A 72,089-nucleotide genomic window follows, 5' to 3' on the forward strand; every position below is an offset into this window, starting at 1 on the left:
CTCTCAACCTCTCACATTTTCCAGGCACCCCTTAAAACTGAAGTCCCTCATTCCTGACAATGTCCTGGCAAACCTCCTCTGTTTCCTTTCGAAAGCCGTCTCATCTTCCCAGAATTGTCCACACTATTCCTGCTGAGAATGAGTCAATGATTTATTTAGTTCAACCTCTAGAAGTGATCTCTACACTTCTACGTTCTATCCCCAGCTCTATAAATTTGCAATGACCTACATGTTTTCTTTTCAAATCATATCCTCCTGTCCAGCCACACTCATCAATAATTATCAATATCATATGCTGTTTATCAATTGAAGCATCATTCTGTGGTGATTTCTATCTGATGTGCATCTGCCCCCTCAACGTCCTGTGCATGGTCCCTGAAGACTATGACATTTTTTTCTACTATTATCAGTACATAAAACTGTGCCCTACCTTAGCCTAGGTCACATAAGAAAATTGCAGAGTGTAGTAAATCAAAAAAGGACCCTGACACCACTATAAAACTGTTCCCAGTCTGGAAAATATCCACTCATATATAATTATTGGTGATTGTATTGGTATTGGTTTTTAATTGTCATATGTACTGAAATACAGTGAAAAGGTTGCTTGCATGCCATCCAGTAGATCATTCCATACATGTACACATGTGCATTAGGGTAGTAAAAAGAAAAACGGAATGCAGAACATAGTGTTTTACACACACACACACACACACACACACACACACATACACACACACACATATCATACATATATATGTGTAAAAAATACTGTAGGGTTACACTACAGGCCTCCCAAAAGCCAGTGAGAGATAGAGAAACAGATATGCAGGCAGATGTAAAAACAACAGGGTTGTTGTAGCAGACGACTTTAAATTCCTTTATATTGATTGGGACTCCCTTAGTGCAAGGAGCTTAGATGGGGCAGAATTTGTTAAGTACATCCAGGAGAGTTTCTTGAAATAATATGTAGATAGTCCACCTAGGGATGGAGCTGTACTAGACCTTATAGTAAGGAATGAGGCTGGCCAGGTGATCAAAGTTTAAATGAGTTAGCATTTTGGGAACAGTGACCATAATTCCATAAGTTTTAAGATAGTTATGGATAAGACTCCTCCTTGGGTAAATGTGCCTAATTGGGGGAAGGCGAATTACAACAGTATTACGCAGGAATGGGAAAAAGTCAATTGGGAGCGGTTGTTTGAGGGTAAATCCACATCTGACGTGTGGGAATCTTTTAAAGGCCAATTGATTAGAGCTCAGGACCAGCATGTTTCTATGAGGATGCCAGATAAGGATTTGGGAACTTTGGATGACAAGAGATATTGTAAGTTTGGTCAAAAAGAAAAAGAAAGCATATGTAAGGTTTAGAAAGCTGAATTCAGACAAGGCTCTTGAGGAGGATAGAGGAAGCAAGAAAGAACTTAAGCAAGGAATTAGGAGGGCCATGAAATGTCCTTGCAACTAGGATTAAGGAGAATCCCAAGGCATTTTATAGGCATATTAGCAGCAAGTATGTAGATGGTGAAAGGGTGGGTCCACTCCAGGACAAAGGAGGGGATTTATGAGTGGAGACAGAAGAAGTTGGTGAGTTCCTTAATGAACACTTTTCATCAGTATTCTCCAGGGAGAAGGACATGGATGATGGTAGATTATGGAGGGTATGTTGATATTCCAGTGCATGCTAATGTTCAGGAGGAGGAGGTGTAGGGGCTCTTTAAAAACATTAAGGTGGATAAATTGCCAGGGCCAAATGGGATCTATCCCAGGATACTGAAGAAAGGGAGGAGGTTGCTGAGTCCTTACAGAGATGTCTTGCATCCTCTTTAGTAATGGGCGTGGCCTTGGAAGACTGGAGAATAGCCAATGTTGTTCTTTTGGCAACAGGAACAAACCGGGACATTTTCAGCGAGTGAACCTCACATCAGTGGTAGGGAAATTATTGGAGAAAATTCTTAGGGACAGGATTTGCTCGCATTAGGAAAAGCAAGGAATTATTAGGGAAAGTCAGCATGGCTTTTTGTGGGGAAGATCCTGTCTCACAAATTTGATTGAGGTTTTTGAGGAAGTGACAAAGATAATCGATGAAGGTAGGCCAGTGGATGTTGTCTACACGGACTTTAGTAAAGCTGTTGACAAGGTCCCTCATAGTAGGCTGGTCCAGAAGATTAAGTCACGTGGGATCGATGGTGAGGTGGTAACTTGAGACAGAGGGTAGTGGTAGAGGGGTGTTTTTCTGACTGGAGGTCAGTAACTAGGGGTTTAAGATAAGACAAGATAAGATATCTTTATTGGTCACATGTATATCGAAACACACAGTGAAATGCATCTTTTGCGTAGAGTGTTCTGGGGGCAACCCACAAGTGTCGCCGCACTTCCGGCACCGACATAGCATGCCCAGAACTTCCTAACCCGCACGTGTTTGGAATGTGGGAGGAAACCGGTGCACCTGGAGGAAACCCACGCAGAAACGGGGAGAACGTAAGAACTCCTTACAGGCAGTGGCCGGAATTGAACCTGAGTGAGGAAGGTTGTCAAAGAGTACAGCAGGATTTGGATTAGATGAAAATCTGGGTGGAGAAATGACAGATGAAGTTTAATCCAGAGAAGTCTGAGATAATTTGTTTTGAAAGTCAAAGTCAAAGTCAAGTTTATTGTCATATGCACAAGTATGCACAGGTGCAATGAAAAACTTACTTGCAGAGGAAAATATACAGTAAATGGCAGGATCCTTTGAAGCATTGATGTACAGAGGGATCTTGAGATGCAAGTCCATATCTCCCAGAAAGTGGAGAGAGTGATACAGAAGGCATATGACATATTCGCCTTCATCAGTCAGGGCACAGAGTGTAAAAGTTGACAAAGTCATGCTGCAGATGTATAAAACTTTGGTTAGACCACATTTGGAGTATTGTGTACAGTTCTGGTCACCACACTACATTGAAGGATGTGAAGGCTTTGGAGTCCAAGCAGAAGAGGTTCACCAGGACGTTGCCTGGATTGGAGAGTATTAGCTATCAGGAAAGGTTAAACAAACTTGGACTGTTTCCTCTGGAGCATCAGGAGCTGAGGGGCGACCAGGTAGAAGTTTATAGAATTATGAGAGACATAGATCGGGTAGACAGTCAGGGTTGTTTTCCCAGGTGGAAATGTCAAATATTAGAGGGCATAGCTTTAAGGTTAGAGGGGGAAAGTTTAAAGGAGATGTGTGAGGCAGGTTTTTTTTACACAGTGAGTGGTAGGAGCCCGGAATGTGCTGCCAGGGGTGGTGGAAACAGATATGAGATCAATGTTTAAGAGGTATTTAGACAGACACATGAGAATATATGGAATGGAGGAATATGGAGCGTGTGTAGGCAGGTGTGCAGTTTATTTGGCCTCATGGTCAGTAAGAGGAGTGTAGGAGTGTAGGGGGGGAGGGCACGGGGTGAGGAGAAGGTTTAGGGGGTGGGGTCCTGAGGTGTTACAGGAACGAGGACTGGAGGGAGGCACTGGAGGTTGGCGTGATGTATATAGTGGACAAATGTAAGATCATGTACCGGGGAGGACGGGGGGGGGGGGGGGGTGGGGGAGGGAAGTAGGTGGTGGAACAGAGGGGGATTGGGGGATAGGTGCCCTGAGCTGTCTCCACCTGTTGAGATAGGCCATGGGGGGGGGGGGAAGTAATGACGAAAACACGCTCCCCAATCAAAACATAAACACGTGACTACCCCCTCCCCACCCAACCTCCACCTGGCCCTTCAGCCCATCGGCCTAGTCCTGTGCTGTACTGTTCTATGTTCCTCTCCAGGGCAGTTATTCCAGACACACAATGAAGGCTACCTGGGATGTTTTAAACATTGGTAATTCTCCAGTTTTTGACTGGCATCCTAATACAGTGGAGTAAGAGTTGGGGGTGGGGTGTGTCGGAAAGAGGGAAACAGGGATATTGGGAACACAAGAGACGAAGAGAAGGAGAACGTGAGTGAGTGACTAGGAGGTAGCGAGTGATGCAATGAAGTATTCTTCCCAAATTTAGATACCTTTAGGAATTCAGGTCCATCCCATGTCTGCTAAATGACGGCTACAGGTTAACCAACGAGCCCACAACAAACCCAGTCTCTGTGCTGATTGATTTCTAGCCAGGCTGCATCATTGCCCAATGCTCCCATCCATCTTCCTTGCTGCAGTACTGCACCCCACCTCCAACAAGCCTCCTGCTGAAGCAAAGCTAATGTATAGGGTATATGGGAAACCTTTCAGCCTGTGTCACCTCCACTCCAGAGCCAAGGTCGCTCCAATTTCAGTCATCAAACTGCAGTACGCAGACAACGAATGTGAGCTCCAACTCCTTCACTGAGGCATATGACAGAACGAGCCTTACACTGGAAGTCCGCAAGACAAACGTCCTCCACCAAGCTACCCCCACAATACAATGATGCCGTCCGTCAATAAAGGTCCACAACAACAGCCAGACAAGTGACAGATCTTGGGAGCCACCGCTCAGCAAAGGAAAGCATCGATTGTGAAAGCCTCCACTGCCTCCAGTACACAGCACAGCCATTGGCCAAATGAGGAAGAGAGTGTTTGAAGATCAAGACCTCAGACCCAGCACAAAGCTGAAGGTCGGTCAGGTAGCAGTGATCCCACTCGTCCATGTGCCCCTACAGCAGATATCTTAAAGTAATGAAATGGCAGCCAATGCTGTCCCTACAAGATCCTCCAAATCCATTGGCAGGATAATCAATGACTATCAACATCAACTGAGGACCTAATTATACTCCTCCATTCACATGCCCAACACCAGAACTCCAGCATGGAAAGAGATTATCAGGATCTCAGAAGAAGTGAGTCAAGGATTTTCTCAAAGCCTCTTTGAAATTTGCACTAATTTACTAAGAAGTAGTATTAAGAACCTTAAGTCCCTTTGTTGGGAAGGACTTGAAGTCCAGATTAAATGACAGAAGGAGCACATCTCACACAGAAAGTATCCATCTGCCCACCTCAACAAGCCAGTCCTGTCCCATCTGTGATGGAACCTATAGGTCCCACATTGGCCTCAGTAGCTCCCTGAGAATCCACAGACATAGAATCAGAACATTAACTTGGTTGCAAGTAAATTTTAGAATTTGCTTCTTCAGCTACCTGACTAAAAATATCAAGATCTGGTTATAGGTGGTAAACATAAAACATATTGAATTGAATTGGCTTATTGTTGTCACATGCACTGAGGTACAGTGAAAAACGTTTTGCATGCCATCCATACAGATCATTTCATTACAACAGTGCATTGAGGTAGTACAAGGGAAAACAATAACAGAATGCAGAATAAAGTTTACAGTTACAGAGAAAGTGCAGTGCAGGCAGACAATAAGGTGCAAGGCCATAACGAGATAGATCGTGAGGTTAAGAGTCCATCTTATCATACTAGGGGACCATTCAAGTCTTATAACAGCAGGATAGAAGCTGTCCTTCACAAGAATGGCCAACAGAAGTGATTTTAAATGTCATTTTGGCCCACCAATTGTCCAAAGGCAATAAACACAGCATTCAGCATTGCCTGAATGTTGAAATCAACCTAACGGAATAGGAACAGGAGTTGTGTGCATCCTGCAACAGGTTAATCGGGTGTTGCAACCCTAGCCCACACATTCTCAGAATATATAATTTAGTCCCAGAGTGTGGGGAAGGGAAAACTCATCATTAATGTAAGAAAGAAACCCAAAATGTGAAGTAGGGAATTCAGGAGAAACTTCTTTACCCAGGAAGTTGTGTGGATGTAGAACTTGCTCCCACTGGGAGTGGCTGAGGCAGATACTGTCCAGATGTTTAAGAGGAGATTGGAAAAAAGGAAAACCTTGGAACGGTTTGACCAAATGGGAAGGGAATGGGGATGGTGGCTGCTTGGCAACAGTGGAACTGAGGAGTGTTGGGGATGAGTGAATGGAGACGGTTCTGGTGGTGGGGGGGGGGGGGGTAGGTGAAAGGGGAGGGTGTCTGGGAGAGTGAAGGGAAGGATGTTTGGGGGTGAATGAAAGTGGTCATTGTGGGGAGGAAGCTGGTAGGGGATGGGAAGGGGGAGGCATGGGGCAGATAGGTGAGGGGGAGAATGCTGAGAGAGCAGCAGGCCAAGATATAGGGTGTGACTGAAGGGGAAGAGGCTAAGAGTGAGGGGAACTGAGGAAAGCAGTTAGGGGAAGGGGGAAGAGAACATGTGGGTGTGTGAGACGGAGGGAGGACTATGCAACAGAGCCTAGTCTCTAAATTACCCATTTGCTGGAAGTAAATCCTCAAACCCAGGGGACTACAGATAACCCCCGCATTACAAGGGGGGGGGGGGGGGTTACATTCCAAGAAAATGGGCCACATCACGATTTTCCGTAACATGAAGCTGCATCATCTACGTATGCATCAAGAAATGTGAGTTGAAAGAAAATTGCATTGATTTGTTTCCGTTTTTTTCCGCACAAGTTCCATGGGAGTGAATTTTATTCCGCATGTCAAATTTTTGGGTGGAAACTTTTGAACTTTGTAAGGGCGAATTTCCATAGCCTGAACAGTGATTACGCGGGGACGTTTGTTGCAGCCATCGGTGCCTCAGGGTTAGGGCAGAGACAGGGGAGCAGCCCGGACGGTGCAGCCCGGACGGTGCAGCGGGCGGCAGCTGGGAGGGAAAAGGGGCGGGTCTGCAGGGTGGATGTAAAAAGGGGCGGGGCGAGAGGCCCGGGGGGTGACGTAAACACGCTCCCCAATCAAAACATAAACAGCCTGGCACGTGACCCGCCCCGCTGCCTGCTGGGAAATGTAGTTGACAGTGGGAGGCGAAGCGTCGTCTATCACGCATGCGCGGCGGCTGCCGGTGAAGGTTCCGGAAAGAGTGAGCGGCGGTGTCGCAGCTGAGGGAGCAGGTGGGCCCGGGGACGGGGGGAGGGTGCGGGGCCTGGGGACGGGGGGGGGGGGTGTGGGTGGGTGGGTGGGTGCGGGGCCTGGGGACGGGGGGGGGGGGGGGTGTGGGGGGGGGGGGGTGTGGGGGGTGTGGGTGGGTGGGTGGGTGCGGGGCCTGGGGACGGGGGGGGGGGTGTGGGTGGGTGCGGGGCCCGGAGGAGGGGGGAGGGTGCGGGGCCTGGGGGGTGGGGGAGGGATGTGTTCCCGGGGGGTGCGGGAAGGATGTGTTCCCGGGGGGGGGGGGGAGGGAGGTGGGCGCTGGGCCCGGGGGGTGGGGATGGGGAGAGGGTGCGGGGCCCGGGGGGAGGGTGCGGGGCCCGAGGGTGGGGGAAGGATGTGTTCCGGGGGGGGGGAGGGAGGTGGGTGCTGGGCCCGGGGGGTGGGGATGGAGAGAGGGTGCGGGGCCCGGGGGGGTGGGGGGCCCGAGGGTGGGGGAAGGATGTGTTCCGGGGGGGGGGGGAGGGAGGTGGGTGCTGGGCCCGGGGGGGGGGGGGTGGGGGGCCCGAGGGTGGGGGAAGGATGTGTTCCGGGGGGGGAGGGAGGTGGGCGCTGGGCCCGGGGGGTGGGGATGGGGAGAGGGTGCGGGGCCCGGGGGGGGGGTGCTGGGCCCGGGGGGGGGGGTGGGGGGCCCGAGGGTGGGGGAAGGATGTGTTCCGGGGGGGGAGGGAGGTGGGCGCTGGGCCCGGGGGGTGGGGAAGGACGGACGTGTTCCCGGGGGGTGGGGATGGGGGGATAGCCGGAGCACAGCGCTTGTGCCCCGGGGGTGGGAGGTTGTTGAGGTTCCCCCGGGTCGGGTTCAGGGCCACGATCGATACCGGGGGGTGGGTTTGAGGGCCCCGGTCCTCGGGAGATGGGGAGGCCTGGCTTGTGGACGTGGCCCTGCCGGCTGCCCCCCTTCCCCCCCCCCCCCGCCCACTCCCGGGGATGGGCTAGGCTCGGGGTCCCGCTGCATTGCTTCTTCATCCCCGGCCTGGGTTCATGCCCCCTCCCGGGGCAGCGTTCACCCACCTCCGGTGGGAACCCCGGGACCGCCGCCCGTTGAACGTTTTCCCAGGCTCGCCTGTGAGCCCAGCTTGTTGTGTGGCGGTGTCTGTGGCCGTCACTCTGCCCGGTCACCCTGGGCTGTGACACGGGCTTGCATCATGTGTTCAGTCCCACTGCTGCTCAACAAGGCAGGGGCAAACGTGTGCTCCAACTCACTGCAGTTAAATGACTTTTGGGGTCTGTTTCTGCCGAGTTTACAAGAACGAAGGGCGATTTTATTAAAACATAATAGCTTAGGACTTGCCAGAGTAGATGTCCAGATGTTTCCTCTATTGGGAGAGGCTTGAACGACGGGACCTAGCTTCAAGATAAGGCATTGGTCATTTGAAACTGAGGTGTTCAGAAACTTCTTTGAAAGGGCAGTGAATCTCTGGAATTCTGTACCCCAGGCAGTTATGGAGACTAGACCATTGGAAGTATTTAAAGAGGAGGTAAATTTTGTTTTGAAAGATTGGGATCTGGCACTGGAGGAGTTGAGGGCTGTGGTAGATTGACCATGATGGTGTTGAATTTGTTTGTGGGGGGGTGGGTTGTATTGAATAAGGGCCTGAGATTCCAGATAGCCTCATCCTGCAATAAAAACAAAAACCTGGGAATTCTTGGAAGGTCTGATCGTGCTATTTTCTTGTGTTCAATTTCTTTACCTCTCTTTTGACCTTTTAGTTCATTTTTCTGGGACTGGGTGTTGCTGCCCACTTCTATTTTGACATGTGTTCAATAATTCAGCGGCAAATAAATGGGAATTCAGCAATCTTTGTGAATGCATCAATTTGTGTTCCAAAAACATGTTCATCTCTAATTTTAAAGATGACACCAAGATTTCAAGCAGCCTTGTTCAGTTCAGGCAGTTACCAGGAGCATGGATGAAGTTGGAGACTCGAGACTGTGATTGCTGGAATCCAGAGCGAAAAAACAAACTCCTGGAGGAACTCAGTGGGTCGAGCTGCATCTGTGGGGGTGGGGGGGAGAGAGGTAGGGAGAGGAATTGTCAATGTCTCAACCTGAATCCTCTACTTCCTGCAGACAATGGGAGGCCTATTGTAGTGATTGCCCCTTTGCCCCTCTCTTATTCTTAAGTTCTAGACATCAGGCCTCATGAGATGATCCTTCCATGATATCCTTTCTAAGTACTGAGCACATTTTCATCATTACAATAACTTCATAATTCCAAGTGCTGATCCAAGCTCTACCTCATCTAACTTGCTTGTGAGGCTCTTTGCATTAAAGTAAATGAAGTTAAGCTGCCATCTGCTCACTGGGCTAGCTTGATTTATCCTCTGCATTTTTCTTCCCACTTGCAGCAAGGCTACTCTGCCTTCCACCCACCTGCCAAATTAGTTTAAATCCTCCCGAGCAGGATGATCAAACTTCCCTGTAAGGATATTGGTTCCCCCTCCAGTTTAGATGCAACCCATCTTCCTTGTACAGATCTTGTCTACCTCAGAAGCAATCCCAGTGATCCAAGTACCTAATGCCCTTCCTGCTGCACCAGATTTTTAGCCATGCAATCATCTTCCCTGTCCTCCTATTTCTACCCTTACTAGCACATAGCACAGGGAATAGTCCTGAGATGACAGCTCTAGAGGTCCTGCTTTTTTTTAACCTTCTGCCTAATTCATTAAACTCTCTTTGCAGAACCTCATTCCTCTTTCTACCTATGTCATTAATACCAATGTATACTCCGATCTTTGGCTGCTCTGTCTGCTCCTCCAGAATGTTCGGTACCTGATCAGAGGTGTCCCTGACCTGACACCGGGGTAACAACTTACCATTCTGAAGTCTTGCTCTCAGCTGTTTGAGAGGGGGAATTTACCAAATGGGACTCGTGCACAACCTGCCTGCACTTACTGGTCACAGTAGTGTGACCAATTCACTAAACATACTGTCTGTGACATTTTTCCATATCCCGCGTGCTCCATAGTTAGTCCAACTTGGTTGCTTCCCCCAGTCTCTGATGTTGCGCACTTATTTAAGGAAGAGAGAGAGATCCAAAGTTTATACCCTTTTGTCCTTTCAATTGGCCACCCACATATCCTGGACTACGACAGGTGGGCCACATCCTGGAACATGTCATCCAGGGGATACTTGGTCTCACTAATGCTCTACAGCAAGTCCAACTGCCATCAAGCACAAATTCAAGTAGCTGGCGGCACTTCCCACACAACTATAAAGAAACCTCTTTCTTTTGGAGAAAGCTTTTTTTTAAGTTCTCGATTGAATAATTGTAATCTTTGTTTTTGTATTTTATCTTCTCAGTTTAAGTTGGGGAACAGCAGTACTCCGAATGAGAAGTTGGCTTTCCCGTACAGGACACTGTTTATCACTGCACAGTTTTCCAGACTTGTGCTCACCCAGCCTATGGGGATAGAGTGCCAAGTGGGTACAAAGTTAAATGGCGGGGATGCTAACTGTCCTGAAGTTGCCTGACGCAAGAAGGCTTGACATCTTGAATTCAGCAGTGAGCAATGTCAGCACACAAATGACCTCCAAATTAATTGGAAAAAAGACTTGCTGAATTTGGCAGATAAGCACTTGGCTTTTGCAAGTAGCTTGAACTTGTGATTCAAATCATTAATAACTGTCGGTCAGAGATGAGGCTGGTAAATGGGCAGAGTGAAGCTCGGGTAATGCTATCCACACCTGAGTGTTGGAGCTGATACAGTCCTGAGTGTGGTTATATATTTCAACCTTTAAATGTTTCTCATTTTCTGGATAAATGAACTCCCGCATCCAAACCAGACAACTGTGATATTTACTTCAAATATTGTGCTTGCTGTATATTAAGCAAACTCCTTCACTGAAAATATATTAGTTACAGTGCAGATGGTATTCTAATGATCAGGATTGGAATAAACACAGCTAGCTTTAAGTGAAAATTGTCATCCAATTTTTGTTAAGGTAGCATCATCCTGTTTAATTTTCTAGAATTCAGCATTGCTCACTTAAATCCACCACTACAATGTTTGCATTCTCTGTCTGCAGGTCACATTTCCTAGGCAATTACTGATCAGACTTTGGTGTGGTGACAATGTTGGTGGCAAGATTCGCCTGCCTAAAGAACTTACCTGCACTGAGCCTGCGGCCTGTCCTCACCCAGCAAAGTCCAGCCTGGAGAAGTTGTAATCTAAAGACTAGTCAATGGCTTTTACTACCCAAGCAGGTGAGTTAAAGTAGTTGATGAAATTACTATGTGATAAAGATGAAAGTTCTTTGTCTACTTCAACCCTTGCTACAGACTCTGTTCCCTCATCAAAGCTGCTAATCTCCCCCTGACCACTGTACCAGACTGCAGCCTTCACACTGCATTTCCTCAGAATCAGGTTTATTGTCACTGACTTGTATGACATGAAATTTGTTGTTTCGCGGCAGCAGTACAGTGCAAAGTCATAAAATAACCATAAATTACAAAATACTGCAAAAAATGGAAAAATGAGGTAGTGTTCAAGGGTTCATGGACTGTTCAGAAATCTGATGGCGGAGGAGAAGAAACTGTTCCTAAATCATTGAGTGTGGGTCTTCAGGCTTCTGTACCGCCTCCCTGATGGTAAAACGAGAAGAGGACATGTTCTGGATGCTGAGGATCCTTAGTGATGGATACTGTCTTCTTGAATTACCACCTCTTAAAGATGTCCTCGATGGAGGGGAGGGTTGTGCCTGTGATGGAGCTGGCCGAGTCTACAACCTTCTCAGCCTGTTGCGATCCTGTGCACTGGAGCCTCCATAACCAGGCTGTGATGCAACCAGTCAGAATGCTCTCCACCATACATCTATAGATATTTGCAAGAGTCTTTGGTGACGTGCCAAATCTCCTCAAATTCCTAATGAAGTAGAGCTGCTGGCGTGCCTTTTTCACAATTGCATCAATGTGTTAGGCCCAGTATAGATCCTCTGAGATGTTGACGTCCAGGAACTTGAAGCTGCTCACCCTTTCCACTGCTGACCCCTCAATGAGGACTGGTGTGTGTTCTCCCAACTTCCCCTTCCTGAAGTCCACAGTCAATTCCTTGGTCTTGCTGAAGTTGAGTGCAAGGTTGTTGTTGCAACACCACTGCAATTTCACTCCTGTATGCCAGCTCATCACCATCTGAGATATTACCAACAACAGTGGTGTCATTTGTGAATTTATAGATGGTGTTTGACCTGTACGTAGCCACATAGTCATGTGTAGAGAGACTAGAGCAGTGGGCTAAGCACGCATCCTTGAGGTGTGCCTGTGTTGATTGTCATTGAGGAGGAGATGTTATTACTGATCCGTGCTGACTGTGATCTCCTGATAAATAAGTTGAGGATCCATTTGAAGAGGGAAGTGAAGAGGCCCAGGTTTTAAAGCTTGGTGATTGATACTGAGGGGATGATGGTGTTGAATGCGGAGCTGTAATCGATAAGCAGCAGCCTGACATATGTTTTGCTGCTTGTCCTGGTGCTCCAAAACAGAGTGGAGAGCCAGTAAGATTGCTTCTGCTGTAGACATGTGGTGGTAAGCAAATTGCAGCGGGTCCAGGTCCTTGCTCAGGCAGGAGTTAATTCTAGCCATAACCAACCTCTCAAAGCATCTGTTGAGCTCTCCAACATGAAGCTACTTCCCTCAGCAGCATTGCCCTTCACCCCAGCCTTGATTTACCCAGCTGACAAAGTTTGCTTTTGTCACACCAGACTGATTACTCCAGTACACTCCTGCCACCCACTCAAATTTTCACCTGCATCAACTTGTGCTCATCTAAGTTGCATGTTCTGTATCCTAATCAAAAGCAAGACCCATTCACACTCATAAGGAATACAGTGATGCAATGATTAAGCTGCTAGACTGATAAACCAAAGGTCTATATGTATTATCCAGGGACATGAGTTTAAATCACCCAAAGACTGCTGTGTGTAATTTAAGTTTAGTCGATTAAGTAAATTCTGGGAGTATGAATGATTTTGAACTTCTGCACGGGCTCTCTAATCTTCAGTGAGAATGATGAAAATCAGGTGTCATGATTTGTATGTAAACTGAGATTTGAATAATTTGTTTTTAAATAGTGTGAGGGTTGTGAGTGGTGGGGAGAAAGGGGCTATGGAATTCTGCAGGTAACTGAGGATGCTAATGAGATATAGTTGGGTTGAAACATGGAAATAGTATTATTGGATGTGTGAATTGATCATATTAATGAACTTTTTGTGGTTTGATATTTGGCTCATGCCAGGTGTAAGCTGAATAGTTATAGCACTCGTATCTGCACCAGCTTCATAGACAATGCAGTCAGCCCAATGTACAAATGTAAAATTGGTAGTGGGAGTAGACCACTTGACCCCTTCAGAATTTGACTGACTACTTGACCCTCTTCATAATATTGTTGTCTATATCAATGATCTAGATGATAATGTGGTAAATTGGATCAGCAAGTTTGCTGATGACACTAACATTGGAGGGGTTGTGGACGGTGAGGAAGGCTTTCAAAGCTTGCGGAGGGATCTGGACCAACTGGAAAAATGGGTCAGAAAATGGCAGATGGAATTTAATGCAGACAAGTGTGAGGTTTTGCATTTTGGAAGGACAAATCAAGGTAGGACATGCACAGTAAATGGTAGGGCACTGAGAAGTGTGGAGGAACAAAGGGATCTGGGAGTTCAGATACATAATTCCCTGCAATTGACATCACAGGTAGACAGGGTTGTAAAGAAGGCTTTTGGCATCCTGGCATTCATAAATCAAAGTATTGAGTATAGGAGTTGGGATGTTATGGTGAGGTTGTATAAGACATTGGTGAGGCCAAATTTAGAGTTGTGTGCAGTTCTGGTCACCTAACTATAGGAAGGATATTTGTAAGATTGAGAGTGCAGAGGAGATTTACTAGAACGTTGCTGGGTCTTCAGGAGTTGAGTTACAGGGTAAGATTGAACCGGTTAGGACTTTATTCCTTGGAGCGTAGAAGAATGAGGGGAGATTTGAGAGGTTTACAAAATTATGAGGGGTATAGACAGAGTAAATGCAAGTAGGCTCTTTCCACCTAGATTAGGAGAGAGAAGTACGAGAGGATATGATTTTAGGGTGAAAGGGGCTAGGTTTAGGGGGAACATTGGGGCAACTTCTTCACTCAGAGTGGTGGGAGTGTGGAACGAGCTGCCATCTGACGTGGTAAATGTGGGCTCACTCTCAAGTTTTTAAGAATAAATTGGATAGATACATGGATGGGAGAGGTCTGGAGGGTTATGGATTGGGTGCAGGTCAATGGGACTAGCAGAATAAAGTTTTGGCACAGACTAGAAGGGCCAAATGGCCTGTTTTCTGTGCTGTAGTGTTCTATGGTTCTATAAGACCATGGCTGATCTGAGTAGCCACATTTCTTTCTGTACACAGTAATTGTTTACTCCCTTGCTTATCATGTATCTAAAATGTAAAAGCTGCAAAGTGTAGAGCTTGTGCAAGTTTGGGCACATTCCTACAGTCTGGACTTGATAATGAACTTAAGCTTTTTTTTATTTGTATCTGATCTGGGCCCTTCTGCTCTCGGTCATCCATCTGAAACATTGGCTCAGTTTTACTCTCTCCACCAGTATGATCTGACCTGCCTGACGTTCCCCACAATCTGTATTTCACACCTTCTCACAGCTTTTAAGTTTCATTCACATTATCTCTCTGTAACTGGCCTCACTAATCAATTTACGACTTTAACAGCTTTTTCCCACAGCAGCCCCTATCTCGGCCTATCAGAGAGGTTCTCTCTCCTCTCCAACCCTCCCTCCCCACCCTCTGCAGTTTCAAACCATCTTGTTTTCTCCCTTTTCCAGTTTTGACAATCTGAAACAATAGTCATGTTTCTCTTTCCACTGTTGCTGAATGATTCCGGCATTTTTTTTGTTTTTAGGTAAGTCTAGTAAACCTCTGAACTGCTAATGCATTAAATTCTTCCCTAAATGAGATGAATAGTGTATGCTGTATTCCAGATATGGTTGCATTGATACACTGTGTAATGGAATTATCACCACTCTTTATGTACTCAATTTCCCTAACAAATTTTAACATTGTTTGCTTTCCTAATTACTTTATCTGCACACTGGATTTTGCAAATCTTGTGCTTACATACCCAGACCCTTCTGCAATCTCAACATTTAGGTAATGTGCTACCAAGACTTTGCTCGCTGACTTAATCTATATCCCTTTGTAACCTCTATATTCTCTTAACAACTTACTTTCCTGCGCATCTTTGTGTGATAAGCAAATTTAGCAAGCATATTTTAAGTATGCTGATCAGTGTGTTTATCTGTCATTTACATAAATTGGAAAAAGTTGAGGCTTTGGCACCAAGTCATTGCCAAAGATGCACTTTTGCCAATGGTTTTCTGTTAGCCAGCTATTCTTCTATCCATACTATTGTCTCCTACGCCATAAGCTTTTATTTTTTTAAATAACCTTCAATGCAGCACATGTTTTCTGCAAATCTGTTTAGTACTAGAGGGCATAGCTTTAAGGTGAGAGGAGGAAAGTTTAAAGGGAATTTTTTAAGTGGCAGGTGCCTGGAATGTGCTACCAGGGTGGTAGGGAAGCAGGTACAATAGTGGCAGTCAAGGCACTTCAGATAGGTATATTCAGGGAATAGAAGGATATGGATCATGTGAAGGCAGAAGAAATTAGTTTAATATGGCATCATGCACAGCACAGATATCATGGACCAAAGGGTCTTTTCCTGTGTTTTACTGTTCTACCTGTTCCCCTTTATCCACAGCATATGTTACTTATCCAAAGAACTCCAATAAATTGGTCAGATGTGTTATTTGGAAAGGGAAATCGTGTTTGCTTGATTACCTTGAATTTTAATATGCTGTTTTAACATCATTAGTATTAGCACCTACCATTTTCCATATGTCAGTTGCTAAACTAGCTTGCCTGTAATTTCCTATTTTCTGCCTCCCTTTTTAAATTTACTTTTGTTATTTTCTATTTTCCCAATCTAAAGGAATCTTCCTAAATGTAAGGAATTTTGAAAAATTAAAGCCAGCACTAGGTACTTTAACAATGCTTAATTTTTCTAGATTACCACAGGTGGTATCCTGCCCTTAGAACTTTTTCTTAGTGAAAGGTGTTTATTTTGTATAAACTGAACGACCCCCTTGAATATCTGCCAATGCATCTATTCTAACCAATCCCATAACCTAATTTGCCAGTTCGTTTTAGATGGCTGTGCTTTCATGCCCTTATAATTGCCTTACATTAAGTTTAAGTACTAGTCTTGGAACCGTTTATCTCCCTCAAGCCAAATGTAAAATTCAATATAAGATTATGATTGCTGCTACTTTGGAGTGCCTTCATGATGTCCATTGCACAATACTGGTTCTGGAAATTGGTGGTTCCAAGGAATTAACTCAAACACAGTGAACTCCTTGCTCAGACTACCTTTCTCCATCTGATTTTTCCAGTCTATACGTAGATTGAAATCTCCCTACACCTCCAATTATTGTTTTACTTTTCTGACAAGCTTCCATTATGATTTTCCTTATGCTCTTGCTGCAGCATGGCTATTGTTGGGGAGCCTGTACACTACTACCACAAGTGGCTTCTTGCCTTTATTATTTCATATCAACAGCCAAACTGTTGTTACATCTGCTCTTCCTGCTTGAGTTATCCATTCATGTTTATACTATCATTGATTACAGAGCCACTTCTCCAGCTTTTCCATGCTTCCTAAATGTCTTGTACTCTTCAATACTTGGGCCACAATCTGTCGTACTTCAGCCATTTCTCAGTAATGACTATTGGATCATACTTGTTTCTATTTGCACTCTCAGTTCATCTGTTTCATTCTGAATGCCAAGTGCATCCACCCTGAAGCCCCCAGTAACATCCAAATAATCTGAAAGAACCTCACCCATTGGACAGTTGCAAAGGCTGAGCCTCTTGCAGTTGTATTCCCCTATACCCAACCACAAAGCAGATCAGAAGACCCCCATCTTGTGGCATTCACACTCCATTTGATACAAAAGCATAGAGATATCTCCTCTCCCTGAAGTGTGGCAGTGGCTACAGCTGAGCCTCTAGCTCATCGACTCAAAGCTGAAGCTCCTTAAGCTGCAAACTGTGCTGCAGACGTTACACATCTGTGATCCTTGTTGTATTAACTAATTCATTGGAACAATCAGTTATTTTCCTTATTATTGTCTTATCACCAGTTCTATACTACTATAAACCTTGGCAGTAGACTTTAACCACTTACCAGGTACTCTCAGCCAGTTTCTTTCCCCAACTGATGGCAATCTGAAAGCCTGGACACACCTTTACTGACAGTTGAAATCTCTGCTTTATAAACTAAAAGAACTCACAGGCTTCTCGCTTATCAGCTACTGGCCGCATCAGTGTCACAGTTTCATGTTGATGCCAGCTCTTCCCCAACAGCTCTACAAATGTTTTTGTCTTCGAATACTTATCCAGTTCTCTTTTGAAAGCTGTCATTGAATCTGCACACACCCTACTTTCAGATGGGGCATTCCAAACTGTAACTCCATGCTGTTTGCAGAAAAATCCACATCGGCCCTGGATCATGTCCTTTAGTCCCAGCTGGCTCTGCTAAATGAAACATTTTCTCTTTGTTACCATATCTAAGCCTAACTTGAATCTCCTACCAGCCCTTTCTTGCTTCAAGGACAACATAAATTGGAGCAAGAATGACCCATTTAAACCCTCTTGCTGCTTTGCCATTTATTATGATCTTGGTCTCAGCTTCACTTTGTCTGTTTTCCTGCCAACCCCACCCCACCCCCCTGCTTTGAGTCCCACATAGACTAGAAATTTCTCTAGCTCTGGTCTGAATATATTCATTGACCCTTCCTCCAGAGCTGTCTGAGATGGAGAATTCCTACAATTTACCACTTTGAGGGAAAATCCTGGGATGAGTGGGGGGAAAGGGCTGGAGGAAGCTTCTGAACAGCATTTACCTTGTCAAGCCTTCTAAGAATCTTGTTTCAATAAGGTGACCTCTCATTTTTCTAAACTGCTTCAGTTTATCTGTCCATCCTCTTGAAATCCCTCCATCTGGAATTGTTTTAGTAAATATTTTCTGCTTTCTTTGCCTTTCACATCCTTGAGTGGAATAACTAGAATTGGATGCAACATTCTAGTTGTGTCTTAATCAATGATGATGTACCCTCTTGGGCTGAGTCTTATGAATTGGAAGGATTGGATAAAGGTCTAAGATTTAGTTTTTGGGGGGCGGGGGGGGGGGGTGCGAAGAATGGTCAACATTTCAGGTTGAAACTCTGCCAGGACTGATGCAGGGTTTCTACCCGAAACATTGACAGTTTCCTTCCCCCTCACAGATGCTGCGTGACCTGCTGTATGTTGCTCCAGATTCTAGCATTTGCAGTCCCTTGTGCCTCTAAACTTTAGTTTCTGCAGGAGCTGAACACAGTGTCTTTGGTCTTGACCAGAAGATAGTTTGGGAGCCATTCATAACCTGAACTTGAACGTACAATATGCAGGCACGGTAGTACAGCACCAGCAACCGGGGTTCAGTTCTGGCTGCTGTCTAAGTTTGTGCATTCTCCCTGTGTCTGCATGGGTTTCCTCCGGGTGCTCTGGTTTCCTCCCACATTCCAAAGACATACAGGTTAGAAACTTGTGGGCATGCTATGCTGGCGCCGGAAGCGCGGCGACACTTGCAGGTTGCCCCCAGAACACTCTACGCAAAAAAAGATGCATTTCACTGTGTTTTGATGTACATGTGACTAATAAAGATATCTTGCAATTGGATAGTCCGTAGCAGTTGTAGAGTGAGGAGACTGTATATTGACAGTGATTTTTTTTTAAAAATACATCATGCAATTGAAAGGCAACCTTGTGTGGGATAGAAGTGACCAAGGATAGTTATTGTAAGTGATAAGAAAGTAGAATGTGGCTCTTGGAATTTCAAATACAGTATTTCTCCATTTACAAAAGGGTTGCATTGCTGGGAGATGTTAAGTGAAAATTTGTTTGAAAGGTGTTTCCCATTAGTTTCAATGTAAAAATCTGATTGCATTCCAGCACTCAGGAATTCTGGTCAATGCTTAAAAATATCAACACAAGTATCTGAAATGATAACATTTTATTAACGATTAAATCTTAAATGAAGGTAATGGAAGCATACATAACATACCTTTTCAGGGTCATCATTTGATCATGAGGATAGAGTGGATGTGGAAAAGCTGTTCCCTTATGTGAGAGAATCTGAAACTAGGGGTCACTATCTTAAAATAAGGGCTCGGCCATTTAAGACTGGGAAGGCAATTTTTTTTTGAGGATCACAAGTCTTTGGAACTGTTCCTCAGAACAATGCTCTTTGAGTCAAATTTGAGGGTGAAAGGTTACAGTGAGGGGCCGAGTGGTCTACTCATTTGTATCTTCATATACAGGTGTTTGCAATGTCTTTACATGTTGAGCTGACAGTGGGGAGGTGAGAGGCAGAGATGTTAATAGTTGGTTGTGGTCACTCTGAGTTTGGAATTTGTGATATGGCAGTTTTTTGACCTGTTACTGTTCTTGGGTAGCTGATGAATGAGGCTTAAAAGGTGTTGATGGAACAGATAGCTCCCTTTATCCTCTAAAACTCCTTGTAGCAAAGCACAACATTTTTCATCATGTGGTCATATCTAATGTTGTGCTACATTTTGGAATTGTCTTCTTTAAAGATAGCAATCAAATTTTTGATGTAGAAGAAAACCTCTGAAAGCATTTCACAGTGATCTCTTTTGATGATGGTGCCATGTTGGTGGCTTCTTCCACTTGTGATCACTGCTCAAATTCTGAAAGATCCTTTTGTAAGCTCTTTGCCATGAGATTCCAATAACATTTCCACATCATCCTGGTCTACTTCAAACCAAATTAATGGTCTCAAATAACTTCGGCAAACATTACAATGAATACTGCACCATGGTACAGGTATTCTTTGATTTACAAATGTTTGATATATTTTCACTATAATGCTATTCAGGTGCATGTCTGCAATCTACAAAATATCTTTCACTATTGCAAAAAGCACACCAATCTCCACCTGTAATGCTTTTCATGCTTCCTCCAGGATCATTTTGCCTTTTGTCAAGGTTACAGAGCTATGCTTATTATTGGGATTCATCACAATTTATTCTGTGCATTCTTAAAGATGTCTTCAAACCTTCCCACCGCGCCCCCCCCCCCCCCCCAGCAGTTATGGGAATTGCACCTCAGATAAGAAATGCTAAGCTATAAGCATTAATGTCAAGCTGGATATAATTAATAGAAGTGAAAAAGCTGGGTGTTAAATGGGCATAAACCCTTTGTTAAGACTTGCTGTGCTGGCGGGGCAAACCATTCTTAACAGACAAAATAAAAACTAGCGCCCAATTTGTTAACTGTGGAAGTGCACCACCATGCCTTTTCAGATTTTTCAGGTTCATAAACCCATGGGAGTTGTGCCCACACTCTGGCCCTAATTTCCTCCATACACCATTCAGTGTTGCATGGGTTACATCATCCTGGGAAGCACTGATGTAATGTTTGGCTACCTTGATATGGTACCTCTTCCAGATTTCTTGAATGCTGGTTTGTCATTGCCACTTGACTGTGAAATGACATGCGTCATTATGTGCTTCAGGGAATAGCAGTAGCACACAGATCCATGTGTTGTAATAGGGAGTGGTGTTCAAGGACAAAAATGCAAGCCATATGTTATCAGGCATGCCTTCAATGACAACTCAATATTCAGGGCATTGTTGTCGAGGTTACTTCTTGCTCAATGAAGGAGGAGAGAAACCTCATGGTATGATCTTGGAAGAGAAATGCTGCCATCTAGGCTTTTCTGTTAATTTGCCACACCATAGCCCTGAGTAATCTTTTAGAACCTTTGGATTCTCTGAGTAGTGCATTAAGAGAAGCTTAGGCTTACAGTTCTTCCTCCTCCTGCTATTATAACAGCTGTCCTTTGTAACATTTTGGGCACTGATTTTTATATTGTGTTGTTAAGGATGGTTTTGCGCTATAAATGCTTCAAGGTTGAATGAAGGGCTGGTGTCCATCCAATGCTTGCCTTTTTAACTTCTATTAATTACATCCACCCTGGTACTAATGCTTAAAGTCTGCCATGATTTCGTAGATGAGGTGCCATTCTTCGAAATGCTGGGGTGTTTTGAAGCCATCTTGAAGGATGTACAGAATAAACTACAGAATTCTAATAACAAGCATAGCTCTGTGACCTTGATAAAGACAAAATGGTCTGGCAGGAAGTGTGAAATCATTTCTGGTGGAGAATGGTGTACTTTTATAGCAAAAAAAAAGTCATAGGTTGAAGATATATGTATCCTAATGGCACTATAGAGAAAATTTGTAAATCAAGTGTTTGTAAATGAAGTAATACCTGTACCACAGTGCAGTGTTCATTGTAAAGTTTTCCGGCAGGTCATTGTCAATGTTTATTTGAACAGGAAGTTGCATGGAACTGCTCATTTACTCCTCTTCCAGTAATGATTGAACTAAGGCAAATAATACAGTTAACTAGAGTAATTTGCTGAATGGAAGCACACATATGGTACTGGTTATACACTGCATTTTTGCCAGTTCTAACTGCTAATAATTACAAAACCAACAGAAAAGGCAGCTTAAAATATTGGTATACATAATGTGTTCAGAAGAAGTGTCTGTTTCCACATTCTCTTTGTGTGTGTGTTCTTTCCTCAATGTATTCTTCTGATCCTGAATGATCATCTTTTCCAGAATTATGCCACCAAGTCACGTGTTGCTGTGCGCCGAGCAAAAACAATGCGAGAGAAGATGAAGGAAGCAATTTTCAGCCCATCACTGGAGACTGCAGCCAAATGTAAGGTCAAGATTCAATGGAACCACCTCGTTTTAAACAAAACATTCATGGCCTTATAAGTGAGGGAGTTTTGTTGTTTACAGTGATTACTATATTGTGTAATAAGTGGATCCACCAGCTTGACATTCCAGTGCTGATTTATATAAGCCATGCCCACAGGAAGAAATGGGGTACTTTTTGTACAGTCACTATTATGTGTGTGGTGTCACATCATACTGGTGCCAAAGCAATTTAAGCATTTTCTGACTCCTGGTCATCTCTCCTAAGCTGTTCACTCTCCTTTTCCATGATCTCTTCTGTCTTTCAGTCCTCTGTTTGTTACAGTACCTTTCTTCAGAACCTGTGACTTTCATTCCTCTTGAGGGTGGATGTAGACACAGTCCGTCTTGATCTTCATGAAACTAGGATTCACTTAAACTATTTTTCTTCAATGCAAGTTCACTAAATAACTGCCACCACTTATAGTTAGATCTGCCTTTACATCTTGTTATTTTAAAAGGAGTTCTCACAGCACCCCTATGCTGCCTATGTTTAGATTAGTTTCCATTGTATCAAAATTCCCCCCTCCAACTCGACTGAAACTTGCTCAGTTCTTTCTACATTCAAAGGCTGTGAAACAGTCCCTTCTTCCTCTTCTCTCCCCCCCCACCCCGCAAGTAATCCTGCACAGATATAAGAACCAAGTTCATCTACAGAAAACTGATTCTCCAGTCTCTATCTGCTTTAATTTTTCTGTGTCTTAAGTTGTGAATTCAGTTCTGCATAATCCTTTCTTGTTTACCACCACACACCACTCTTGACGAACTGCAGCTTGAGCATTTAATTCTTTATCTATGCTTCTCAACTCTTACAATAAAAAAAATGTGTTAATATGGAGAAAAGCCACTTTAGGCACAGCATGGTTATATTCAGAATCAAATTTTGACTGCTATAGAAGCATTTTCAGATTAGAAGGAACGCAAAACTTTCTGTATACCACTCCCTTAATTTGCTTTAACTTGCCATTTGGTAACACTTCAGTAAGTTTTCCCATTAAATAAGTATTATGGACTGTGGATTAGATAGCCAAGTTAACAATCTAAATTGCCTCAAATCTATATTTTGAAAGTCTCTCAGCTGTCTTCACAACATGCTCTGAAAGCTGAATTGTTTGTATTTCAGTTGATAACACTGGAAGATTGTTCATAGCTGGAGGAGCAGCTGTTGGTCTTGGGGCACTTTGTTACTATGGACTGGGAATGTCCAATGAGATTGGAGCCATTGAGAAAGCTGTGTAAGTATATAGCTTTCAGCAAGTAGCCATGTGAAGTAACAGCACAACTAATTTGTCAGAAACTTAATTTCAACTTTTCAATATTGCTTATTTTAAACAATTAAATGCTTTATCTGAGTGTGCTCTTCAGGCTCAGTGTTCTGCACCATTTGGTCAGAAATTTGTGCTCTCCCAAAAACTGTTTCCACCCACCACCCCTCCTGACTCAAATGAATGCTAATTTAATATTCAGATATTCTTGTTGAATTTTTGGTTATTTGATCACTGGATGGGAGAGGAGAAGCCACATTATAGTTGGGACAACTCTTGTGTACCTGTTTTGGCCTGGCAGTAGTAGTCACTGAATGGTGATCAGTGGGAATCCTAGCTTCCACAGTCCAGCCCTCCTCCACTTAATCCAGGGACTGACTGGATCCATCCACTGCCAAACCAGCTGTGATTTGCATGCAGGTCAGACTTAGTACTTTCTAGACCATATGGTTGCAGTGCATACAGGACATTTGTTTAGAGACTCACCCTTTGGATTCCATGTAACTTTTTTAAATCGTCCTACTATTAATGCACCAATTTAACTATTAGTGTACATGGCAGTTTTTGTCAATTCAAGATGCAAATGAGATTGTGTAATTGACTGAAGTGTTTAATTAGAACTTCAGGTTATAATGTCACAAATTCTAAAATGGGCTGAGATTTGGAGAGGGCAAAAAGATGGTTGGTTTTAACTGAAGCAACACAAAGCTGGAGGAATTCAATCGGTCAAGCAGCATCTATGGAGGGAAATGGACAGTCAACATTTTGGGTCGAGACTCTTCATCTGGACTGTTAGTTTTAACTACTTTGTACAATACTGTGTATTGGAGTTAATTGGAAAAGGTCTGTAGCAACAAATTCAAGAGAACTAGGGAGGGATCTGGATGAAGGAACTGATGAAATTTGCAGACAGTACAAAGATGGGTGGAGGGACAGGTAGTGCTGCAGAGATGAGTGCAGAAGAACTTGGACAGGTTAGGAGAGTGGGCAAAGAAGTGGCAGATGGAATATAGCATAGGGAAGTGTGGGGTTATGCACTTTGGTAGGAAGAATAAAGGTATAGACTCGAGACTCCAAATGGGGAGAGAATTCAGAAATTGGAGGTGCAAAGGGACTTGGAAGTCCTAGTACAGATTCCCTTAAGGTTAACTTGCAGGTTGAGTTGGTAGTAAGGAAGGCAAATGCAATGTTAGCATTCATTTCAAGAGGACTAGAATGTAAAAGCAAGGACGCACTGCTGAGGCTTTATAAGGTGTTGGTCAGACCACATTTGCACTACTGTGAGCAATTTTGGGCCCCGAAGGATGTGCTGGCCCTGGAGAGGGTCCAGAGGAGGTTCACAAGAATGATCCTGGGAATGAAAGGCTTAACGTTTAATGAGCATTTGATGGCTCTGGGCCTGTACTCACTGGAGTTCAGAAGGATGAGGGGTGGAGATCTCATTGGAACCCACTGAATACTGAAAGGCCTTGGTAGATTGGACGTGGAGAGGATGTTTCCATTAGTAGGAGAGTCTAGGATCCAAGGGCACAGTCTCAAAATAAAAGGATGCCCCTTAAGAGCTGAGATGAGAAAGTTCTTCAGTCAGACGGTGGTGAATCTGTGGAATATGTTGCCACACAGGGCTGTGGAGGCCAAGTCATTGGGTGTATATAAGGCAGAGTTCTTGATTGTAGGTTCTTGATTGATAAGGGGTTAAGGGTTATGAGGAGAATGGGGTGGAGGGAAAGAAAAATCAGCCATGATTAAATGGCAGAGCCAAATTCGGCTCCTATATCTTATGGTCTTGAGTCTGGAATGAATTCTCTGGTGGAAAATTAATATAATCTGTAGCTCCATGTAGTATTTTCCTGGGATGGGACAAATGGATCAAAAGTGTCTTCCAGTCACATTTATTACTATAAAGCTATTGTCAAATCTGGATGACTAAAGAACACTGGGGCTTTACACCAAATCAGCAGGATAACTATGAGCAGCACATTGGTGTAGGTAATAGAGCTGCTACCTCACAGCTCCAAAAACCCAAGTTTAATCCTGATCTCCAGTGCAGTATGTGTGAAGTTTACATGTTCTCGACTGCACTGTGAACTGGTATAGACTTGATGGGTAGAATGGCCTCATGAAAAAGCACCAATATTACTACTTAATGCTACATTTACATGTCGTGAATCATGAGACAATCTCTCTGAAGATAGGAAAATTTTCATTTCAAATCATTTAGCAGTTCATTATGGGCTGAAAAACATAAGGAGAACTTGTCGCAAGATAACTTTTTGAAAAACAAAATTGCTGTTTCTTGTTTTCCCATCTCATTATCTCTGGTTGTTTCCTAAGGTTACTTGTTAGGTTCCCTTGTCTGATAACTGGTTTTGAGGGCGGATAAGTTTAGCTATTGACTCGGGTGTTGGAAAGAATGCTGAGTGGTGCAGGTTAATTTATCTGAGAAAATACAGTGGTGATCTTGTATCTGCAGAAACATGCTAGAACAACTTCACTGCAACAACTGTAGGGATCTTGCCCTCCTAAGACATCTGATTCACTGGACCAAAAATGAGGGTAGTGAACCATAGAACCATAGAACAATACAGCACAATACAAGCCCTTCGGCCCACCATGTTGTGCCGACCTTTAAACCTCGCCTAACCCCTTCCTCCCACATATCCCTCCTATTTTAAATTCCTCCATATGCTTATCTAGCAATCTCTTGAATTTGACCAATGTACCTGCCTCCACCACCACCCTAGGCAGCACATTCCATGCCCCAACCACTCTCTAGGTAAAAAAAAAACCTCCCTCTGATATCTCCCTTGAACTTCCCACCCATTACTTTAAAGCCATGCCCTCTTGTATTGAGCATTGGTGCCCTGGGAAAGAGGTGCTGGCTGTCCACTCTATCTATTCCTCTTAATATTTTGTACACCTCTATCATGTCTCCTCTCATCCTCCTCCTTTCCAAAGAGTAAAGCCCTTGCTCCCTTAGTCTCTCCTCATAATGCATACTCTCTAAACCAGGCAGCATCCTGGTAAATCTCCTCTGCACCCTCTCCAACACTTCCACATCCTTCCTAAATGTCTTAATGACACAATCTTTGCACCATTCTGCTGTTTTGTGCTCTCTGTTGTACTTGTTACCCTGTTTACTCTGTGAGCTTCATGCAAGTGAGGATTTTCATTGCACCCTGGTGTATGTGACAGTCGACTAATCTAAATCTGAATGTGATGCCTTCCACAGTCAAACAGCTGGTCAACAGTTGGGGCCATGAGGACTTGTGGATGACTGAGAGGATTGGTGCTAGCTGGGTGGTGAACTAAACTGGGCCCCAGTGGCCCCCCCCCCCCCCCCCCCCCCCCCCCAAGCTTTCTGACGTCCCTCAGTACAGCACTGTCAGATGAGGAGGATCTGAGGAGCAGTTTTAAACAAATACATTCTGTTCTCTTGTTGGCCTTGGGTGGAAACATGGAGTGGGTAAACAACTTTATCTAGAATCCAGTCTGCTTAAAAAGCTACTAAACCTGATCTGTCTTGCAGCATCTGGCCACAGTATGTGAAGGAGAGGATTCATTCCACGTACATGTACTTTTCAGGAAGTGTGGGGTTAACAGCACTCTCAGCTGTGGCAATCAGCAGATCACCAGCAATCATGAATCTGATGATGAGGAATTCATTTCTGGTAAGTTGCTGATAATAATTAGTTTCTATTTGTTAATAAAAGGTTGCAAAAAAAACCCTTCATTGCGCTGGTGTTTGCTGTGCAGAATCCTTTGAAAATAATTCTCAGGGTAACAGAAATTACTCAATCTCCCCTTAAAGGTTGTCATATTCTATGTTTTTCAATATATTTTCTGCTTTTTATTGATTCCTCGTTAACATGTCAGTTTGAGAGTGACTTGATGTCAGTTTGAGAGTGACTTGATGTCAGTTTGAGAGTGACTTGATGTCAGTTTGAGAGTGACTTGATGTCAGTTTGAGAGTGACTTGATGTCAGTTTGAGAGTGACTTGATGTCAGTTTGAGAGTGACTTGATGTCAGTTTGAGAGTGACTTGATGTCAGTTTGAGAGTGACTTGATGTCAGTTTGAGAGTGACTTGATGTCAGTTTGAGAGTGACTTGATGTCAGTTTGAGAGTGACTTGATGTCAGTTTGAGAGTGACTTGATGTCAGTTTGAGAGTGACTTGATGTCAGTTTGAGAGTGACTTGATGTCAGTTTGAGAGTGACTTGATGTCAGTTTGAGAGTGACTTGATGTCAGTTTGAGAGTGACTTGATGTCAGTTTGAGAGTGACTTGATGTCAGTTTGAGAGTGACTTGATGTCAGTTTGAGAGTGACTTGATGTCAGTTTGAGAGTGACTTGATGTCAGTTTGAGAGTGACTTGATGTCAGTTTGAGAGTGACTTGATGTCAGTTTGAGAGTGACTTGATGTCAGTTTGAGAGTGACTTGATGTCAGTTTGAGAGTGACTTGATGTCAGTTTGAGAGTGACTTGATGTCAGTTTGAGAGTGACTTGATGTCAGTTTGAGAGTGACTTGATGTCAGTTTGAGAGTGACTTGATGTCAGTTTGAGAGTGACTTGATGTCAGTTTGAGAGTGACTTGATGTCAGTTTGAGAGTGACTTGATGTCAGTTTGAGAGTGACTTGATGTCAGTTTGAGAGTGACTTGATGTCAGTTTGAGAGTGACTTGATGTCAGTTTTGGCCACAGCCCTTTAATAACAAGATGAAATGTTGTTGCCAGTAACAACAGGCTTACGCATTCAATATCTGAGGATGTGTTTGAATATGACAATAGTCGTGTCCAGTAGGAAGAACATGGTCTTAGGAGGCCTGAACATTTATTGTGGGCACCTTGGCATCGGGTTAAGTGTGGGGAGGGGATTAAAAACCTCTGTGTGCTACCACTTGTTGTACTCCCCTAGTTAATGAATCATTGCTCCTCTGTGTTGTACACCTTTTGCCAGAAGAACTGTGGCCAGCTAGAGCACATTGAAGACTCCCTTCATTGTGTGGTGTGGCTCTACCACCACACAATGTGCAATCCTCTACCTGTGAACTGAGAGCTGGTCCTATAGAAAGTGTCTGGAGAATTAATAATGGAAGGAGATAGGAAATGAAGCAAAAAAGGTATTTTAGATCAGTCATCACCATAAAGAACACATAAGAAATAGGAGCAGGAGGAGGCCATCTGGACTGTTAAGCCTGCCCTGCCATTCAATAAGATCATGGCTGATCTGGCTGTGGACTCAGATCCACCTACCTGCCTTTTCCCCATAACCCTTAATTCCCCTACCATGCAAAATTCTATCTGTGTCTTAAATATATTTAATGAGGGAGCCTCTACTACTTCTCTGGGCAGAGAATTCCACAGATTCACTACTCTCTGGGAAAAGCAGTTTCTCCTCATCTCCATCCTAAATCTATTCCCTTGAATCTTGAGGCTATGTCCCCTAGTTCTGGTCTCACCTACCAGTGGAAACAGCCTTCCTGTCTCTATTATATCTATTCCTTTCATAATTTTATTTGTTTCTATAAGATCCCATCTCATTCTTCCGAATTCCAATGAGTATAGTCCCAAGCAACTCACTCTCCTCATAGGCTAACCCCCTCATTTCCAGAACCAACCTGGTGAACCTCCTCTGTACCACCTCCAAAGCCAGTACATCTTTCCTCAAGTAAGGAGACCAGCACTGCACATAGTACTCCATGTTCAGCCTCACCAGTACCCTGTGCAGTTGCAGCATAACCTCCCTGCTCTTAAATTCAATCCCTCTGGCAATGAAGGTCAACATTCCATTTGCCTTCTTAATAAACTGTTGCATCTGCAAACTAACCTTTTGTGATTCATGCACAAGCACTCCCAAGTCCCTCTGCACAACAGCACGCTGTAATTTTTCACCAATTAAATAATCTGATCTGTTCTTCCTTCCAAAGTGGATGACCTCTTATTTACCAACATTGTACTTCATCTGCCAAACCCTTGCCCACTCACTTAATCTACATCCCTCTACAGACTCTCTGCATCCACTCCACAATTTGCTTTTCCACTCAATTTAGTGTCATTAGCAAACCTGGATACGCAACACTTGGTCCCCTCTTTCAAATAGTTAATGTATATCGTGAACAGTTGAGGGCCCAGCACCGACCCCTGCAGCACCCTGCTCACCACTGATTGCCCACCAGAGGAACACGCATTTATCCCAACTTTGCCTTCTATTGGTTAACCAATCCTCTATCCATGCTAATACCTTACACCCAACTCCATGCATCTTTATCTTACAGATTGATACAGAAATTTGATCATACTATGATCACTCTTTCCAAGAGGATCCCTAACTACAAGATTGTTAATTTTACCTGTCTCATTGCACAGGACCAGATCTAAGATAGCATTTTCCCCTGTAGGTTCACTAACGTGCTGTTCAAGAAAGCTATCACACATTCATTCTATGAAGTCCTCCTCAAAATTGCCTCAATCTACTTGATTCACCCAATCTATGTGCAAGTTGAAGTCCCCCATGACAACTGCTGTTCCATTCTTACATGCATCAAATATCTTGTTTTATTGCCTGTGCCACTAATGTTATTATTCAGTGGCCCATAGACAACTCCCACCAGTGATTTTTTTTTTGCCCCCTTTTACTATTGCTAATCTCTACCCAGATGGACTCAACATTCTGCTCCTTGGATCTTGTATCGTCTCTCACTATCACCCTGATCTCAACCTCAATTAAGAGTGCAACCTTACCTTCCTGCCTATCCTTCCGTATTACCTGATACCCTTGGATATTTAATTCCCAATCATCTCCACCCTGCAACCACATTTCTGTAATAGGCGCTAAATCATAACCCATTATAGTGATTTGTGCCACAAGTTCACTGACCTTGTATCGAATACCACGGGCATTCAGATAAAGTGCCCTTACACTCATTGTCCTTTTAGAATCTAGTAACCTTTGTCCTTTGCGTTCTACTTTTCTCTTTTCTAACTTTTGCTCTGGTCTCGGCCTTGTTTCCCTCTCTGCATGGATTCCCATCCCACTGTCATATAAATTTAAACCCCCCCCCAAACAGGTGTAGACCATCTGGGGACCCACCTCCCCAGAACTGGTTCCAGTACCCCAGAAATCCTAAAACTCTCCCTACTCCACCACTGCTCAAGCCACATTCATCCTGACTATGCTGCTATTCCTACTCTGACTAGCATGTGGCACAGGTAGTAATCCTGAGATTATTACCTTTTGAGGTCCTACTTTTTAATCTATCTCCTAGCTCCCTAAATTCAGCCTGTAGGACCTCATCTTTCATTTTTCCTATATCGTTGGTACCTACATGCACCACGACAACTGGCTGTTCACCTTCCCCTTCCAGAATGCTCTGAGACATCTCTGACCCTTGCAATTGGGAGGCAACACACCAACTGGGAGTCCACAGAAGCTCCTGTCTATTCCACTATCTTCCACTGATGAGCCATCTCCCCCAACAGTATTCAAAGCAATATATGTTTTGGAAGGAGATGACCACAGGGGACTCCTGCACTACCTTCCTGCTACTGCTCTGCCCGTTGGTCACCCATTCCCTATCCTTCCCTAGGCCTTTAAAATGCAGTGTGACCAACTCACTAAACATGCTATCCACAACATTCTCAGTATCACAGATGTTCCGAAGTGAAGCCATGCACAGCTCCAGTGCCATCATACAGTCTGTCAGGAGCTGCAGCTGAACACACTTCCTGCACAGTCATCAGGGACTCGCATCGCGCAGGAGGAGCATGACACAGGTGTGAGCTCAACTGCCATGACTAAAAAGCTTTGAGGTGAAAATAAAGAGACAGAAATAAAGAATGAGAACCTACCTTCACCTTACCCTAGTGTTGCTCGCTCTCCTTACTGAAGCCTGGTATTTACCAAATCCCACACTGAGACAACCAGTAGCACTATGACTAGACAGCGTGTTCTCCAAAATGGCTGCTCTGTTTGACCTTAACTTTTTATTAGCTGCTGATAATTAGCTCATCACCTATTAGCTGACTTGCATCTTAGATTCCTGCCAGTGAAACTCTCAAACAAGCAAGGAGACTCGCTTCTTTTCAATTCTCCCACTCTTGCTCCAAGTTACCAACTCCTCAGCCTCCACCTCTTCTCGCCAAAACCTCAGCTCCCCACTCTAAAACTGGCACAGTCTCACAATGGCTGCTCTGCTTGATCCTTACTACTTTTTATTGGCTGCTATTAACTAGCCAATGGGCCAATCAACTATTAACTACTTGCAAATGTGCCTCTTTTAGACTCCTACAAGGTGCAACTCCCAAGCACGAGCACAGAGACTCACCTCTTTTCAAATCTCCTGCTCCAAATCTCAGACGCGTAACATCCCAGCTGTAAATCATGAAATGGGAGAGAGGAATTCAGGAACATTACAATCAGCAGGGAAGGGGTACTGAGCAAGCTGTGGGCTGACGGGTCTTCAGTTCCTGATGGCCTTCATCCTAGGTTTTAAAACAAATGACTGGTGAAACAGTCAACAGGTGGCATCTGTGGAGAAAGTTAATATTTCAGAATCAGAGTGCCTCTTTCCTGGGTTGGTTAGTGTGCAGCATTCTGCAGGTTTATGAATGGTATTATCTCCCTGATACCCATTTCCTTTCTCTCATTGTTAACAGGCAATAGCAGCAACCTTTGCAGCAATGATCGGAGCAGGAATGTTGGTGAGATCGCTACCTTATGAGAAAGGACTGAATGCTAAGCACCTGGCCTGGATGTTACATGCAGGTGAGAAATGTTAAGACTTTGGTTTAAAGTAAACTAGCCAGCAGCAGGTAATTTTAGCACATGAATTTCATAAAACTATTATAGGCTCATGCTACCCCATCCACCACCCTAAACATTCATTTCCTCCGCCAGTGGTACACAGCAGCTACAATATGTACCATCAGTAAAATGCACTGAAGTTATTTACCCATGCTACACTGACAGCTCCTCCCAAAGCTGCAAACTCTACTACCGATATGGGTAGCAGGCTCATAGAAGTATCACCACTTACAGATTCTCCAAATCAAATGCAACCTCATTGAAAATCAGAAGAAATGCAGATACTGTAAATACTCAGCAGGTCAGGCTGCATCTGTGGGAAGAGAAATAGTCGATGTTTGGGTCATGAACCCTTCAGCAGAACTGGGAAGGAGACAAAAGCTCTTGTTAAGCTGCAGGCAGCGTGGGGAGGGGTATGTCTCTGATAGGGTAAAACCAGGGTTTCCACAGGGATAAGATGATCAATGAGTGAATAGGAGCAGTTGGAGAATGCAAACGTAGACAAAAGGATGTAGATGCTGTGAAATGCAGGGCAGAAAAGCATAGCCAGCACGTTAGTCTGGGTGTGTCCTCTACTCCCAGAGGGGGACAGAAGGGGGTTTAAAGAAACAAACGAACTGATTCAGTATCACAGCTGAACAACTGATACAGATAGAAATCAAGTTATCTAGCTTTGTAGAATTCAATTTTAAGTTCAATTCTGCAGCTTGATTTCTGCCTGTATCAGCTGTTTGGCTGTGATGTTGTTTTCCTCTGGAGTTGGGGACATGCCTTCTGGGCATATCTTTCTGACCTTCCGGGCATATCTTTCTGCTTTACATTTTGCAACTCCATCATTCTTTGGTCCGTGCCCGTTTGTCTTTGCCTGCTCTCTAACTGCTCCTATTCACTCGTTGACTTTGTCTACAACTTATCCCCATGGTCACCCTGGTTTTATCCTATCAGAGACACCCCCATCCTCCCTGCAGCTTTACAAGCTTTCGTCTCCTTCCCAGTTCTGACAAAGTATCTGTGACCCGGAAGTTGACTGTTTCCCTAACCACAGATACAGCCTGATTATTGCCTGTCCTCAGGGTCCAAGCCCTGGAATGATCTACCCACTATCACCTTCAAAAGAACTGTTGGAGATAAACAATAAATGCTGGCCTTGAGCAACACCAAATATAAAATAAAAACAATTAAACGATGAGTTTTTGTTTGAATGTTCTGCAATCCGAAGTTTATTTTAAAAGAAATCTGTATGTGTTCTTTGGAAATGGGATATATCATGTTTCTTTTTTTTATTTTGATTAGGAGTGATGGGAGCTGTAGTTGCTCCTGTGACCTTACTTGGTGGGCCTCTTCTGATCAGAGCAGCCTGGTACACAGCAGGTATTGTGGGAGGCCTCTCCACTGTTGCTATGTGTGCCCCTAGTGAGAAGTTCCTGAACATGGGTGGACCATTGGCTGTTGGGCTGGGGTTGGTTTTTGCTTCCTCCATAGGTAAGTGACTTGGGTAAGATTGCTGCAACTTTTTTTTTTATAAGGTTTTAATGCATTTATGGCTCAATTCTCACTTGTACCTTCATACACTCTTAGGCTCCATGTTCCTACCGCCCACCTCTGTATTGGGTGCTGGTATGTATTCTGTGGCTGTCTATGGAGGTCTAGTGCTCTTTGGAATGTTCCTGCTGTATGATACCCAGACAGTGATCAGACGGGCTGAGACCTACCCGGTTTATGGCGTTCAGAAATTTGATCCCATCAATGCGTAAGTATGAAATTTCTTTACATTCAAGAAATAAAAGAACCTGTTTTTTTGCATTTTCACGGTACCCCAAAGTTCTTCATAGCTCATGAAGGCCTGTCAGAGTGAAGTTGTTGTATGAAACTGAAGGCCATCTGCCTTCAGAATAGTTGTTCTGTTGGCTAGACTCATCTTCCATCCTCCATAAACCTGGGATCGTCCACAACTATATCCTAATTTCCACCTCTGTTTACTTCCCTTCATTGATTTGTAGTCCACAAACCCTTCAGTTTTCCATTTGTCATTCCCCAGATTCGAATCCAACAACTCGCCAAGACTTCTGCATTTCTTCAAATCTGCCTTTATTCACTGGTATCTGTGCCACACTGGTTTAGCCATATTTCCTGAAGCCTTTCTGCCCCTCTGTTAAACCCTCCTGGGACTGTTTTAAGTACTTTTGGTCGTTTTCATTTTTGGCTAATTTCTTACCTGTGACTTGCTCTGCAGCGTCTTATAACGTTAAGAACATTATATAGGGTTTGTATGATCACCTCAGTTCAGTTTAATCTCTAGACCATGAATGTGCCCACACAGGATTGATGAAGACCACAGCACTTGGCACTCAGTGGTTAGAATGATTTTGAAAAATTCTTTTCCACAGTGCAGGTGTTACAACTAGATGACAGTCCTGTCTTTTAGATCCTTTGACTTTGTCTTAGAATGTTTCCAACTGTAGGTGATCAGCACCTGGGAACAGCATGGTTTTTTCAACAGTGGTTGTGGTGGGGTGGTGTAATGGGTATCATCACCTAATGATTTTTCACAGTCTGAGCTTTCATAGACACATCTTTCACTGACTATTTTGGCCTAATTATATCACCAACCAGTTGATAACTCCCAACAGGCTGAGGTCAAGCAGTGTGACCCGCATTCATTACTTGATCATTTACCATATCTCAGCCTCAGCCAATGCCACACTAGGAACCTCAGCTTATTGTTGCCAGCAGGATTTCTCATCTTTGAAATTCTGGCTCATCAAAGGTTCCTCTTCACTCCCCCTCCCCCCCGGGTTATCAAAGGTGATCTGTGGGCATTTGCTCTATCCCTTCCACCAATTCTCTATTGCCACCATTTTCTGTGGAACCTGTGTTCACAGGTAAAGTTAATTGGCTGTTTCTTCTAGATATGTCAAACTTCCAAGCACTTCTGAATGAAAATCAAAAAGCTGCAGATGCTGGAAATGCACAGCAGGTCAGGCAGCATCTGTGGAAACAACTCCTCAGTTCAGAGAACATTCATCAGAACTAGGAAAATAAAAAACAAGTTGGTTTTAAATTGCAGAGAGGATGAGGTCAGGGTTGCCATTGGAATAAGTTGAGAAGGGAAAGGAACTTGCCGAGGGTGAACAAGGCAAAAGGGACAAGGAAATCCTGCCGAAGAGCAGAGGAGAACTTAGAGGGTTGGCCATCCCAGGGAGAGAATTTGACAGTAAATGAAAATGCAGATGTTGGAAGTCTGGAATAAAAATGATGCTTGAAATACTGAGTCAGGCAGCATCTGTGGAAAGAGAGACAGTTAATAGAGGTGAAACAAGTTAATGTTGAGTTGCAGAGAGGGAGATGAAGTGAATATCTCTCAGGTGAGACCAGGGTTGCCATGGGGATAAGTAAGGTGGTTTTCTTCCTGGTTCTCTTTGGAAGGATGTTCCGTCCAGACCTATATTGGACAATCAATTGGCTAGGAAGGCAGCAACTATTCAGATCTGATTCCATTCCTAAAGTAGGACTATTGTTAATGCAGCTGTAGGCTAACACTGGCCTTGTTTCTAACTGCATGGTTGCTAAATGGATGCACCCTTTGATACATCTGAGATGCTCTTTGAGTGTGGGAAGATTGCTGATCACTGTTTCCAAGTGGCCTGCTTAACATGCAAGTCAAACATTATTGATATAACAGAGTTCTTGTCTAGTAATCTTGCACATCGTGCCTCCAGTCATGGCATTGGCAGTGCTATTAGGGCACTCTGACTGACTTGGCCAATGGATAGGGCTATGCTGACATCCTGATTGAAATCTGTATTTGGTCTGTTGGTGTTAACATTTTATTCTTTCTTGCAGATGTATGGGGATTTACATGGACACATTAAACATCTTCATTCGAGTAGCGACTATACTGTCAAGTAGTGGTACAAGCAGAAGGAAGTGATGGTGATGACCGAAATCGGACAACTTCCTGGGAAATGTACCAATTGTGTCATCATCACTGAACCACACCTAATCAAAGGAGTTGAGCTTTTAAACCCTCTGCTGAGACATCTAATGCTTATGGGACATTAGGTTGACTTAGAGCAGCTTTGCATCTCCTTTTTCCTCAGCAAATAAAATTGAAATTATAATGGGAATATGTGGTCTCTGTTGTAAAAGTAAATTACCTTGTGCAATAGTATCATAATATTTGTGTATTTTGCTGCAAATTAAAAATGTTCAAAGAATCTGATTCCATTTTAATAAAGTCTTCTGAGATTTAATTGTTACATCATTTCACCAGTTTGAGTGCAGATGTTTGAATAATGAATGTCACTCCCTGAGTTGAAAGTGACCTTTAATGTGCTCCTCGTTTGACATTCCACATTTGGCCATTTGTTTGGTAGGTGCCATTCAAGTTTGCAATATATCCTTTGCACCAGCATGTAGTATGGGTTCTATGTAAGGTGGTTTGGTTTTTGAGAAATATACAGTAATTCAAATTTTAAATAATTTACATGGGTAACTTTTGGACAAATACCTCCTGGGTCATTTTTTTGCTGTGATGTGCAGATGAATGTTATTTATTAATCTTGGGTTCTATTTAACCACAAAGAATGTCTGCTCTTTCAGAAACAGGTTGGGAATCCTTGAAATGGGATAGAATACTCTCTGTCTAAATCACTTTACCTTCTCCTAAACTAGTGTTCCTTGGATCAATGAACACAGCAGTTGCAATAAAGTCACTGGTTCAGGCAGAGTGGAACATGGTTTGTAGGTAGGCCTTGTGTGCATGTGTGAAGATTGCTCATTCTGCACTGTATCAATGCAATACCAGTTGTCCTGCCTTTGTCTCCTCAGAAGTGAATGTTGGGTTCTAATCCTTGTCTAAAGCTGATTTAATTTTCTATAAGTTACATTAAATGATAATTGCAATGTGAGGTTGAGTACTAATCAGTTACCATAACTAGCAGGAACCATAGAACAATACAGGCCTTTTGGCCCATCATGTCATGCTGACATTTAAACCATGCCCTAAGACTATCTAACCCCTTCCTCCCACACATCCCCTATTTTAAATTCCTCCATCTGCTTATCTAACAATCTCTTGAACTTGACCAACGTATCATCTTCCACCACCACCACCCCAGGCAGCGCATTCCATGCACCAACCACTCTGGGTGAAAAACCTCCCTCTGATAACTCCCTTGAACTTCCCACCCATTACTTTAAAGCCATGCCCTCTTGTATTGAGCATTGGTGCACTGGGAAGAGGCGCTGGCTGTCCACTCTATCTATTCCTCTTAATATTTTGTATATACCTCTATCATGTTTCCCCTCATCCTACTCCTCTCCAAAGAGTAAAGCCCCAGCTCACTTAGTCTCTCCTCATAATCCATACTCTCCAAACCAGGCAGCATCCTGGTAAATCTCTGCACCCTTTCCAATGCTTCCACATCCTTCCTATAATGAGGCGACCAGAACTGAACACAGTACTCCCAAGTGTGGTCTAACCAGAGTTTTGTAGAGCTGCATCATTACCTCACGGCTCTTAAAACTTAATCCCACGATTTATGAAAGCTAACATCCCATAAGCTTTCTTAACTACCCTATCCACCTGTGAGGCAACTTTCAGTGATCTGTGGATATGAACCCCAGGTCCCTCTGCTGCTCCATACTACCCAGAATCCTGCCATTAACCTTGTACTCTGCCTTGGAATTTGTCCTTCCAAAGTGTACCGCCTCACACTTCTCCAGATTGGACTCCATCTGCCACTTCTCAGCCCAGCTCTGCAACCTATCAATATCCCCCTGTAAGCTTTGACAGCCCTCCACACTATCTACAACACCACCAACCTTTGTGTCATCTGCATCCTTGCTAACCCACCCTTCTACACCCTCATCCAAGTCATTAATAAATGTCACGAAAAGTAGAGGTCTCAGAACCGGTCCTTGTGGAAGACCACTAGTCACAGCCCTCCAATCTGAATGCATTCCCTCCACCACAACCCTGTGGGCTAACCAGTGGGCTAATCTATGTGGAGCCAGGACATATGAGCAAGATTCTGAATGAATACTTCTCACTGATATTCACTAGGGAAAAGGATGTGGAGGCTGATCAAATTAAGGGTTATATGGATATTTTGAAATTATATTGGAAAGGAGGAAGTGCTAGAAATATTGGAGCACGTTAGGGTAGATACATCCCAAGGCTTGATGGGATCTATCCTGGATACTAATGAAAGCAAGAAAGATTTTCCTGTATCTTTGTTACCTGTGGGTGAGTTACCAGAAGATTGCAGTAAAGTTAATGTCCCCTTTTTCAGAAAGGGATGCTGGGATAAGCCTGGAAACTACCAACATGAGCCTTGCATGAGTGGTAGGGAAGTTGTTGGAGATTCTGAGGGACAGGACTTGTGTTCACCTGGAAAGGCAGGGATTGATTAGGAGTCAGTGACGTTTTGTGCAGGGAAATCTCAAATCAGATTTTTTGAGGAGGTTAGTGAGAAATTGATGAAGGCAGAGGCATAGTTTAGATGGACTTCAGTAAGACTTTAGACAAGGTCCTGCATTGTAGGGTGGTCTTGAAGGTTAAAACACAAGGGATCTGAGGTGTATTGGTAAACTGGATCCAAAATGGGCTTGGTGATAGGAGGCAGAGGATAGTGGTGGATGTTTCACTGACTGGAAATCTAACAAGTGATGTACTGCTGGGACCTCTACAGGTGGTATTACAATTTTTTTAAAATTTTATTTACAGCGTGATAACAGGCCCTTCTGCCCAATGAGTCCGCGCCGCCCATTTTAAACCCAAATTAACCTACCCGTTACATCTTTGCAATGTGGGAAGAAACCGGATCACCCGGAGGAAACCCACGCAGACACGGGGAGAACGTACAAATTCCTTACAGACAGCGACGGGAATCGAACCCCGATCGCCGGCACTGTAATAGCGTCGCGCTAACCTCTACGTTACCGTGCCACCCAGTAGTATGAATGGTGAGTTTGCAAACAGTGAAACAGGGTGAAAATTGGCGGAATCAGAGATAGTGAAGAACATTGTTCAAGAATAGAGTGGGAAATAGAAATAGGGGATAAATTTAGGGAGATCTGAGGGTGGGTTTTTCACACAGAGGGTGGTGGATATCTGGAACAAGCTGCCAGAGGATGCGGGTGGAGGCAGACACCATTACAACACTTAAGAGGTGTTTGGATAGGAAAGGGATACAGGCCTAATACTGGCAAATGGGATTAGCACAGGTAGGCATCACAGCTGGCATGGAGAAAGTGGGCGAAGGGCCCCTTCTGTGCTGTACGGTTCTGATTCTAACCTCTCTCAGAACAGCTGAGAGTGAGGGAAGTTTACCAGAATGTCTTCCAATTGCTTTCCAGTTATGAGAAACCTTGGTGTATTAGTGGTGTGGATTGGGATCATCGGAGGCTCAAATAATTGAACGGCAGCAACTTAGAAACATAGAAAACACACAGCACAATTCAGGCCCTTTGGCCCACAAAGCTGTGCCAGACATGTCCCTACCTTAGAAACCCTCTTACCCATAGCCCTCTATTTTTCTAAGCTCCATGTACCTATCCAAAAGCCTCTTAAAAGACCCTATCGTATCCGCCTCCACCACCGTTTCCGGCAGCCCGTCTCCACTCCCTCACCGCTCTGAGTAAAAAACTTACCCCTGACATCTCCTCTGTACCTACTCCCCAGCACCTTAAACCTGTGTCCTTCTTGTCGGCAACCATTTCGTTCCTGGGAAAAAGCCCCTGACTATCCACACGATCAATGCCTCTCATCATCTTATACACCTCTATCAGGTCCCCCCTCATCCTCCTGTCGCTCCAAAGAGAAAAGGCCGAGTTCACTCAACCTGGTTTCATAAGGCATGCTCCAGCATCCCAGGCAGCATCCTTGTAAATCTCCTCTGCACCCTCTCTATGGCTTCTTGGATGCTTCACGCATTGCATCATAATCAGCATTTTAACTTTATAACCCGTCTGAAATCAACAAAAGATGTTCCTTAACCCAAGCATTTTAAATTTTTAACATGGAAGGAGCTTAGTTCAGGTGCGTTTGTTAATCCTAGATGGTGCAGTGAGATAATGCATTGTATCATCCAGGCAGCAGCACAAGACACCATGGAGTAAATCTTGCAGGCACCTCCCTTGTTCACCTCCTTGCCCTTGTTTCACTCCCCACCTCAGGAACCCTGGGGTCTGCCTTGCTGGCCTGCACTATCCTGGGTTCCAGCGATGTGGTCTATGGGGCAAGAGGACCCCCAATAGTTCACTGAAGAAGCCCTGGCAAAGCTCAGCTCTGCCTGTCAAAATTGAAAATGTTTTAAATGTTTCAGAATAAAGTAAATTTAAATATTACTAAAAATTGTAAAAAAATAATAGACCTGGCACAGAATCCTGAAGCCAGTTTGCCAGGTTGAGAGGAACTGCAGCAGCATAGTGCCCTGACAGGTAGGGTGGCTGCTACTACCCACGAGTCCAGGATAGATGAAGGGATGAGACAGGGGAAAGGAGGAAAAAGTGACACATCCAGTAGATCCGCTGCCTCACAGCTCCAGCAACGCTGGTTCGATCCTGACCTCCTGTGCTGTCTGTGTGGAATTTGCAAGTTGACGGGATGTAGGTTTCCTCCAGGCGCTCCAGTTTCCTCCCACATCCAAAGATGTGGGTTGATATGTTAACTGACACTGTAAATTGCCCCTGGTGCGTAGGTGAATGGCGGAATCTGGGGGAAGTTGATGGGAATGCAAAGAGAATAAAAAATGGGGACTAGTGTCGAATTATTGTAGATGGGTGGTGGATGGCCAGCATTTTTTCGGTGGGCCGAAGGGCCTGTCTCTCTCCTGCACCTCGATGTCTCCATGACTCTATAAGTGTTTGACCACGTGTGCATGTAATTCCCAAATTCCCATTTAAGTAAATAAATGCCAGCAGATTTATTTGGGACCTCTGACATTTTCCGGCAAATCCCAGACCATTACGTTTGAAGTGGTCCTCTCTGGAATAATTTCGACAGTCAAGTGCTGACAGCTGAAGGTTGTGAATTCAAGGCAACATTTCTCTTGAATGGCTGAGTTCTGCATTTACTGTAATTCTTTGGGCAGTAATTTTGATGACACTGGCAAGTTTGCAAAGGTACCCCCCGTAAGTCTTCTAACTTTGCTGGATCTTCCTGCATTGTTTCAAACTAAGCGTTAACCTTGGGCATCTCTTGCTTGTGGTTGGTTCCAGTGGCCTGGAGATGGCGCTCTGTCACCAGGGATGGGACGTCACAGGGATAAGACGTCAAATAAACTCAACGGTTCTCATCCTGAGATGAATTACAAGCCACCACAAATTGGCAGCATCTGCCTGACAGCTCCAGCAGCCTGGTTTCAATCTTGACCTCCAGTGTTGTCCGCGCAGTTTGCACGTTCTCCCTGCAACCCACAGGTTTCTCCCGGGTGTTCCAGTTTCCTCTCACATTCCAAAGACACGCAGGTTGGTAGGTTAATTGCTGCTGCAAGTTTTTCCTTGTGTGTAGATCAATGGTTGACAGGAATACCGAGAGAATTTAAAAAATTGGAATTAGTGTGAGTGGGTGGTTGATGATTGGTGTGGACTCGTTGGGCCAAAAGTGCTGCAAGATTGCTGGAAGATTTGTACCAGTCAACCTTCATTCTCAAACATCCAACCCCTGCTTAAGATCAGAGAAACAAAGGACTGCAGATGCTGGAATTTAGATGAGAAACATTATGATGCTGGACGAACTCTTTCCTAGCCTACCTCTTTTTTTTAACCCCCCCCCCCCTTCTGTTTTCTCTCCTTACCTTGGACCCATCCCCCCGTGGATCTGCTCTCCCCTCCTCCCCAGCATCTGCCTATGACTATCTCTTACCCACATCTACCTATCACCACCCTGTGCCCACCCGCCTCCCCTCTTTTGTCCACCTATCACAGCTCTGCTTTTTCCCTCCTATATACTGGGCTTCCCCTTTTCCTATCTTAAGTCCTGAAGAAGGGTCCTGACCTGAAACGTTGACCAGCCTGCCTTTCTCCACAGATGCTGCCTGGCCTGCTGAGTTCATAGAAACATAGAAACATAGAAAACCTACAGCGCAATTTAGGCCCTTCGGCCCCACAAAGCTGTGCCGAACATGTCCCTACCTTAGACATTACTAGGCTTACCCATAGCCCTCTATTTTTCTAAGCTCCATGTACCTATCCAAAAGTCTCTTAAAAGACCCTATCGTATCCGCCTCCACCACCGTTTGCCAGCTAGGCCCCATTCCACGCCCTCACCACTCTCTGAGTAAAAACCCCTGACATCTCCTCTGTACCTACTCCCCAGCACCTTAAACCTGTGTCCTTTTGTGGCCACCAAAAAGCCTCTGACTATCTACCTGATCAATGCCTTCTCATCACCTTATACACCTCTTGTCAGGTCCCCCGTCATCCTCCGTCACTCCAAGTTTCTCCAGCATCATTGTGTTTTTCACCATGCTTAAGATTGCTGTATTTCTGCAATAATTTGCCATTACACTTATTTCTATCCATGGTTTATCACTTTCTTTCAGTCTAATTCATCCTGATTTCTCCTCGATTATCGCTGTGCTTCTCCCTCAGTCCTTAACGTTCCTTCCTGCATTTCTGGGAGCTGACAAAGTGAAGGTCACGTCCCTCATGCCTCGAGATGGAAGGTAAGCACACACTGAACCTGGGAGCAGCTCTCCAGTCATTGGAGGAGCACCGGAATGATGACTCTCCCTGTGGCAGAGAACAGGACGGCCCTCTGTCGTTAATGCAGTTGGATTTGTCTTTTGGTTGAAGGTAGTCACAATTATGGTATCTCGAGATTCCCGGTGGTGTCCTCTCCTCCCAGATGTTGGGAGCTGAAGTTACAGACCTGTGACCCGACTTGCTCACTGCCAAGTTTAGAACTTCTTCCAGCAGAGTTATTTTCTGCTCCCAAAGCCTTGGTGTTTCTCAGTTGACATATGACCTTTTCACTTGTCATTCTGGTTGAGGTGAGGCCGAACTAGATCATTTGTAGTGAGAGGGCTCAGCTGAGAGAGAAGTTCCATCTTCTGTCCCCTACCAGCAGCTGCTAGCTGCCTCTGTTCTTGATAAAGCTGCTCCATTCCTGACTCTCAGTAAGGTGGGCTATTTGGGCTGTAGATTCTCCTGATAGCACCAAAGAACACACATATGTTATGATAGTCAGTGAGTTGCTGGGCCTCCTGTGCTCTTTCCACCCCACATCTTCTGAGATCATGACTTTTATTTCAGACCATTGCCTTGCAGTGACTGTTGAGTTGTTTCCTTTCCCTTGAAGCATGGTGGAATTTTCGTCAGAAGAACTCCTTGCAATGACGTTAATAAGACCATAAGACCATTAAGATATAGGAGCAGAACTAGGCCATTCAGCTGACTGTTTCCAAACCATTCTCCTGCCTTCTCCCCATAACCTGAACCCCTTTAGCATTCAAGAACCTATCAATCTCTGCCTTAAATACACCCAATACTCCCACACACTCCCACACACTCCCACACACACTCACACACACACACACACACACACACACACTCACACACACACACACACTCCCACACACACACTCACACACACACCACTCACACACACTCCCACACACTCCCACACACACACACACCTCCCACACACACACACTCCCACACACACACACACACACACTCCCACACACACACACACACTCCCACACTCCCACACACTCCCACACACTCCCACACACACACACTCCCACACACACACACACCCACACTCCCACACACTCCCACACACTCCCACACACACACACTCACACACACACACACTCACACACACTCACACACACACACTCACTCCCACACACTCCCACACACACACACACACACTCACACACACACACACTCCCACACACTCCCACACACTCCCACACACACACACACACTCCCACACACTCCCACACACACCCACACACACTCCCACACACACACACACACTCCCACACACACACACTCCCACACACACACTCCCACACACACACACACACTCCCACACTCCCACACACTCCCACACACTCCCACACACACACACACTCACACCCTCTCACACACACTCACACACACTCCCACACACACACACACTCACACCCTCTCACACACACACACACACTCCCACACACACACACTCACACCCTCTCACACACACTCACACACACTCCCACACACACACTCACACACACAGCTCACACACACTGCCACACACACACACTCAACACCCTCTCCACAACACTGCACACACACTCACACACAACACACACTCAAAACCCTCTCACACACACTCCACACACATCACACACGCACAACACACACTCACACCTACTCACACACACTCACACCAAAACAACTCATCACACACCACACACACTCAGCAACCTCTCACACACACTCACACAGATTGACCTACGAATAGACACCCCTGCCGAGTGCCTCCTTCTCACTTCCCTCCCTTACATCCTCTCACCCTCGATCTTCCCCATCCCTGAATCTCACCCCTCCCTCATTCGATATCACTCCCTCCTCCTCCCATGCCACAGACCCTTACATACACCCCCACCCTCTTACTTCCCTTCCTACTTCCCTGCAATAGGCCTCCCTCCTTCTCTTTCCTCTGTCCCTCCTGTTCCCAGCCTGACCACCCCTCCCCTGCCCCACCGTCTTCCGAATGCCTTTCCTCACTCCCCAGCCCTGACATTCACCCTGTGTGACTTCACTAAGAAGTGTTCCCTCAGCAAAGGGCCAGCCCGGAGTTCAAGCTGGCTCGTAGCTTCCTTCCACTTCACTCACTGCCTTCCCTCTTGGACCCACTTCTGTTTCCACTCAGTTCGCTAACCCTCTCCATCTCCACAGCCTCCCTTCACTTTCCAGTTCCCTGAGCCCAGTTCAAGCACAGTTTGAGAAGGATGCTTGAAGTGAGGACGGCACTGCAACATAGAGGCAGCTCAAATACACCAAAGGCCCCAAGTGGGACATCACAGCAGATACTAATGTCAGCCCAAGGCGGTAGCACAAGATGGACTGAGAACAGACACGGCAGAGTTAAAAGCCTTGCAGGTGATCCAGGGAGAGTCAGAGGAGACGACTTTGTGACTTGAGAAGCAACAGCAGGGTCAGATGTCTACAGAAGGACGGGGTGTGAGTGCAGATACAAGGTGAAGTGAAGCCAAAATAAGGAGTAATCAAAGGAGAGATTGTTGTGATTGAGTTCATGGTGTCCAGTAATGTTACAAATACAGTCTTTAAAGGATGGTCTTTTAAAAGAAGCTGATAAAAATTATTGGCCCTGTGTTAAGATTTATGTAAACATCTTGATGCATTGTGGCACTAGGAAGATAGTCAAGACTTAGTAACACAACATGCAGCTGTGTGGACAATGATGTCAAAAAACCAATTATAGTTGCAGTTACATTAATACAGTAAAATGTTCAAAGGAAAATCACAGGTTCTTTAACAGGCTATTGGGCCCCTTATAGTTATTCCACCTTGAAAGTGCATCACATCAACATTAATGCTTCAAATTACATCATGATCTACAAGTTAACTCCATTTAATTGGTAATTGGTTTATTATTGTAAACTTTATTATTAAAAACTTTCTTTTGAATGCCATCCAGACAGATCATTCCAAATGTAAGTACATTGACGTAGTACAAGGGAAAAGCAATAACAGAATGCAGAATATAGTGTTACAGTTACAGAGAAAGTAGCAGTGTAGTGCAGGCAGACAATATGGTGCAAGGGCCATGACAAGGTCAACTGAGAGATCAAGAGTTCATCTTTAACGTACAAGAGGACCATTCAAGAGCCTTATAACAGCGGGATAGAAGCTGCCCTTGAGACCGGTGGTCCATGTTCTCAAGCTTGTGTTTTTTTCTGCCTGATGGAAGGGGGGAGAAGAGAGAACATCCGAGGTAGGAGGGGTCTTTATGTCGGCTGCTTTCCCGAGGCAACAGGAAGTGTAGACGGAGTCCATGGAGGGGAGGCTGACTTTTGTGATGTGCTGAGGTGTGTCCACAACTCTCTGCAGTTTTTTGAGGTCTTGGGCAGAGCAGTTGCCGTACCAAGCCACGATGCATCCGGATAGGATGCTTTCTATGGTGCATTTATAAACATTGTTGAGGGTTACCAGAGACATGTCAAACTTCCTTAGTCTTCTGAGGAAGTAGAGGCACTGGTGTGCTTTCTTGGCCATGGCATCTACTCACACTGAACAGGGTTTGTCAATGAAAAACGTGCAAGCTCTGATTGCGAAACATTTTAAAAATTGTTTGATGTCAGGTACAGGATCCTCCTTGGACCATCCTCTGGCAAGAGTGAAGCTTGAAACTGGATCCTCTCTGATTTCATCAAGGCTCAACTGCAGTGAAGTGATTCAGTAACACAACACTGTGGCTGAGAGGTCGATGACAGATGCATTTCTCAAGTTACGGTGCTCAACAACAAGAAAGCTACTGAACAGCTGGAAGAAGTAGCATTCTATTGCGAATTTAGTTCTCATCCCTGCGAAGGAGCGATATACTCTTGGTGGCCACGAATTCAACTCTCAAATTCCCTCTGTAAGTCCATCCACCTCTCCACCATTAATGTTCCTGATCGTATTTCGACCTAAATAAGGACAATTACATACAGTGTATGTTGTTACCTTCTCAAAAAACTCAATCACGTTAGATCAGATCTCCACCAACAAAGCCATGCCAACTATTCTTGATCAATCCTGCCTTTCCAAGTAACTTCCCCCACCACTGATGTTCGACTCACAGGCCTGTAATTAGCTGACTTATCCTGCTAACCCTTTTTGAATAAAGCTACCACATTTGCTGCCCTCCAGTCATCTGGCACCTCACCAATGGCCAGCAAAGATTTAAAAATTATATCCCTGTAAATTTCAAGCAAACAGATAATTGTGGTGCAGAAATGGAAGTGCTGAATTGGGGAAGGTCGATTTCAATATCATTAGACAGGACCTGGCCAAAGTAGACTGGAACTTCATTAGAAGCTTAAGGAGGTTTGGCATGTCACCAAATACTCTAGCTTCTACAGATGTAGTGTTGAAAGTATCCTGACTGGTTGCGTCACAGCCTGGTATGGCAATTCCAGCACACAGGAATGCTAAGGGCTTCCCCACTATCGACAGCGTCTACATGAAGTGCTGCCTCAAGAAGGCAGGATCTATCATCAAGGATCCCCACCATCCGGATCATGCCCTCTTCTCACTGCTACCATCAGGCAGGAGGTACAGAAGCCTGAAGTCCCACACCACCAGGTTCAGGAACAGCTACTTTCCCACAACCATCAGGTTCTTGAACCAACCTGCGCAACCCTAACCTTACCTCAGCAACAGAACACTACAGACCACCTCTTGCACTACCATGGACTTGTCTTCGATTGTGTCTGTTTTTGCACTAGTGTCTTGCTTTTGCAGTCTTTTTTTTCACTGTATGGTGTAGTTTTTATGTATAATTCATGTATAATTTATATTCTGTGTGTTGTCTGTACCTATGGGCCTGTGATGCTGCTGCAGGCAAGTTTTTCACTGTACCTGTACCTCACCGTACTTGTGTACATGACAATAAACTAGACTTGGCCTGACTTGAGTTACTTGCAGGTAAATCTACATCTGACAAGTGGGGCCCCAGAAATCTTCTCCCTTGCCTCCCATAACAGCCTGGGAAGCATCTCATCAGACCTGGGGAATCTATCAACTTTTATACCCACTGAGATATCTAATACATCCTCCTCTTGAATACTAACATGCTTTCAAGTATCCCTGTCCCTCTCTGAAATATGCAGTGTCAATGTCTTTTTCCTTATAGATTGTCTCTCTGATCCCTAACAGGCCCTACTCTTTCCTTTGTAACCTTCTTGCTATTAATATACTTAGAAAATGCCTTGAGATTTTCCATAGTTGTATCTGCGGGTGATATTTGCTGTCCTTCTTTGTCTTCCTAATTTCTTTATTCAGAGCTACCCTACACGTTCGATGTTCCTGAAAGGCTTCACCTGTTTCAGATCTCTATACCTGCAATATCATTCCTTTATTTCCTTTATCAAATTCTCAATATCCCTGATATCCAGCGTTCCCTGGATTTGCCTTCCTTGCCTTTCACCCTCACCGGAAGATGTTGGCCCTGAACTCTCACTATTTCATTTTTAAAAGACTCCCACTTGTCGGATAAGTGGGATCTCAAGTAACTGATCCCAGCCTACTTTTTGCCAGGTCCTGTCTAATGATATTGAAATTGGCCTTCCCCCAATTTATCACCTTCATTTTTGAACCACAATTAACTCTTTCCTTGAAACTTACAGAGTTGTGATCACTATTCCCAAAATGCTCACCCACAGATACATCAGCTACTTCCCTTGCTTCATTCCCTAAGATTAGGTCCAGTACTGCCTTTGCCTGCTAGGAGCATGTGACACCAAAGATTATTCTTTACCTTATGGTTATAGAATGAAATATCATGGCAGGGGGTGAATCGGCCCATCAGTAGCCTATCACACTATTTCAAAGAACAGATGACGTGTTTTCCTCAGGGTCCTGGCCAATAGTTATCTCTCATTCCACGTCACAGACACAACTTACCTGATCATTATTGGTTGTTTTTTTCAGTGATTCATTATCTTAAGATCTGGGCTCTAATCATAATTATAGGTTTAAGGTGCTGGAGAGTAGATATAGAGGAGATGTCAGGGGTAAGTTTTTTACTCAGAGAGTGGTGAGTGCATGGAATGGGCTGCTGGAAATGGTGGTGGAGGCTGATACGATAGGGTCTTTCAAGAGACTGTTAGATCGGTATATGGAGCTGAGTAAAATAGAAGGCTATGGGTAAGCCTACAAATTTCTAGGGTAGGGACATGTTTGGCACAGCTTTGTGGGGCAAAGGGCCTGAATTGTGCTGTAACTGTTCTATGTTCTATGTTCTATAATTGCTCTCTGCACAATAGCATGAACAGAAGTTTATTGAGCTTTTAAGTACCATGCAGTGTCCCTTTAAGGACAGGAGCAATGCCTAATACACCTAGATAAAAGGCAGGACTCCAGTCTCTAGAATATATGAAGGTCTCCAACTCTTTGCTTCTCTTCAGATTAAAATGGCAGTGGGTCAGACATCAGTGGGAATGGAGTGGTGACTACAGCTTCTCCAGTCTGACCCTAATGAGTATTTTGAGTAGCTTTCCTCCCCATGTGTTGTGTGTCTCTCTCTCTCTCTCTCTCTCTCTCTCTCTCTCTCTCTCTCATATATACAGTATATATATTTCTCTCTATATATATCTCTGCATCTCTCCCCAAGTAAAGACTGGCTCAGATGTGTGTGATGCCTTTAGTTATCCAATACCCGCTTCTTTCGGGTGCCGAAGGACAGCTGACCGCCACCAGGATCATAGAATCAATGACATTAACAGCAGAGAAGGAGGCTGTTCAGCCCGTCGTTCTGCTGTCACCACCTGCTGGGAGCACGGCATTACACTCCTGTTTCAGAAATACCCAAAATATCTGGGAACGTCAGTGTGTGATCTGAAATCACTGCAGTTATGGCAAGTTGAAGTCATGGTGCATTGGGCAGAGATATGAATCCCTGATTCCTGAAATAACATTGGCTAGCTCGGCAGAACACGAGACTGACCCCATTAAAATTAACCAGGAATCCTTATCCATCCAGTCTTTCATCACTGCCTAAATTCCATGAGGAATCCCTGCAAATGAAGTTTCTGTACAATTGCTGAGCAGCTGTTCCCAGGAACGACTTTCCCCTGTAATGCAGAAACTGGTTACTTACTGTCACTTGCCGCCTCCAGTGGTGATTGTCCTGTTCACTAGTCCTTGCCTTGTAGCAGAAGGGATTGTACGTGGGCCACAGTGCCTCTCTGACATGCTATATCTACTCCAGTTAACTTCACACAAGACTGAGGTTGTCAAGACGTCACTGAAATGTTGGGGAAGAGCAAAGATTGAACTTTGCCAGCAAACAATCTGCCGGAGGAACTCAGCGGGTCAAGCAGTATCTGTGGGGGGAAAGGAATTGATAATATTTCAGGTCAAAATCCTGCATCAGGACTAAAATGATTGAAATTTGCCCTTAGTTACGTGACATTGTTGGATGGAATCCATGGAATCTTCTGGGAAAGGCTCAACAAAGGATCACAAAACATCTCACCAAGCAGTCTTGGGAGATTGAATCCAGTGTGAGGGATCACGTTATCCAGTGATCCACTGATGTAATCTCTGCCCTGCCATGAGTTGACTCAACACCCTCTTTAAACCATGAGGAGATGCAATACCCTTTTCAAACTCTGCAGAAGAATTAATGCTCCTAAAGACTCACAAAGCTAATTTCAAATTTGCCTGATCTCTTGAAACACTGTCTGATCGAATGAACCCCAAGTAACCCGGCTAATCAATTTTATCTGTGGAACTAGACAATCCCAGAAATAGTGATAAACATTGGGTGTTTTTATTACTGTAATATTAATAGTTCTAACAACAACCTGCTCTTGAAACTTTGCAGAATAGTTAAGTTCATTTAGCAAATCAATTTCTTAATTTGGTGTGTTGGTATACATGTATTTTCATATATGTCTTTAAGGGTTAATCCAGTCAACTAGTCCTTAATAAAGATTATTATTTCAATAAAGTTTGTCTAAACTAGTTAACTCTCAGGTTGAAATAAATTTCTGATTGTAGACAATGTATGACCACAGTGGAGAGTCATCGATGAAGTAACATTGGACATTATCTGCTGATCCTGTCCCTGTCTCTGAGGTTGCCGGGACAGCTCCCTCTTTAAACCATGAGGAGATGTAATACCTCACTCAAACCTCTGCTGAAGAATTAATATAGGAAGTAATATTAGGCAGGAACAATATCTGGTACAGCCTCCTGCCTCAATATCTCAGATTCTTCTGAAAGCTGTCAAGATTAGGGGACAGAATATGAGTGGGGAAAGGGAGGGAGGACTGGGCAGAAAACACCGTCTTGTCCAGATGTGTTGATGCTGTTTGGGAGTTTAAAACAGCTGTGCAGAGTGGAGGCTTGAGGACAGAGAGTGATTAGAGAGCTTTAGGACTGCCCCAGCCCTGGCGGAGAGAAGGAATTGTGCAGAATGTAGCTGAACTTCATGTGAACCATTCACACCAGATGGTGCTCCAACCTACACATGCACTGCCTGAACATGGCGATTTCAACCTTGTAGATCACCCTGACACTCTAGTCTCATTACTACCTACCGAATATTGAAAGGCCTGGATAGAGTGGATGTGGAGAGGATGTTTCCAGTAGTGGAAAAGTCTAGGACCAGAGGGTACAGCCTCAGAATAAAAGGACATCCCTTTAGAACAGATATGAGGAGGAATTTCTTTAGCTAGAGTGTGGTGAATCTGTGGAATTCATTGCCACAGACTGCTGTGGAGGCCAAGTCATTGGGTATATTTAAAGTGGAGGTTGATAGGTTCTTGATTAGTAAGGGCGTCAAAGGTTATGAGGAGAAGGCAGGAGAATGGGGTTGAGAGGGTAAAGTAAGTCAGCCATGATCGAATGGCAGAGCAGACACGATGCGCCAAATGGCCTAATTCTGTCCTATGTCTTAGGAGCACGAGATTTTGGGTTTGCCTTGAAAACATCAGCCCATTCCACACCTCCCATTTAAAACCGGCAATGCTGTGGGGAAGGGAACTAGTAACCAAGCACAGGGCCTCCTCTACATCGGTGACACCAAGTGCAGACAAGGTGACTGCATTATTGAGCACTTACGTTCCATCCACCATGCCGTCTGGAGCTCTTGGTTGCCAGCCATTATAATTGCCCTCCCCATTCCCACACCGACCTGTGTGTCCTCGGCCTCCTCCACTGTCAGGCTGAGGCCAAAGACAAACTGGAGAAACATCACCTCATATTCCGCCTGAGTGGTCTACAACCCAATGGCATGAGCGTTGAATTCTCCATTTTCAGGTAACCTGCTCCCCATCTGATCTTTTCCTCTCTCCCCTTGATCTGCCCAGATCTTCCTACAGACACCCAAATCCCCACCCCCCCCCCCATCACCCTGTTCTTTCCCCTCCTCAACCCAATCCACCTGCCCATCAGCCACACACCCCTCCCACTGGGTCCCCTCCCCCCACGTTCCCATCTGCCCTCCCCCCCTCCCTTATTTGATTCCATGCTCCACCTCCTTTCCTACCGGATCCCAGAATCTGCAGCCCTCATCTCCACCTCCCAGCCTCTGTCGCTACCTCCACCCTGCCCTCCCCCACCCGACTCCATCTGCCAATCAACCCCTCCCTCACTTGGATCCACCTATAGATGGCCAGCTCTTGCCCCCCCCCCTTCACCTCTTTATACTGCCTACCTCCCCTCTATTCTTTCAGATGAAGAGTTTCAACCCAAAATGTTGATTGCCCATTTCCCTCCACAACACCCCCCCTCCTCCCCACCCCCCCCACGCTCCCCCCCCCCCCCCGATTTCCTCCAGCACTTTGTTTTTACAGCAGGCCATATACTTACAACAAACCAACATACGAGGAGGACGCACCCTCTCCACAAGCCTCAGATGAAATTGTCCCAGTCCTCCCAGATTCCCACAGCTTTCCCAAAACACAAAATGACACTTCAGACAAAAGATTGGCTGGTTTTCCAATAATGCCAAAATTCCTACAATGTTAAGATATAGACAGTCCTCCTGTGCAGGGTATATCAACATGTTGATTTATTAGTAAAAGAGGTGTGTTTCAACAGAACCAATCCTGTGCAGAGTTTGGTGTTCGCCCTTCCTCCAAGGAACACAGTCACTTCCAAACACTAATCACGTTCCACAGCACAGCAGCAATTTGTACACTTGGATCTGACACAGACTTGGACCTCAGGAGCTCCTACGCATCAGATTGTTCCGTTCAAGGGTCCCTTACTTATGATTCTCAATGCACTGGCATCCTCAAACCTCAACCCAACAGCTGCAAAATGTATTGATTTCAGAGTACGTATAATCAGACACTGAGGAAACATACCAGGAGATACATTACATAGTCCCAATAAAAAGAGCACAGTCTATATTTTTTATTTGTCACATTGGCCTTTCACTTGAAGTTGCCCTTTGAAGGGAATTTTCAGATGGGAAAATTGGGAACAAGATCAAGACTGGCCAGAGCTATTAGACGTAGTCACCCTGATGCCAGGAGAAAGAGCAGACGTTCCTTCCATGGTGTGAATCCCATAGTTGTGCATCAGGGTCTAACTCATTAAATAGTGCCAAATGCCTTGAAAAAGGCCCATCAGCTGGATGTAAACGATGCCATGGCACTAATTATTAAATAGAAGGAGATACGGCCTGGTGTACTTGATAATGCTTGTCCCTCAAGCTGTCCCACAAAAAATATAAGCAAGCATGCAGGTGTAACAAGCAGTTTAAGAAGGCAAGAGATATGCTGGCCTTCACTGAGAAAGGTCTTCAATACAGAAGCTGGGGTGGCTTGCTGCAGTCACACAGGGCCTTGTGCAGAGATACCTGCCAGGCTGAATCACAGCTACAGTACCACATTAGTGTGGCCCCCGGGCAGATACGGAGGAGGGTGGGGAGTTTACCAGGTGGTGGGTTTTAATGGAAGAGAGTGGTAGAGGGATGGCAGTGGAGGTAGAGGTTGGCTGCGGGCTTGGGGGTTGGAGTGGATGGTGGGACGGGGGAAGCTGGTTTCAGAAGCCTAAGGCCTGGTTAGTAGAAACCCCAGACATCGACAATGGAGCGGTGAACATCTCCAGTACATGAGAGGCCAGAATTGGAAGAGCTCAGAGATATCAGAACCATAGGGTTGGAGCAGTTTTGGAGAGGAAAGGGAGGGATGTGAGACCAATATTTGCCTACATTATAGAGAGATCGGGCATAGAAACAGGCCCTTTGGTCCACTGAGTCTGTGCCAACCACCAACCGCTCATTTATTCTTATCCTACACTAATTCCATTTTTATTCTCCACACACTCCCATCAACTCCTTCCAGATTCTACCACTCACCCACACACCAGGGGAAATTCACAGCGGCCGATCAGCCTGCAACAAACACATCTTTGAGATGTGGGAGGAAACTGGAGAACCAGGGGGAAACACGCACGGTCGCAGGGAGAACGTGCAAGCTCCACATAGACAGCGCCCAAGGTCAGGATTGAAGCCGAGCCTCTCTCTGAGGTGGAGACAGAGAGATCCAGAAATGGAAGGGAAGTGTCAGAGATGGCCGTGACCAGGCAGGTGAGAGCACAGCAGAAAATGATGGCAAAAATAATAAACTTTTTTAGTTCTGTGTGAGTGCAGGAAGAGGCCAATGTAGTCAGCGATGTGGAGTTGACGAAGTGCACCCAAGTAGAACTGGAATAAGGACTGTTCTATGTATCCCACAAAAAGACAAGCATGGCTTGGGCCCATGTGAATGTCCATAAGCTACACCTTTGATCTGGAGAAAGTGAGTGGAGCTGAAGGAGAAGAGGTTCAATGTGGGGGTGAGTTCAGCCTGGTAAATGGGTGGAAGGGGCATAGTTGGGCCTCTGTTCAAGGAGGAAGCTGATGCAATACTTGTCCTTTCCCCTTCTAGAGACCAAACAGTTTATCAGGGTGAAGTATTCATTCACTTGCACTTCTTCCATTCTAGTGTACTGCATTTGGTGCTCGCAATGTGGCGTGCTGTACTCTGGGGAAACCAAACTCAGATTGAATAAACCGCTTTGCAGAGCATCTGCCTTCAGTCTTCAAGGGTGATCCTGAGCTTCTAGTTGCCTGTGACTTTAATTCTCCATCCCACTTTCACTCTGACCTCCCCATCTGTGATCTCCTGCATTGTTATACTGAGGTCTAGCGCAAGATTGAGGAAAAATACCTTACCTTCTGTCTGGGCACCATAAAGGTTTCCGGACTCAGTAATGAATTCTCCAATCTTAGATAACTTTGCCTTTCTTTCTGTTTCTATCAAAGCTGGCCTCTTCTGTGATGTTAGCTCAGCTTTTTGCTTTCCATTCGCATAGCCTGACTTGCTGGGCTTGTGCTAGCGAATCTCCCATTTGGTCTTACCCTATCAGAGATACTGTCTTTGTTCTACCCATCCCTGTTCCAACTCCTCTGCAATTGATAACTGCCATTCCTATTTCTGATGATGGGTCTCAAACCTGAAACATTAAGTCTGTTTCTCTCTCCACAGATGTTGACTGACCTGCTGAGTGTTTCCAGCATTTTCTGTTTTATTTCACGTTTTCAGCATCTGTAGTTTTTATGTTTTCAACATATGCAGGTTGCTCGAAGCTAATGTCATCCTAACTGGTGGTGAAGTGAAGGTCTTCCACCATGGGATAAAGGGAAGGTTCGTCAGTAACTTCCTTGCTGAGATGGATATTCTCATCAAAACATCCTTGTTGATGACAACATTGACAGTTGCTGTTCATTAGCGAACCAGTATCTGGCACCATCTCCAAAACTAGTGAGACTATTGGTGGTTGCCGGGTTTGCTTATTTAATTTATTCACTTTTCAGGACATCAGCATTGCTTAAAGACCAACACTAGTTGCCCCTGAACAGTGTGCTTACTGGCCTACATCAGTCCAACACAGAGAAGGACATGAGTGAGCCAGCTATGTTTTTAAAGCAATCAGGTAGTTTTGCGTCATCATTATGGCTGTTTCATTCTGAATTCCAGATGATAAACTGGATTTAAATTCTACATCTAACATGGTGAGATTTGAACTCGGGTGCCCAGATTGTTAGTCCAAGCCTCTGGATTTACTAGCCCTCCATGTGGGAATAAAATTCATCTAAGGTTACAACTCAGAAGGGAAATTTTCCTTTAACCTTTATTAAGTTTAATTCAGTCTTATTTGTTGGTTGCTCTTTCAGTGTCCCAGACACCTCTGTCCTGACCACCTCCATGATCATAGCAACGCGAGTGAAGTTTAGAATTAGATAGTGGGTGCTTTGAGTCTGTTGCAATGTACTGAATCCATTACAGAGGCAACGAGCCAGGAGCAGTCCTGCTATCCGGCAGGTGGACGAGAGTTCTTCACAACAATTCCTGGAATGCTTGTGACTACATATATTGAGTGTACATACTCAGGACTTCTCACGTGACCCAAGTTCCAGGCAGAATCTATCTGCAGCATCGTTCCTTCCAGCTCTTAAAGTGACAGGACAGACCAGGCCCCAAGCTTGTTCAAAGACTTGTGTGCTGGGCACCATCACAACCTCACTGCTCTTCCTGCCTTCAGGTCACTGAACTGACCTGAGCTCGCTCCCTCAGCAGGATGTCACTTCTTCCCCAATTGAAAATATTTGTCACCGTGTCTCACTGTTTGGTTAAACAGGTGGCCAAATAACATAAGGCTCACTCCTAGGGCAATGAACATGGACTTGGATCAATCTGATCAAAACTGCGTCAACACTGCGAGACTGGAACAGGTCCAGGGGGTGAGCAGTAAATGTTGTTGTACATGATGTCTGGAACTAGTCCTGTTATATTTTTCTCATATCCAGCTACCACTCCCTTAATATTGGATTCTAACATTTTTCCCTATGATTGGGGTCATGTAACCGGTCATTGTTTTTATCTCTCTCTTAAATAATGAGCTTTATATTGGTACCTTTCCATCCACGGAAACTGTCATAGAATTACCCAGCATGGAAACAGGCCCTTCAGCCCAACTTGTTCATGCCAACCAAGGATGTCTATCCAAGCTTAAACACATTTGCCTGTGTTTGGCCCATATCCCTCCCAAAACGTTTCTATCCATGTACCTGTCCTAAATACACCGAGTTTTGGGAAGATAATATTATGTCCATAGTCACATAGGGATTTATTAGTTTTCAGTCCCATGTATTTCTTCAGTGCTTTCTTTTTACTAATGTTAATTCCTTCAGCTCCCCATTCACTCTGGACTTCCAGCTCTCCACTAAATCCAGGAGGTTTCTTTTGTTTCTTCTTCATGAAGTATTTATTTTAATTGCTCTCACTTTTCTTCTTCCCCAATACAGCTTTGACTTCCTCTGTCTATAATCATCCAACTCAACTTCTGCCAATCTTTTCCCTTTTTACAGATCTACAGAAACACTTACAGGACGTTTATGCTTTTTGCTCACCAACTCTCGCCTTCCGCTTCCCCTTTAATAGTGTCGTAGAGTCATACAGCACAGAAACAGGCCATTCTGGCTCCCCCAGGTCCATGCTAACCATCAAAGAATGATGACAAATCCTTATAAACATCTTGGTTCTCCTTTGCTGAATTATGAAATTTTACCTATCCTCGAATTTCCTGCTGTTTTTGACAACATTATAAGGGACAACATAGTGAAGCAGCTGGTAGACCTGCTGTCTCACAGCTCCAGTGAACCTTATTTAATCCTGATCCCTGGCACTGTCTGTGTGGAGTTTGTATGTTTCTCCCTGTGACTATGAGTTTCTTCTGGGTGCTCCAGTTTGCTCCCCACATCCCCAAGATATGTGGGTTGGTAGGTTATTTGACCGTGTAAATTGCCCCCCAAGTGTGTAGGTAAGAGGTAAAATCTGCGGGGCAGTTGATGGGAATGTGGGGAAAATAAAATGGGATTAGTGTAGGATTAGTACAAATGTGTGCTCAATGGTTGGTGTGGACAGACAGACTGTTCCCATGCTGTGAATTTTCCTTTGATCTAATATGATCTTTAACTTTAATAAGATTTGTTACCAAAGTACTACCTGCATGTCTCCTGTCCCACCAGGGGCCCTAATACCCTTGACCACTGCTTTACGACCATCAAAGATGCTTTCCAAGCCACCCCTCACCCTCACTTTGGTAAATCGGACCACCAGGCTGTGCCCCTTCTCCCCACATACAAACAGAAACTGAAACGGGAGGATCCGGTACGGAGAGTCGTGCAGTGCTGGTCTGAGGAAGCAGATGAGCTTCTACGTGACTGCTTTGAGACAGTGGACTGGTCCATGTTCAAAGACTCAACTGCCAGCCTTGATGAATATGCCACCACCATCACGGACTTTATCAGCAAGTGTGTTGAGGACTGTGTACTAAAGAGGACAATACGGGTGTTCCCAAACCGGAAATCGTGGATGAACCGGGAGATCCACTCCCTACTAAAGCTGAAGACTGCTGCACACAAATCTGGTGATCCTGACCTGTACAAGAAATCAAGATACGACCTCCGGAAAGCTATCATAAGGATAAAGAGCACTATACCCCCACATAACCTATATGACATAAACAAAGCTATCAGGAATGCCAAGAGACAATACCGGTTCAAAATAAAGTCCCAGACCAGCCATCAGTTGTGGCAGGGCTTACACGCTATAACGGGCTACAAAACGAAGTCAGGCTGCATAGTTAACAACAGTGCATCCCTTCCGCACGAGCTTAAGGCATCCTATGACCGTTTTGAATGGAAGGGAAGTGGATTATCACCACCCACCCTGACAGCCTCCAATGCAACTGAACCCGTGGTCACCATCGAGGATGTAAGATCGGTCTTCTGGAGAGTGAACCCGAGGAAAGCATCTGGCCCAGATGGTGTCCCTGGCCGAGTGCTTACATCTTGTGCTGATCAGCTGGCAGGGGTAGTTGCAGATATATTTAACCTCTCCCTGCTTCAATCTGAGGTTCCCATCCATTTTAAGAAGACCACTATCACCCCGGTACTTAAGAAAAACAAGGTAACATGCCTTAATGACTACCGACCAGTGACTCTGACATCCACCATCATGAAGCGCTTTGAGAGGCTGGTCATGGCACGCATCAACTCTAGCCTCCCAGACAATCTCAACCCACTGCAATTCACCTATCGCCAAAATAGGTCTACAGTGGGCGCCTTCTCCCTGGCCCTACACTCAGCTCTGGAGCATCAGGACAGTAAAGGCACCTACGTTAGACTATTGTTTATTGATTACATCTCTGCCTTCAATACTATAATTCCATCAAGCAAACTCATCACCAAACTCCGAGACCTAGGACTCAACACCTCCCTCTGTAACTGGTTCCTTGACTTTCTGACTAACAGACCGCAATCAGTGAGGATAGGCAGCAACACCTCCGGCACGATTATTCTCAACACTGGTGCCCCACAAGGCTGCATCCTCAGCCCTCTACTCTACTCCCTATACACTCACGACTGTGTGGCCAGATTCTGCTCTAACTCCATCTACAAGTTTGCAGATGATACCACCGTAGTAGACCATATCTCAAATAACGATGAGTCGGAGTACAAGAAGGAGATAGAGAGCTTAGTTACATTGCGTCATGACAACAAACTTTCCCTCAGTGTCAGCAAAACAAAAGAGCTGGTCATTGACTTCAGGAAGGGGGCGGGGTACATGCACCTGTCTACATCAATGGTGCTGAGCTCAAGAGGGTTGAGAGCTTCAAGTTCCTAGGAGTGAACATCACCAATAGCCTGTCCTGGTCCAATCACGTAGACACCATGGCCAAGAAATTCACCAGTGCCTCTACTTACTCAGGAGGCTAAAGAAATTTGGCATGTCCCCTTTGACACTCACCAACTTTTATCAATGCATCCTATCTGGACGCGTCACAGCTTGGTATGGCAACTGCTCTGCCCAAGACCACAAGAAACTGCAGAAAGTTGTGGACACAGCCCAGCGCATTGTGGAAACCAACCTCCCCTCCATGGATTCTGTCTTTACCTCTTGCTGCTTTGGTGAAGCAGCCGGCATAATCAAAGACCCCACCCACCCGGGTCATTCTCTCTTCTCTCCTCTCCCATCAGGCAGAAGATACAGGAGCCTGAGGGCACATACCACCAGACTTAAGGACAGCTTCTATCCCACAGTGATAAGACTATTGAACTGTTACCTTATACAATGAGATGGACTCTTGACCTCACAATCTACCTTGTTATGACCTTGCACCTTATTGTCTACCTGCAATGCAGTTCCTCTGTAGCTGTGACACTTTATTCTGTATTCTGTTGTTGTTTTTACCCTGTACTACCTCAATGCACTGTGTAATGAATTGATCTGTACAAACGGTATGTAAGACAAGTTTTTCACTGTACCTCAGTACAAGTGACAATAATAAACCAATACCAACTTCTTTAGTCACAGGGAGAACATGCAAACTCCACAAAAACAGATCCGGATGTCAGGATTGAAATCTGGAGCTGTGAGGCAGCAGCACTACCTGCAGCAACACCCCGGTCCCAAGTCATTGAGTTGGGATCTTATTATGTGAATTATAGGCCGCGAGGATTATGTTTGCTTTGCTTCAAGCTAAAAAAAATAAGCAAATATCTGAGTTATCTCTTGGCACCTTTCACCTTGACCTTGGAATTTGACTGTGCCAATATTCTGTTGTCGCAAAGTTGAGTAACAAGTAAATTTGCTGCGTATTGTGTACCTCGCATGAAAAAGAAACCACTTAATAGACCACCTGGGAACAATTCAGGCTTCTTAAGTTTAGTGGTTATACTGGATTATAAGTAGACAGTGATTCAGAATTCTGTGGGTCTGGGGAAATAGTTACACTGTTTTGTATCTGTATTCCACTCACTGCAACTCAGAGAGCACAGTCCTGAGTACTAAAATATTAATCCAAGTGAAGGTGACTTCATAGGTTGCAAAACAAGGATGTTAGACAAACAGTACCAAACACAGGCTGTCTGGAAAATATCTGGAAAAAGCCCACATGATATAACACCCTTATACACTCACAGACCCTTACACACATACTCTTACTCTCACACACACGCACACACTCACACACACACAAACACACACCCTTACACACATACATTCACACATATATATGAATCACATACACTTGCACACACACATGCACACTTACACAAACACACATTCAAAACACACACAGAGACACATACACGTGTACACACACACACAAACACATACTAACACACATAAACACACACACTCTCATTAACGCAAACACATCCATACACACACATACACATGCACAGAGGTCAAGCCTCAAAATGGAGAAACGTGGCATGTGTGCGCAGAGAGAGGTCACACTGGTATGGCAGCTGCTTGCATTGCCATGTACCCTGTGAGGTAAGTTTGCTAAACTTGTGCATTTCAGGTCAACTGACTTGAGATCAAGCTAGAATGTTACCAGATGGTGCCTATATATAAATAAAGGACTATCTCAGTGCAACTGGCCAGATGATTGTGGATGAATGTTGCCATGCTGTTGTGGAATTGATTCAATGTGACCTCCAGCACGAAGTTAATTCCTATCTCAGGATTCTTCTCCCTTGCCTGGTTGGTTCTTCCTCTGTTTATAATGGCCACCTCCGAGGAGGGACTCCTACAAGAGACTTGAGGAATATAAGCAAAGGTGCATCACAGGATCAATCCTCTGTTTGACATTTCCCAGGAATTTGGAGCCCTCCGTTATGTGCAAGAGTGAACCCAGCAGCAATAGGTGGGAGATGGTTATTGAGAAAAGAATCCTTGTGCAGGCGAACACACCACCACATTAATCCAACTGTTGTCAGTGGAGACCCAGCTGGTACTCTTATCGCTGAGACTTCATCAGTTGTGCTCCATAATGTGCCTTGAAATTGTCGTTGAAATAATTTTAAATGAACCTCGCTTTCAGGTCCATGAGGGATTTATCATTGCTGAATGATTGTGGACTTCATTGGTTTGAAACGTTAGTCACTCACTGCTTCTCTCCACACATTGCCTGTTAAGCAGGTGAATATATTATAATGTCCATTATTTTTGACTGCATTGGCTGCAATGTATAATAGCCAACTTTCTCTGCATCCCCAACCTTTTCATTTTTTTTTACAACCATGGCATTCGCAACCTGTGTATTTATTCTTCAATTTTATCATTCTTACTGGAGATATATCTGACAAACCTCAACATTTCTAAACTCGCTGTTAGCTCCTATGATATGCTCCCTTATGGGGATAGGAGGTGGCATGTTTAGCGAACAAACAAGATATAGCAGCCCGTTTGATAGGCACCCCATCCACAACCTTTCACTCACCCCACCACCGACGCACAGTAGCAGTGGTCTGTACCAGGATACACCTCAGTAAGTAACCAAGACTTGTTAGACAACACCTTCCAAATCCGTGACTTCTACCAGCTAGAAGGTCAGCAAATATCACTCCACTCTTTAAGAAGGGAGGGAGGCAAAAGACAGAAAATTATAGACCAGTTAGCCCGACTTCAGTGGTTGGTAAGATGTCAGCATCTATTATTAAGGATGAGGTTTTGGGGTACTTGGAAGCACATGATAAAATAGGCCAAAGTCAGCATGGTTTCCTCAAGGGGAGATCTTGCCTGACAAATCTGTTGGAATTCTTTGAGGAAGCAACAGGCAAGATAGACAAAGGAGAATCAGTGGATGTTGTTTACATGGATTTTCAGAAGGCCTTTGACAAGGTGCCGCACATGAGGCTGCAAAACAAGATAGGAGCCCATGGTATTACAGGAAAGGTACCAGCATGGCTGACTGGCAGAAGGCAAAGAGTGGGAATAAAGGAAATCTTTCTGGTTGGCTGCCGGTGACTAGTGGTGTTCCGCAGGGGTCGGTGTTGGGTCCGCTGCTTTTCACCTAAAATGTTAATGATCTGGGTGACAGAATTGAGGCTTTATGGCCAAGTTTGCAGATGATACAAAGGTGGAGGGGCAGGTAGTGTTGAGGAAGCAGGGAGTCTGCAGAAGGACTTGGATATGTTGGGAGAATGGGAAAAGAAGTGGCAGATAGACTACAGCGTAGGGAAGTATGTGGTCATGCACTTTGGTAGAAGGAATAATGGTGTAGACTATTTTCTAAACGGGGAGAGAATTCAGAAGTTGGAGCTGCAAAGGGACTTGGGGAGTCCCAGTGCAGGATTCCCTAAAGGTTAACTTGCAGGTTGAGTCAGTGGTAAGGAAGGCAAATGCAATGTTAGCATTCATTTCTAGAGGACTAGAATATAAAAACAAAGATGTAATGCTGTGGCTTTATGAGACATCGGTCAGACCACATTTGAAGTATTGTGAGCAGTTTTGGGCCCCATATCTAAGGAGGGATGTGCTGGCATTGGAGAAGGTCTAAAGGAGGTTTACAAGAATGACCCCAGGGATGAAAGGGTTAACATATGAGGAGTGTTTGATGGCTCTGGGCCTGTATTACTGGAGTTCAGAAGGATGAGGGGAGATCTCATTGAAACATAGAACGTTACAGCACAGTACAGGCCCTTTGGCCCACAATGTTGTGCCGACCTTTTAACCTACTCTAAGATCAATCTAACCATTCCCTCCCACATACACCTCCATTTTTCAATCAACCATGTGCCTATCTAAGAGTCTCTTAAATATCCTTAGTGTATCTGCCTCTACCAGCACCCCTGGCAGTACAATCCACACACCCACCACTCTCTATGTAAAAAACTTACCTCTGATATTGCTTCTGTACTTTCCTCCAATCACCTTAAAATTATGTCCCCTCGTGTTAGCCATTTCTGCCCGGGGAAAAAGTCTCTGGCTGTCCACTCAATCTATGCCTCTTATCATCTTGTACACATCTATTAAGTCGCCTCTCATCCTCCTTCTCTCCAAAGAGAAAAGCCCCAGCTCGCTCAACCTATCCTCACAAGACATGCTCTCCAATCAAGGTAGCATCCTGGTAAGTCTCCTCTGCACCCTTTCTAAAGCTTCCACATCCTTCCTATAGTGAGGCAACCAGAACTGAACACAGTATTCTAACTGTGGTCTAACCAGGGTTTTATAGAGCTGCAACATTACCTCGCGACTCTTGAACTCAGTCCCCCAATTAATGTAGGCTAGCATGCCATACGCCTTCTTAACAACCCTATCAACTTGTGAGGCAACTTTGAGGGATCTCTGGACTTGGACCCCAAGATCCCTCTGTTCCTCCACACTGCTAAGAATCCTGCCATTAACCCTGTATTCTGCCTTCAAATTCAACCTTCCAAAGTGAATCAATTCACACTTTTCCGGGTTGAACTCCATCTGCCACTTCTCGGTCCAGCTCTGCATCCTATCGATGTCCCATTGTAACACTCGACAACCTTCTACACTGTCCACAATGCCACCAACCTTCATGTCATCTGCAAACTTACTAACCCACCCTTCCACTTCCTCATCCAAATCACAGAGAGCATGGGTCCCAGAACAGATCCCAACGGGACACCACCGGTCACCGACCTCCAGGCAGAATATGCTCCACCTACAACCATCCTCTGCCTTCAATGGGTAAGCCAATTCCGAATCCACACGGCCAAGTTTCCCTGGATCCCATCCTCCCAACCTTGTGAAGGAGGTTATCATGGGGAACCTTATCAAACGCATCACTAAAGTCCACATTCACCACATCCACTTCTCTACCCTCAATATGTTTTGTCACTTCCTCAAAGAATTCAATCAGGCTGTGAGACACAACCTGCCCGTCACAAAGCCATGCTGACTGTCCCTAATCATACTATGCTTCTCCAAATGCTCATAAATCCTGTCCCTAAGAACCTTTTCAATAATTTGCCCACAACTGAAGGTCACAGGTCTATAATTCCCAGAGATATCCCTACTCCCTTTCTTGAACAAAGGAATAACATTTGCCACCCTCCAATCATCCGGTGCTACTCCTGTGGCCAGTGAGGACTCAAAGATCATCGCCAAGGGCTCAGAAATTTCTTCCCTCGCTTCCCATAGTATCCTGGGATATATCCCTTCCCGCTCCAGGGACTTATCTATCCAAATGTTTTTCAAAAGTTCCAGCACATTTTCCTCAACATCGATATGTTCTAACTTATCAGCCTTTTTACGATGTCCTCACAAATGTTGGTCTCTCTCACAGGTGAATACTGAAGCAAAGTATTCATTAAAGACCTCCCCTGCCTCCTCCGACTCCAGGCACACGTTCCCTCCTCTATCCCTTATCAGTCCTACCTTCACTCTAGTCTTCACATATGAGTAGAACGCCTTGGGGCTTTCCTTAATCCTACTCACCAAGGCCTTCTCATGCCCCCTTCTAGCTCTCCTAAGTCCATCCTTAAACTCATTCCTGGCTACCTTGTGACTCTTTAGAGCCCTGTCTTATTCCTAAACCTTAAGTAAGCTTCTTTCTTCCTCTTCACTAGATATTCCACATCTCTTGTCAACCATGGCTCCCTCACCCTACCATCCTTTTTCTGCCTCAATGGGACAAACCTATCCAGGATCCCCTGCAAGTGATCTCTAAACAACCTCCACATTTCCATTGTGCATTTCCCTGAGTACATCTGTTCCCAATTTATGCTCCCAAGTTCCTGCCTAATAGCATCATCATTCCCCCTCCCCTGATTAAATTCTTTCCCATATCATCTGCTCCTATCCCTCTCAAGGCAAGGGTAAAGATTGTGGTCACTGTCTCCGAAATGCTCACCCACACTACCTCGCAGCTCTTGACCAGGTTCATTGCCTAGTACCTGACCCAGAATGGCCTCTCCTCTCATCGGCCTGTCTACATATTGTGTCAGGAATCCCTCCTGGACACACTTAACAAATTCCACCCCATCAATCAATATTAGGGAAGTTGAAATCACCAACGACAACAACCCTTTCCAAAATCTGCTTCCCAATCTGTTCCTCAGTGTCTCAAGGACGATGGGAAATTAAATGCTGGCTTAGCCTGTGAAGCCCACATCCCTTGAGTGAATATAAAATGCTTGACAAAGTCTTCAATGCGTGTTAACATTGCTTTACCAGAATGTTTAGTTGAAGATGGTAATAAATGCACTGAGCTACTTAATTTGGCACTGTCATAACACACACACACACACACACACACACACACACACACACACACACACACACACACACACACACACACACACACACACACACAAAATACATGTCCCAAGCCAGTGAACCACACTAATCACCCACTCATTGTGCCTTTGCAATGAAATTATTGGGAGCAAAATGAGTGGATGAGACAGATAAGGTGTCAGTTTGCAATGATCATTGTTCAGGAGACACAGTGTCTCACAAGCTTGGTGTCAGTGACATGAAGTTAAAGGAAACAATTTTCTGAAAACTTCCAGCGGATGAGATGTGTCCATCACCTGAGGGCAGAGCTGGGACACCCTGCCAGGAGCTGGGCACTCAGTCACTCAGTGTAGTTGCATTGACCACAGTCCTTCCTCTGCCTGGCTCCATCAACCCTTACTGCATTTCCTCATACTCCTCTCCTCTTCACACATATGTTGGCTTCTGGTAAATGTATCTACACCCCATTGTCACAAAGTCAGGCAGGAACAGGCCAAGAAATTCTCTAGGCAACGAACAATGTTAAATGTATTTTCTATGAATCAATGTATTAATCTTTAATGAATCTCCAGATTCCAGCATCTGTAGTCTCTTGTGTTTCCAAGAAATTATCTAACATGTTTTCATAATACTCAGGAGACAGCAGGTTCTGTAGATGGAACACAAAGTGTTCCAAGGGTGGATCTTTTTTTTAATTATATAAACATCTATTCGCTAAAAGCACTACAAAAAGACAACCAGTGTCAATACACGACACTGCCGCCCGCCGCCGCGTCCCGTGGATGGCCAGCAGGAGACCCACCAGGAGATCCTCCGTGCGCCCCGCCCCGCGCCGCACCAGGTGCCCGTAAACCAACAGCGTCGGGCTGAAGTGCAGCCAGAACTTGAGCAGCAGCCCCTTCAGATACTCAAAGAGGGGCTGCAACCTCTCGCACTCCCCGTAGGCGTGGTACACCGTCTCCTCCAGGCCGCAGAAGTGACAGGCGGCCGGGGTGTCAGTGAACCGGCTCAAGAGTCGGTTGCACGGCACAGCCCGGTGCAACGCCCTCCACCCCAGGTCCCCGATGTACAGCGGGAGGACTCCAGCATACAAGGGTGGATCTTGCCCCACCATGATTACCCTGATGCGAGTGGGGGGGGGGGGGTGATACAAATGGCAACTGGGGCAAGCATGGATGGGGAGAAGATCACAGAGAAGCTGGGGCCGGGATCGGGGACGAGCATGGATAAAGATGGGGGAGGAAAACACCGAGGTGAGAAGCCAGTGAGAGGTGGGAGGTGGAGAGGTTTGCTGGGAGGAGATGGGGGAGAGAAGGCCAGAGTGAGCAGGTAGAGTGGGCCAAGGGTGGAGGAGATCAGCGGAGTGGGGTAGGGAGAGGATTAGAGGAGGGCTATGAAGAGGAGATTGGAGGAGCTGAGATGATGAGAGAGCAAGAAGGTAACAGAAAGGCGGCTGAGGAGGTTTGAGGAAGGGGTCAAGTCAAGGCAAAGTCAAGTTTATTGTCATTGGCACAAGTCCATGTGTGCACAGGTGCAGCGAAAAGCTTACTTGCAGCAGCATCACAGGCACACAGCATCAGATAAGCAGCATTCACAAGAAAAACATAAACTAAACATAAATTATACACAATTTTTACAAGAAAGAACACAATTACAACCAAAAAAAAGTCCATTTTAGAGCAAAGTGGACATAGTGTTGGTAAACTGTGGTGATTAGGGTTGTGCAGGTTGGTTCAAGAACCGAATAGTTGAAGGGAAGTAGCTGTTCCTGAACCTGGTGGTGTGGGACTTCAGGCTTCTGTACCTCCCGCCCGATGGTAGCTGCGAGAAGATGCCATGGCGCGAATGGTGGGAATCTCTGATGATGGATGGATGGAGAGTAGAACAAAGACAGAAATGCTGGAAGAACTCGGACAGTCAAGCAGCATCTGAGGGAGAGAAACCAGTCAATGCTTCAGGTCAGCGACTCTTCCTCAGAACTGACAGATCTCAGCATCTGCACTTTCATTTGTCAGGGTGATAGGGAGATGGGGGGGGGGGGTGCGCGTTGGGAACAAGATCATCGAGAGGAGTTTGGGGAGATGATTGTTGTGTAGAGGTGGCTAGAGGACCTGGGAAGCTGGAGAGAGATCTGAGGAGACATGGACAACACTTAGGGAGTGCAGATTGAAGGGGGGTGGCTTCTATCACTGAGGAGGTTAATCATTGATTAATCAATAAGAACCACTCTTATGGTCTCCAGCAACAGCCGTGAGGGCAAGTCCTAATCCTATGGTTAAGACCTTCTGCAGTGGAGACTCACACCATTCACATCTCTCTGCAGGTAGTGCTGATCATACACTGTACTGAAGTAACTACACATACCCTGAGGTCGGCCTACTTACAAGCAAGGAGCAACACTGCATAGAAAATAAAATCCTGTTGGGAAGGGCCGTGCAATAGGATTTTGGGAAGGCTCATGATGACAACAAAACTCTCAGACTGTCTGGCTCACCAGGGTTCTTCAGGAGAGGAGCCCCACTGTGCTCACTCCCTCTGTGACCCCTGTCCCACCGACGTGGAAGACTCTTCAACTTCCCTCTGAAATTGCTGACTGAGCAACTCAGCTTAAGGGCAGTTAGGGATGGGCAATAAATGTCCTTATCAGGGAATCCCAGGTCTGGAAAAATAGCTTAGTTTAGTTTATTGTCATATACACCAGGGTGCAATGAAATTCCTTGCTCGTATAAAGCTCACAGAGTAAACAGTGTACATGGTAATGATAAATACAACAATAGATACCACAACGAGCACAAGACAGCAGAATGGTGCAATGATCATGGTGTAATCTGAAGTAGCGCAGAAAGAAATGGTAATGTGACAATAGTGGAACAACTGAGAGAGGTAGAATTGAGAGCCGGAGAACGTGGCAGCACCATCAGGAAGGGGATGTGAAAGAGGTGATGGTTTAGGAGTCTGAGAGCAGCGGGGAAGCAGCTGTTAACTCAAAAGTTGGCAACTTCTGAGTTCGGGCTTTCAAGCCCCTGTACCTTCTCCCAGAAGGTAAATGGGAACAGGGAATGGCCGGGGGGGGGGGGGGGGGGGGGGGCAGGTAACCTTGACGGTACTATTAGCTTTCCTGAAGCAATACACCGTGAAGATGGACTGGATGGAAGGAAGTGACGAGCTGGTGATGGGCTGAGCTGTGTTTGCCATCACTCTGATTTGTTTCCATTGCTGTTTAATCGTCATTGATCCAGTACCATGGTCATCACAAGGACTCCAGTGGTTCTAGGATAACCATCAACCTCAGGGTATTTGAGGTGGAATTGACCACATCCCAAGCACCTTATGTTTATAAAGACACAGAAGGGGACCGTTCAGCCCATCAGGCCCACACTAGCTCACAGGGGAGAAATCCCCTTCGCCTTCTCCTTATTTCCCTATATCCTTACAATGTGCTCTCTCCCACACATGTCCATCAACTACCGTTTAATTCTTTTTGCCATCGATCTACACTGGGGCAATTTACAGTAGCCAATAACCCACCAGTACGTCTGTGGGATGTGGAAGACAAACAGAGCACCCGAGAGAAACTGACCCCGTCACAGGGAGAGGTCTAGCTCCACACAGACAGCACTGGAGGACAGGATCGAACCCAGGTCCCTGGGTCTGTGAGGCAGCGGCACCGTTCCCTATGCCTCTCTACCATCCTCTGAGGACAAAAACTGTGGTTTGAAAACCTGTCTTGGAACTGGGTACAGCAGTCACACAGGAGTGACGCTTACAGGGCTGCTGTCAACTGAGTAAAATTTTAAGCATTGACTTGGCAATATTCCAGGCAGATCCTGCAGCATCCCCTGACATAGATTGGCAAAGTATCCTGACAAACATTTTCTCTACACCCAGCATTATCCAATAGACAGATAGGACCTTGTTTCTTCAGTGTTAGGAGATTTGTTGTAAACACCAATATAGAACTTTGGGTTTGCAGTCAGTGTTTGCAAGACAGGGATCCAGACAACAAAGTCACAGCTTTAATGTTCTGTAGCTGCTGTCACTAATCATTCTTTTCCCATGAAGGTTCCTCTTTTCCGAGCCAAAATCAATGCAACCTTGTTTTCCTCCAGATGCTGAGGGAAAGTAGGGTCGAGCTGTTAATTTAACTCTACCTCAGGCCTGGGGGAAAGACACATGGCTGAGGAACTGAACAATTCAGTGTTCGAGAAGGAAGCTGCTGATTTTGCCTCAGTACTACTTGTTGGTCAGTTCCTGCACTCACAGTGTGGCTCTTACCAGAAGCCCTTCCTGGAGTGGAGAAGTGTGAGGGGTGACCTGAAGGAGGTATATGAAGTAATGAGGGGTATAGATAGGGTAGTCAGTAAAATTCTTTTTCCCATGGTGGAGAGGACTTAGACAAGAGGGCGTAGGCTTAAGATGAGAGGTAGAAAGTTTAGAAGGGATCCATGGGGGAATCTTTTCACACACAGAGGGGAGTTAGAATCTGGAATGCTCTGCCCAAAAAGGTGGTCAAGGCAGGAACCCTTACGGCATTTAAGAAACATCTAGACGACCACTTGAATCACCAGGGCACAGAAAGTTACGGACCTAAGGTGGGTAAATGGGATTAGAGCAGATCAGTACAATGGTTGGTGTGGACATGTGGGCTATGCTGTACAACTCTTATTGTCTCCTAAAATAATCTGCCCATTAAAGATATCAGTCAAGTAAACTTTCTCTGAACTGCTTCCAATGCTTTTGATTCTCCCTAAAATACGGACACTAATACTGTGCCCAATACTGCAGACCTAACCTCAATAATGCATGACCACTCCAGTGCTTTGAAACACAGGGGTCAGAGACAAACTCAAAGTCAGATGCAGCTGTGCTCAACCTCAAAGTCAGGGGTTGAGCACAAATGTCCTGAATGGAGAAACCAGATGTGCTGCACATCTGGCCTCCCAGCTTTACACTTGCCAGGCCACAGGTGTGAGTTACAGGAAGCAGATTGTTTGAGTACAGTCACCAGCTTGGTTAAAGGGGAAGTGCAGGTAAGTGGTTTGTCTCTTATTCTTTGTTTTATATCATCTTTATGTTTTTAACTAACTTCCAGTAGCTTAAGGCATTGTTTCCTTTTAATGCTTCTTTCTTTAATCTATTTGAACTGATTTTAATTGTCCTTCATTATCAGAGACATTCAAAATCAGCTCATGGCCTTTGATGGCAGTGAGTTGTCGATGGCAATTGGGGGCCTTTGATTTTCTGTGTTTTCCTGAGATCACAAGGACATTGGCCTTAACTGTTTCTCCCCAAAACCTTCACATCTTTCCAATAGTGTGGTGTGCAGAACTGGACGCAGTACTGCAAATGTGGTCAAGCTAGTGTTTTATGGAGCTCAGCATGACTTCCTTGCTCTTGTACTCCATTCGTTTATTTATAAAGCCAAAGATTGCATGTTTTTTAACCACTTTCTCAACCTGTCCTGCCATTTGCAACAAAACTGTGCACATGTACTCCAAGACCTCTCCGTCATTGTACCCCTGTCAGAATTATTCCCTTTAGTTTATATTGGATCTTCTCATTCTTGCTACCAAAATGTAACACTTTGTACTTCCCATCATTAAATTTCTTTGCCACCTCTCTGCCCATCCTAGCACCATGTCCGTAACTCTTACAATTGTAGTATACTCCTCACAATTTTCTATGCCTCCAGGCTTTATGCCGTTGATTGATTTGGAAATTGTGCCCTATATACCCAAGTTGTTAATGTAAAGAAAAGCTATGGCCCTAGTACTGACCCCTGGGAATGCCTTCAGTCTGAGAAACCTTTCCCTACTACCCTTCCGTTTACTTGCACTTCACCACGCTGCCACAGTCATTTTTATTCCATGGACTTCCACTTTAGTGATAAGCCTACAATATGATCTTTCCAGATTTCTTTCAGAGATCCATATATACCACATCACTTGCACTTCCCTCATCGAGCCTCTCTGTTACTTCATGAAAAAATTCCAACGATTGGACACAATTTGCCACTTCAAAATCTATATTAGCTTTTCTTTAATAGATCCACACTTGTCCAACTGATTGCTACTCCTGCCCTGATTATTTTTAGAGCTTTCCCCACCACTGACATTAAACTGACCGGGTTTATCCCTGCACCTTTTTATTTTAGCAGGGGTGTAACATTTACAATTCTCCTGACTTCAGGCACCACATCTGAATCTACAGATGTCTGGGAGGTTATGGCCAGGCTTCTGCAATGCCCTCCCTTACGTTCCTCTGCAACCAAGGGTGTATCCCATCTGCACCAGGTGATCTATCCACAAACCTTTTGGTACCTCCTCCTTATTATTCTTTAGCCATCCATTATCTCAACTACATCTTCCTTTGTCTAGATTCCAGTAGCATCCTCTTCCTTGGTGAAAACTGATGTAAAATA

The 72,089-nt window shown here is 44.9% G+C and overlaps 1 protein-coding gene and 2 long non-coding RNA genes across 5 annotated transcripts in view; 2 read left to right on the forward strand and 1 right to left on the reverse strand.

Moving 5' to 3' along the window:
• Positions 1-6,766: 6,766 nt before the first annotated feature.
• On the forward strand, positions 6,767-36,135 carry ghitm (growth hormone inducible transmembrane protein). 2 transcript variants are annotated; one of them, XM_052041433.1, is made up of 9 exons: positions 6,767-6,884; positions 10,948-11,125; positions 21,662-21,764; positions 22,926-23,037; positions 26,597-26,738; positions 31,724-31,832; positions 33,165-33,353; positions 33,450-33,621; positions 35,715-36,135. In XM_052041433.1, the coding sequence occupies exons 2-9, from the start codon at positions 10,994-10,996 to the stop codon at positions 35,800-35,802; spliced, it is 1,047 nt and encodes a 348-aa protein (XP_051897393.1). In that variant the 5' UTR covers positions 6,767-6,884; positions 10,948-10,993; the 3' UTR covers positions 35,803-36,135. The 2 variants fall into 2 exon arrangements, with proteins under 2 accessions (XP_051897393.1, XP_051897391.1); XM_052041431.1 differs by lacking the exon at positions 6,767-6,884 and adding an exon at positions 10,319-10,341.
• A 9,331-nt stretch (positions 36,136-45,466) lies between these two features.
• LOC127584620 (uncharacterized) lies at positions 45,467-52,581 on the reverse strand. 2 transcript variants are annotated; one of them, XR_007958410.1, is made up of 3 exons: positions 52,422-52,581; positions 49,702-49,927; positions 45,467-46,528 (listed from the first exon to the last, which is right to left on the reverse strand). It is a non-coding gene; the product is annotated as an uncharacterized LOC127584620 (long non-coding RNA). The 2 variants fall into 2 exon arrangements; XR_007958409.1 differs by lacking the exon at positions 52,422-52,581 and adding an exon at positions 51,672-51,914.
• An 8,219-nt stretch (positions 52,582-60,800) lies between these two features.
• The window catches only part of LOC127584621 (uncharacterized), a 17,915-nt gene continuing 6,626 nt past the window's right edge, over positions 60,801-72,089 (forward strand). The window contains exons 1-2 of the long non-coding RNA XR_007958411.1: positions 60,801-60,949; positions 63,463-63,527. This is a non-coding gene — a long non-coding RNA (uncharacterized LOC127584621). The remainder of the gene's footprint in view (positions 60,950-63,462; positions 63,528-72,089) is intronic.

Source organism: Pristis pectinata, chromosome 30 (assembly GCF_009764475.1).
Source record: "Pristis pectinata isolate sPriPec2 chromosome 30, sPriPec2.1.pri, whole genome shotgun sequence".
In the NCBI taxonomy this organism is placed as follows: Eukaryota; Metazoa; Chordata; class Chondrichthyes; order Rhinopristiformes; family Pristidae; genus Pristis; species Pristis pectinata.

What these genes read in the sequence shown, in the direction of transcription:
- ghitm (XM_052041433.1), top strand. Translation starts at nt 10,994, where the DNA reads ATGTTGGTGGCAAGATTCGCCTGCCTAAAGAACTTACCTGCACTGAGC. An exon ending in GGAGCCATTGAGAAAGCTGT is followed by an intron (nt 23,038 to 26,596) that starts GTAAGTATATAG and finishes TCTGTCTTGCAG; the next exon opens with CATCTGGCCACAGTATGTGA. An exon ending in TGATGAGGAATTCATTTCTG is followed by an intron (nt 26,739 to 31,723) that starts GTAAGTTGCTGA and finishes CATTGTTAACAG; the next exon opens with GCAATAGCAGCAACCTTTGC.